The following is a 72,089-nucleotide window of genomic DNA, read 5'->3' as shown; positions in this document are numbered from 1 at the left end:
TTTTTCCTTCTCCACTGGACTGGGAACTGGAGCCTCATCCGCTACTCTCAATGCTGGTGGGCACTTCTTCAGGTGGTCTCGGGAAACCGTGGCCAAAGTCCCCCCCTGGTCACGGCTGATCTGGTAGGCCTTCTCATTCTCCCATCCTGTGGGCTGGACTACATACGGGGTTTTTTCCCATTGATCATCCAGCTTGTGGGCCCTTCTTTTCCGCTTCAGCACTACATCCCCAGGTTGGAAGGAACCGGCAGGCGCCTTCTTGTTGAAGCACTGCTCCTGTTGTCCCCGACTCCGGCACAAGTTCTTTTCAACATACTCCTGGACCTGTCGGTACTGTGTCCTCCGCCGAGTGTCCCATTCAGCTGTCGACAGGAGTGCTTCTGAAGCTTCCAAGCCCATTTCCAGATCCACTGGTAGCCGGCCGGGACGAGCTCTCATCAGGTATGCTGGAGTGCATTTCGTAGAGCTGGAAGGGATGTTGTTGTACATATCGACCAGGTCAGGTAGCTTCTCCAGCCACAGGTTCCGCTCTTCCAGTGGTAACGTCTTGAGGAGGCCCAGGACCAAGTGGTTCATCTTTTCACAAATGCCATTGGTTTGGGCGTGGTAAGGCGTGGTCCGGATTTTCTTGCAGCCGTACAACTGGCAGAATTCCTGGAATACCTCTGCTTCAAAGGCCGGACCCTGGTCGGTAAGCACCCTCTCCGGGTACCAATGCGGTCAACAGAAATAAGCCTGGAAAGCCTTAGCAGCGGTGCGGCCGGTTAAGTCCTTAACTGGGACAACCACCAGGAACCTCGAGTAGTGGTCTACGATGGTCAGAGCGTAGGTGTACCCACTTCGGCTGGGGGTGAGCTTTACATGGTCAAGGGCAACCAGCTCCAGCGGTTGGTGTGTAATGATCGGGTGTAGGGGTGCCTTCTGGCTGGCCTCGTCCTTCCTTCTCAATGCGCAAGGGCCACATTCTCGGCACCAGGCCTCCACAGATTCCCGCATTCCACTCCAATAGAACCGCTCTCTTAACAACATCTCTAGCTTCTTCCACCCGAAGTGCACTGCACCATCATGGTATGCTTGCAGGACGGTGGGCACGTTAGCCTGGGGAATCACCAGCTGGCGGATCTTCTCGTGAGTCTTTGGATTAATCAGCTCGCGATACAACTTCCCCTGGTGTAGGTATAGCCGGGTCCGTTCTTGCCACAGACGTTGGGCTTCGGCAGGGGCAGCAGGGTCTATCCCAGCAGAACCCTGTTCCACTAGAGTCTTGACCAGGCGGACAGCAGGTGCCTGGTCCTGAGCTTCCTGCCAGTCCTGTCGGGGCAGCGGATCCAGGTTCACCCGTTGTTGGTAGACGTGCACCTTCTCAGTGAATGGCCGGTGAAATGCAGGCAACTCGATCTCTTCGAGGTCATCATCCTCTGGCCCCTCTTCCGACAGGTGGGGCATCCGGGAGAGTGCATTGGCATTGACGTTGGTACGGCCGGCCCGGTACTTGATGGTGAAATCGTAGTTGGCTAACCTGGTCACCCACCGCTGCTCCAACGCGCCCAGCTTGGCCGTATCTAGATGGGTCAGCAGGTTATTGTCTGTGTACGCGGTGAACTTGGCTGCTGCCAGGTAATGGCGGAACCGCTCGGTGATAGCCCACACCAGTGCCAAGAGCTCAAGCTTGAAGGAGATGTAGTTCTCAGGGTTCCTCTCAGTCGGTCGGAGTTTTCGGCTAGCATAAGCTATTACCTTTTCCCTTCTGTCTTGGACCTGGGATAGAACAGCCCCCAAGCCCACATTGCTGGCGTCGGTGTAGAGGATGAATGGGCGGCTGTAGTCAGGGTACGCTAGGATTTCCTCTCCGGTCAGGGCTGTTCTCAGCTGGCGGAAGGATTCCTCATGCTTTTCTTCCCACACCAATGGGGCTACTAGGGATCTACCACCCTTGGTCTGTCCTACGAGGAGGTCTTGCATGGGGGCAGCCATCTTTGTGTACCCCTTAATGAAGCGACGGTAATATCCCACCAGGCCCAGAAACTGCCTCACTTCCCTCACTGTGGTCGGTCTCGGCCAGTCTTGGATGGCGGTGATCTTCTCGGGGTTGGGGGCGACACCTTCCGCACCAACCACATGTCCTAGGTACTGCACTCTGGGTTTCAGCAGATGACACTTTGAGGGCTTCAGCTTCATCCCATACTTGGCAAGGGACGCGAACACCTCGGCTAGGTGCTCCAGGTGGGCTTCATACGTCTGTGAGTACACAATCACATCATCCAAGTACAGCAAAACGGTCCCATAGGCAGTCTTCTCTCGGTCTTCCGGTGCCACGGCCACCTGCCAGTACCCGCTGGTGAGGTCAAGGGTGGAGAAGTAGTTAGCGGTTCTCAGCGAGGCCAGGGACTCTTTGATGCGGGGCAGAGGGTAAGCATCCTTATGCGTTATCTGGTTAATCTTCCGGTAATCCACACACATCCGCATGGTGCCATCCTTCTTCTTAACCAGCACCAACGGAGCGGCCCAGGGACTACAGCTGTCCCTAATAACCCCTGCCTCCTTCATGTTCCTCAACATGTCTTTGGCGCATTGGTAGTGCGCAGGGGGAATAGGCCTGTATCTCTCTTTAATAGGGGAGTGTGTACCGGTAGGGATGTGGTGTTGAACCCCTTTAATCTGCCCAAAATCTAGAGGGTGCTTGCTAAAAACCCGCTCATACTCCTGTACCACCTGGTATACCCCTTCCTTGTGGTGTATGGGGGTATCATCAGTGCCGACATGTAGCTCTCGATACCACTCGCCTAACTCCCCCAGGGATGAGTGGGAACCGGCAGCAGGCGGTGTGACCGGGGGAACGGCTTCATGGATCGTGTGGGGATCTAGAGTGAGCAATTTGGCAAGGGTAGCGTACCGGGTGGTGCATGAATGCACACATATTGGTTTTATAATCTTATTGTATTACTTTATATTCTTATTTCATTTGTGCATATCTCCACCATAATCCTGGCTACGAAATATAGCTTTTTTTGGGGTACACAGGTAGTAAGGTCTTCTTTCTATTTCTTTAGGGGTGATATAGCCTGGTGGAACTCTAGACCTCTAACATTATATATGCACCCTTTTTCTTTATGGTTCTTGGACACCTTATAACATTCTTCCATACATATATATCTTTCTCATAAATTATAAATAATTAGGCATTTTTATATATTTTATTTACATTTTCATAAATAACTTTTTACAAAGCATGGGGGACATTCTCACATACATATAATTTTCATGTACGCATTCTGAAAATTTACGCATAAACCGTACACACTCCTTTTTGTAACAATTTCTATAACTCATTCGCTGAACTCTCATCCCGGATATTCATTCTTACACCGAATTTCCTGTTATAACACAACATTCATGATTTTTATTCAATTTTTTTTTATTTTTTAGGTTTATTAGTAGTGATGAGCGAGTACTAAAAAGCTCGGGTGCTCGAAGCTCGGGCCGAGCCTCCCAAGATACTCGTGTACTCGGCCCGAGCACCGAGCCCAATGTTATCCTATGGGAGACCCGAGTATTTTTGTGAAATGACCACCGGCAGCATGTAGAAACCCTAAAAATGGCACAAAAGTCTCCGAAGAGTGCTCAAATGACATGGCAACAGCATGGGGAAGACCCCTTGAAGCATTTATCACTCAAAAGTCACAGCTGTGAATAATTTTGTCCGCGTTTTACGCCATTTTTACGGACTCACCAGAAAACCTTCCAAAATGACACCAAAATGATTTTTCATAGCGGAAATGTTAAGGGCACATACCCAATAGTGAGATAGAGCTAATGTATGTTACTTTTTGAGATCAATACATGAAAGATTTTACGTAAAACATTGTGTTGCACTCCGATGTCCCTGAGAAGAGACGTACATAAAGGCCTCTGAGTCTAATGTGCCCATTTTGAGGAACTGAGTCTTTGTAGTATTTTCCTTTGCCAGGGCAGTCCAAAATTGTGAGGTTCACCAATGCCCCTGCATACAGACGTGCATGATGGCCTGTAAACCTGAAGTGCCCATTGTAAGGAAGTGGGTCTATTGTAGTATAGCCCTTAGGCAGGGCAGCCAAAAATTGGGAGGCTCCACGTTGTCCCTGGATAGAGACGTGCATGAGGGCCTCAAAACATTAAGTGTCCAGTGTCAGGAAGTGGGTGTATTATAGTATAGCCCTTAGGCAGGGCAGCCAAAAATTGGGAGGCTCCACGTTGTCCCTGGATAGAGACGTGCATGAGGGCCTGTAAACCTGAAGTGCCCATTGGAAGGAAGTGGGTCTTTTGTAGTATAGCCCTTTGGCAGGGCAGCCAAAAATTGGGAGGCTCCACGTTGTCCCTGGATAGAGACGTGCATGAGGGCCTGTAAACCTGAAGTGCCCATTGTCAGGAAGTGGGTCTTTTGTAGTATAGCCCTTTGGCAGGGCAGCCAAAAATTGGGAGGCTCCACGTTGTCCCTGGATAGAGACATGCATGAGGGCCTCAAAACATTAAGTGTCCATTGTCAGGAAGTGGGTGTATTATAGTATAGCCCTTAGGCAGGGCAGCCAAAAATTGGGAGGCTCCACGTTGTCCCTGGATAGAGACGTGCATGAGGGCCTGTAAACCTGAAGTGCCCATTGGAAGGAAGTGGGTCTTTTGTAGTATAGCCCTTTGGCAGGGCAGCCAAAAATTGGGAGGCTCCACGTTGTCCTGGATAGAGACGTGCATGAGGGCCTCAAAACATTAAGTGTCCATTGTCAGGAAGTGGGTGTATTATAGTATAGCCCTTTGGCAGGGCAGCCAAAAATTGGGAGGCTCCACGTTGTCCCTGGATAGAGACGTGCATGAGGGCCTCAAAACATTAAGTGTCCATTGTCAGGAAGTGGGTGTATTATAGTATAGCCCTTAGGCAGGGCAGCCAAAAATTGGGAGGCTCCACGTTGTCCCTGGATAGAGACGTGCATGAGGGCCTCAAAACATTAAGTGTCCATTGTCAGGAAGTGGGTCTTTTGTAGTATAGCCCTTTGGCAGGGCAGCCAAAAATTGGGAGGCTCCACGTTGTCCCTGGATAGAGACGTGCATGAGGGCCTCAAAACATTAAGTGTCCATTGTCAGGAAGTGGGTGTATTATAGTATAGCCCTTTGGCAGGGCAGCCAAAAATTGGGAGGCTCCACGTTGTCCCTGGATAGAGACGTGCATGAGGGCCTCAAAACATTAAGTGTCCATTGTCAGGAAGTGGGTGTATTATAGTCTAGCCCTTTGGCAGGGCAGCCAAAAATTGGGAGGCTCCACGTTGTCCCTGCATAGAGACGTGCATGAGGGCCTCAAAACATTGTTCCCATTGCAAAGGAGCGGGTCTCCTGTCGTTGTAATGTCCATTCTGCAAAGAATGGGCGAAAAAATTTACCACTGGGGGTATACCTGAAACAAAGGCCTAACTCTTGTAACGGTCATCATGGTGGCGCATGAGGAGAAGGAGGAGCAGTCCAGCGATTATCCAAAGTCCAGAAGTGTGTACCCATGGGTGACTGGAGGTACATGGCAAATTCCCGTTACAAACTTTAAATTCCGCTCTCATTTGCTGGTGGTGTGGTGAAGTCTGGCCCAATCCAACCCTTGTTCATCTTGATCAGAGTCAGCCTGTCAGCATTTTCAGTTGACAGGCGGGTGCGTTTATCTGTAATGATTCCACCTGCGGCACTAAAAACACGCTCTGACAAAACGCTAGCGGCAGGGCAGGCCAGGACTTCCAAGGCGTAGAGAGCCAATTCATGCCACGTGTCCACCTTGGATACCCAATAATTGTAAGGCACAGAGGAATGTCGGAGTACAGTTGTTCGATCTGCAAGGTACTCCTTGAGCATCTGGGCAAACTTAGGATTTCTTGTGGCACTACCCCGCACCTCAGGGGCTGTGGTACGTGAGGGGCTGAGAAAACTGTCCCACATCTTAAAGACTGTTCCCCTACCTCTGGCGGATTGGACTTGTGCCTCTCTCGGCTGTACGCCTTGGTTGTCCACTGATTCCTGACCTATGCCGCTAGCGTTTTGTGAGGGGAATGCTTTGCCTACTTCCGTGACTATGGCCTTCCGGAACTGCTGCATTTTGGTTGACCTCTCCGCCTCGGGAATAAGAGACATAAAGTTCTCCTTGTAGCGTGGGTCTAACAGTGTTACCAACCAGTAATGATTGTCGGCCAAGATGTTCTTAACGCGAGGGTCACGAGACAGGCAGCTTACCATAAAGTCAGCCATGTGCGCCAGACTCTTAACAGCCAGGACTTCAGTAGCCTGACCAACACGTTGACTGAACATGCTGTCCTCCTCCTCCTCCTCCTCCTCCTCCTCATCTACCCTGTCCTCTGGCCAGCCACGCTGAACCGAGGATATGACTGGTGTGCATGTCATATCCTCAATTTGGCCGGAGATTTGCTCCATGTCTTCATCCTCCTCCTCGTCATAGTCCTCCACTGCACGTTGTGATGAGACGAGGCTGGGCTGTGTGTTATCACCCACACCCACTACTGTTTCTTGCTGCAACTCATCGCGCTCCGCCTGCAATGCATCATGTTTGGTTTTGAGCAGAGACCGTTTTAGAAGGCAGAGTAGCGGTATGGTGACACTAATAATGGCGTCATCACCACTCACCATCTTGGTGGAGTCCTCAAAGTTTTGGAGGATGGTACATAGGTCGGACATCCATCTCCACTCCTCAGGTGTTATGTGTGGAGTTTGACCCATTTCCCGACGGCTTAGGTGATGCTGGTACTCAACAACTGCCCTCTTCTGCTCACATATCCTGACCAACATGTGCAGAGTTGAATTCCAACGCGTGGGGACATCACACACCAGTCTGTGAGCCGGAAGATGCAAACTGCGCTGAAAGCCGGCAAGGCCGGCTGAAGCAGTAGGTGACTTTCGAAAATGTGCAGACAGGCGGCGAACTTTTACCAGCAGATCAGACAGCTCTGGGTATGACTTTAGAAACCGCTGAACCACGAGGTTGAGCACATGGGCCACGCATGGAACATGTGTCAGCTGGCCTCGCCTCAAAGCCGCCACCAGGTTCCGGCCATTGTCACACACGACCTTTCCTGGCTTTAGGTTCAGAGGTGTGAGCCAGTGATCTGCCTGCTGTTTCAGAGCTGTCCACAGCTCTTCTGCATTGTGGGGTTTGTCACCTATGCAGATTAGCTTCAGCACAGCCTGTTGCCGCTTCGCCGAGGCAGTGCTGCAGTGCTTCCAGCTTGGGACTGGTGTGGAGGGTACAGTGGATGAGGATGCGCAGGAGGAGGAGGAGGCTGAAGAGCATGACATTCCGGAGCTGTAGAGTGTGGGTGAAACACTGACTGAGGTAGGGCCTGCAAACCTTGGTGTGGGAAGGACGTGTTCCGTCCCTCGCTCAGACTGGGTCCCAGCTTCCACAATATTAACCCAGTGTGCCGTCAACGAGATGTAGCGGCCTTGCCCACAAGCACTTGTCCACGTGTCTGTGGTTAGGTGGACTTTGGGTGAAACAGCGTTGTTCAGGGCACGTGTGATGTTTTGTGACATGTGGTTATGCAACGCGGGGACGGCACACCGGGAGAAATAGTGGCGGCTGGGGACCGAGTAACATGGGACAGCTGCCGCCATCAGGTCGCGGAATGCTTCTGTCTCCACCAGCCTAAAAGGCAACATTTCCAGCGCAAGCAGTCGCGAAATGTTAGCATTTAGAACTGTGGCATGTGGGGTGTTGGCAGTGTATTTGCGCCTGCGTTCAAAGGTTTGCTGAATGGATAACTGAACGCTGCGCTGGGACAAGGACGTGCTTGATGATGGTGTTATTTCTGAGTAGGCAACTGCAGGTGCAGGACCGGAGGAGGCTTGTTCGCAGGCAGCATGGACAGGGGATTGGCTCGCATGCACAACCAGCGAAGACGTAGCAGTGACATTAGCAAGCACTGCTCCTCGACTCTGTTGTACTTCCCACAAAGTCGGGTGCTTGGCTGACATGTGCCTGATCATGCTGGTGGTGGTCAGGCTGCTAGTTTTGGTACCCCTGCTGATGCTGGCACGGCAGGTGTTGCAAATGGCCTTTTTAGAATCATCTGGATCCAACTTAAAAAACTGCCAGACTCGGGAAGACCTAACATTTGTACAGGCACCTTGTGTCGTGTTGTTGTTCCGGGGAACGGTTGCCTGACTTCTGCCTGGAGCCACCACCCTGCTTCTTACTGCCTGTTGGGATGCTACGCCTCCCTCCCCCTGTGCACTGCTGTCCTCGCTCTGCATATCCTCCTGCCAGGTTGGGTCAGTTACTGGATCATCCACCACGTCGTCTTCCTCTTCCGCACCCTGCTCCTCCTCCTGACTTCCTGACAATTGTGTCTCATCATCGTCCACCCCTTGTTGAGACACGTTGCCAACTTCGTGAGAACGTGGCTGCTCAAATATTTGGCCATCTGTACATACGATCTCCTCATGACCCACTTCAACATGAGCTGGCGAGAGGCCAGAATGTGCGAATGGAAACGTGAACAGCTCTTCCGAGTGTCCAAGTGTGGGATCATTAATGTCCGAGGACGTGTACTCAGCCTTGTGGTAGGAAGGAGGATCAGGTTCTGAAATGTGCGGTGCAGTATCACGGCTACTGACACTTGACCGTGTGGAAGACAGAGTGTTTGTGGTGGTGCCAATCTGACTGGAAGCATTATCCGCTATCCAACTAACAACCTGTTGACACTGGTCTTGGTTCAAGAGCGGTGTACTGCTGCGGTCCCCAAGAATTTGGGACAGGACGTGCGAGCGACTAGATGTGGCCCTTTGTTGTGGCAAAATTAGAGCTTGCCCACGACCTCGGCCTCTGCCTGCACCACCATCATGTCCACTTCCTTGTTCCTTGCCAACGCCCTTGCGCATTTTGCAATGCTGTGCTGACGTGTATTCACTAGACTTGGGCGTTATATCAAAGTTTGTGCAAATTGTGCACCTGTACGCTGCCACTGACAGGCACACACGTGCGGTTTTTAAATGCAAGCACGGACGCACTAAGAACCTAACAGGTTTTAGGAGCAAAAATTAATGACGAGGACTCTGACACTATCAGCCACTGCTGACTGACGTGTATTATACACTACACTTGTGCGTTATATAATAGTTTGGTAAAAACGCACACAAGTGCACCTGTACGCTGCCACCGACAGGCACACACGTGCGGTTTTTAAATGCAAGCACGGACGCACTAAGAACCTAACACAGGTTTTAGGAGCAAAAATTAATGACGAGAACTCTGACACTATCAGCCACTGCTGACTGACGTGTATTATACACTACACTTGTGCGTTATATAATAGTTTGGTAAAAATGCACACAAGTGCACCTGTACGCTGCCACCGACAGGCACACACGTGCGGTTTTTAAATGCAAGCACGGACGCACTAAGAACCTAACACAGGTTTTAGGAGCAAAAATTAATGACGAGAACTCTGACACTATCAGCCACTGCTGACTGACGTGTATTATACACTACACTTGTGCGTTATATAATAGTTTGGTAAAAACGCACACAAGTGCACCTGTACGCTGCCACCGACAGGCACACACGTGCGGTTTTTAAATGCAAGCACGGACGCACTAAGAACCTAACAGGTTTTAGGAGCGACAATTGCTGAGAAGTCTGACACTATCAGGACTGTTTTAGACTGTGTACACCAGCCCCAGATATGATGAAGGCTGGTATACGGTCACCACTAGGAATGGCTATATACCCTGCCTGCCTGCCTGTATACTGCTACAATAGTCCTGACAAGGACTCTTTTGGTCACTAGCCTGTATTCCAACCTGGCTATACCCTGCCTGTATACAGCAACAATAGTCCTGAGAAGGACTCTGCTACTGTACTCCGACCTGGCTATACCCTGCCTGCCTGTATACAACTAGAATAGTCCTGAGAAGGACTTTTGGTCACACTGTTTGCAGCCCTGCTACGGAAATAGCTATAAAGGGCCGCAAACCTTTCCCTGAAGCAGCGACCCTCTCCCTGCACTGACTGTCTGGATAGCTGTGAGCAGAGCACAGCGCGCCCGCCGGTATAAAGGCTCGGTCACGCTGTGCAGGCCGGCCAATCACTGCAATTCCACAACTAACAGGGCTGTGGCATTGCAGTGGTCTGCCAGCCAATCCCTGCATGAGGGCTGGCTCTCAAAAGAGCGCCAACATGCAGGGATGAAGACCACGAGTACAGCACGAGTATCGCGAGATTACTCGGTCCCCGTCGAGTAGACCGAGTACAGTGATACTCGTGCGAGTACCGAGTAGTAACAAGCATGCTCGCTCATCACTATTTATTAGTAAAATGGCTTACACTCCCCTTTTTTCCACTTTTTTCTTCACTACTTTTATAAAGAAATTTTTCCTTTCTTTATTCTTAATGCAATTTTATATAGCAACACCACCATTTTTTGCCACGAACATAATTTTTCTTGTCCGTCATCCCGTTCACCCTTACAGGGTTGTGGACAGATGCACTTGTCACTACACTTCTAAGACTCAATACAGGGTCTGGAGCTCAATGCTCCCTTTTTGTTTTTTTTTTCTTCTTTTTTTTCTTTTTTTCATTTTGTCCTTCTTCTTCTTCTTTTTCTGATTTTTGTCTCAAAAAGCTGATGAAATTTGAAACACTATACCCCAGTGATTTTATAAATGTTTCTCAATATATCACTTGAGAACTTTTATGGCCGGTATTGTAACAGTTGACCATCCCGGCAGTATTTGAAATACAGCAGTCAGTCCTCTGACGTAGCTCCATATGTGTATATATAGAGGTTCTTCCTCCTTTGATTGCATACTGTTCTTTTTTTGCCCTGATGAAGGAGACAGTGATCTCTGAAACACATTGACCGGAAAAAAGAATAAAGAGATGAAATAATTAACATCAGTTTCCTTTGGTGACAGCGCGGCACGCACCCGATTTTCCTCCTATACGTTATTGCTCTTCTACTAGGGGCTGCGGCTGTCGCCATTTGTAACGTGCATTTAGGGGTTGTGACTGGCACAACCTTAATAGGTGAGTGCAACTACTATTAATTATTTGTTACCTTACCAGGTAAGACCCTAATTTGTGCGTCTGCTCCAGAGTTATTTCCCTGATTATTAATATCTGACAGGCAGTGATTGATCCTGCATTCTCACCTTCCTCTCTGTTGCACATTCTTATTGTTCCTATATGCTCTCTATTTCCATCAGACTTTTTTTGTCCTTCGGTGGGGCTCTAACATATGTGCACCATTTATTATTTATTTTTATGGATTCCTTTCTTTTTTCATGCTAGCGTTCATTATGCAGTAGTCATTCATGATATATCTTATATTTGTGAATCCATTAGGGCTCTATATGTCTGGTGCATCACATTGGGTCTTTTCAGTGCACAATAGGCACCTTTTTCTGTTATGCTCTGCTGCCACCTTATGGACATCCTATCAGTGATGCCAGAAAAAAATGGACATGTCTCCGTGCAGCAATCACGGACACGCGGGTACGCCGCACGGAGACACGTGCAGTGAAAAATCACTGATGTGTGAGCAGACCCATTCATTATAATGGATCTGCGTATCTCAGTGATTCTGTTATGTTTAAAAAAAAGCACAAACGTACCAGAATCACTGACGTGTGAAACAGGCCTTATAGTGTTTTGATTTATGTATGTATTATACAACTTCTGTGGATCTTGTATGAGTGACTTTTCTTCATTTTATTGGATTGTTTTAAAATATTGAAATAAAGTCACGCTTCCTATGCATCCTTTTGTATTCTGATTGGCTACTATAATACAGTTTTTAGGCACTGAGATCGATACCAGAGGCATGGTCTTCCGCTTACCAGAGGATAAGCTCAAAAGGCTAAGGGACATAATAGAAGGGTTTAGTGCTGTTAATAAGGTGGCATTAAGATAAATGAAATATATCTTCTCGGTCTTCTCGTTTTCTTGCTGAGTTGTGCCAATGGACAGAGTTTTTTCTAGACATTTGCTATTGGAAACTCAGGGAACCAAAGCTCCTGGATAGAGTTGAGTGCGGTTCGTGGTTCGTAGTTCTCCAGTTCTAGGCTCGAGTGATTTTGGGGCATGTTCTAGATCGAACTAGAACTCGAGCTTTTTGCAATAGCTCGATAGTTCTAGAAACGTTCGAGAACGGTTCTAGCAGCCAAAAAACAGCTAAATCATAGCTTGGTTTCTGCTGTAATAGTGTAAGTCACTCTGTGAATCAAACTATTATCACATTTCAGTGTATAGTGTGCGTGAACAGCGCCTTCAGATCACTGCTGTTTCTATAATGGCGATCGCCATTTTTTTTTTTTTTTTCTTGTCTTCCTTCCCTAAGTGCGCGCGTCTTGTGGGGCGGGCCAGCATGTCAGCCAATCACAGACACACACACAGCTAAGTTGACTTTGAGCCAGAGAAGCAACGGCATGTGTGATAGGATCTGCATGTCACATGTCCCTGCATTATAAAACCGGACATTTTCTTCACGGACGCCATTATCTGCCTTCTGCGTCTTTGGTGTCAGACATCACTGTCGCAGCTCCGTCCTCCTGAGTCCTATAGCCGATACAGCTGTATGCGCTGCATACACAGCGTTAGACAGCATAGGGAGAGCACTTTATAGCAGTCCTTTTAAGGGCTCAAACCGGCAGGGTCAGAGAGCCATAGGTGACAGGTCCTGCAAACAGCAACAGCATCTGTGTAGCCAAGGTCAGGGATTTCCTCCCTGCATTTCACCATTAGGAGGGAATAGAAAGGCAGGCTTCCATTCCTCTACCCAGAGCACCACAATCCTGCCACTGTACCCTCCTGTCCTCTGCACACTCCAACTCATTATAACTAAGCCATTATACTAGCAAACACTCAGTGTACCTAGTGGCATCCTATCTGTGGCTATTGGACTTTGCTATAGTCCCACTAGTGCAAAGACATTTGCAGAGCACGTCTGCCTGCATTGCACACTCCAACTTTTTTAAACTAAGCAATTTTACTAGCAAACACTCAGTGTACCTAGTGGCATCCTATACGTGGCTATTGGACTTTGCTATAGTCCCACTAGTGCCAAGACATTTGCAGAGCGCATCTGCCTGCGTTGCACACTCCAACTAATTTTAACTTAGCCATTATACTAGCAAACACTCAGTGTACCTAGTGGCATCCTATACGTGGCTATTGGACTTTGCTATAGTCCCACTAGTGCCAAGACATTTGCAGAGCGCATCTGCCTGCGTTGCACACTCCAACTAATTATAAGTAAGCCATTATACTAGCAAACACTCAGTGTACCTAGTGGCATCCTATCTGTGGCTATTGGACTTTGCTATAGTCCCACTAGTGCAAAGACATTTGCAGAGCACGTCTGCCTGCATTGCACACTCCAACTTTTTTAAACTAAGCAATTTTACTAGCAAACACTCAGTGTACCTAGTGGCATCCTATACGTGGCTATTGGACTTTGCCATAGTCCCACTAGTGCCAAGACATTTGCAGAGCGCATCTGCCTGCGTTGCACACTCCAACTAATTATAAGTAAGCCATTATACTAGCAAACACTCAGTGTACCTAGTGGCATCCTATCTGTGGCTATTGGACTTTGCTATAGTCCCACTAGTGCAAAGACATTTGCAGAGCACGTCTGCCTGCATTGCACACTCCAACTTTTTTAAACTAAGCAATTTTACTAGCAAACACTCAGTGTACCTAGTGGCATCCTATACGTGGCTATTGGACTTTGCTATAGTCCCACTAGTGCCAAGACATTTGCAGAGCGCATCTGCCTGCGTTGCACACTCCAACTAATTATAAGTAAGCCATTATACTAGCAAACACTCAGTGTACCTAGTGGCATCCTATACGTGGCTATTGGACCTTGCTATATTCCCACTAGTGCCAAGACATTTGCAGAGCGCATCTGCCTGCGTTGCACACTCCAACTAATTATAAGTAAGCCATTATACTAGCAAACACTCAGTGTACCTAGTGGCATCCTATACGTGGCTATTGGACCTTGCTATAGTCCCACTAGTGCCAAGACATTTGCAGAGCGCATCTGCCTGCGTTGCACACTCCAACTAATTATAAGTAAGCCATTATACTAGCAAACACTCAGTGTACCTAGTGGCATCCTATCTGTGGCTATTGGACTTTGCTATAGTCCCACTAGTGCCAAGACATTTGCAGAGCGCATCTGCCTGCGTTGCACACTCCAACTAATTATAAGTAAGCCATTATACTAGCAAACACTCAGTGTACCTAGTGGCATCCTATACGTGGCTATTGGACCTTGCTATAGTCCCACTAGTGCCAAGACATTTGCAGAGCGCATCTGCCTGCGTTGCACACTCCAACTAATTATAAGTAAGCCATTATACTAGCAAACACTCAGTGTACCTAGTGGCATCCTATACGTGGCTATTGGACCTTGCTATAGTCCCACTAGTGCCAAGACATTTGCAGAGCGCATCTGCCTGCGTTGCACACTCCAACTAATTATAAGTAAGCCATTATACTAGCAAAAACTCAGTGTACCTAGTGGCATCCTATCTGTGGCTATTGGACTTTGCTATAGTCCCACTAGTGCAAAGACATTTGCAGAGCACGTCTGCCTGCATTGCACACTCCAACTAATTTTAACTTAGCCATTATACTAGCAAACACTCAGTGTACCTAGTGGCATCCTATACGTGGCTATTGGACTTTGCTATAGTCCCACTAGTGCCAAGACATTTGCAGAGCGCATCTGCCTGCGTTGCACACTCCAACTAATTATAAGTAAGCCATTATACTAGCAAACACTCAGTGTACCTAGTGGCATCCTATACGTGGCTATTGGACCTTGCTATAGTCCCACTAGTGCCAAGACATTTGCAGAGCGCATCTGCCTGCGTTGCACACTCCAACTAATTATAAGTAAGCCATTATACTAGCAAACACTCAGTGTACCTAGTGGCATCCTATACGTGGCTATTGGACTTTGCTATAGTCCCACTAGTGCCAAGACATTTGCAGAGCGCATCTGCCTGCGTTGCACACTCCAACTAATTATAAGTAAGCCATTATACTAGCAAACACTCAGTGTACCTAGTGGCATCCTATACGTGGCTATTGGACCTTGCTATAGTCCCACTAGTGCCAAGACATTTGCAGAGCGCATCTGCCTGCGTTGCACACTCCAACTAATTATAAGTAAGCCATTATACTAGCAAACACTCAGTGTACCTAGTGGCATCCTATCTGTGGCTATTGGACTTTGCTATAGTCCCACTAGTGCCAAGACATTTGCAGAGCGCATCTGCCTGCGTTGCACACTCCAACTAATTATAAGTAAGCCATTATACTAGCAAACACTCAGTGTACCTAGTGGCATCCTATACGTGGCTATTGGACTTTGCTATAGTCCCACTAGTGCCAAGACATTTGCAGAGCGCATCTGCCTGCGTTGCACACTCCAACTAATTATAAGTAAGCCATTATACTAGCAAACACTCAGTGTACCTAGTGGCATCCTATACGTGGCTATTGGACTTTGCTATAGTCCCACTAGTGCCAAGACATTTGCAGAGCGCATCTGCCTGCGTTGCACACTCCAACTAATTTTAACTTAGCCATTATACTAGCAAACACTCAGTGTACCTAGTGGCATCCAATACGTGGCTATTGGACTTTGCTATAGTCCCACTAGTGCCAAGACATTTTCAGAGCGCATCTGCCTGCGTTGCACACTCCAACTAATTATAAGTAAGCCATTATACTAGCAAACACTCAGTGTACCTAGTGGCATCCTATACGTGGCTATTGGACTTTGCTATAGTCCCACTAGTGCCAAGACATTTGCAGAGCGCATCTGCCTGCGTTGCACACTCCAACTAAATATAAGTAAGCCATTATACTAGCAAACACTCAGTGTACCTAGTGGCATCCTATACGTGGCTATTGGACTTTGCTATAGTCCCACTAGTGCCAAGACATTTGCAGAGCGCATCTGCCTGCGTTGCACACTCCAACTCATTATAACTAAGTTGCATTGTCAGGGATATTTATTCTTTATTATTCTGCTGTTAATAAAGCTAGACCACCACTGCAATCTTCACCTCCTCTCAATTTTTACTACCACATTTTCAGTCCACAATCTTGTCGCAATCAACATGAGTGGCAAAATGACAGATGCTGGTGGAAAGGGGAAGAGGCGTGGTGGAAAAGGCAAAAAAGGTTTTGTCTGTGGGGAAAGTGGCAAAGCTCCATTATCATCTGCTGAAGATAGACCATCTACCAGAAAAAGTAAGATGTCTACTACTTACCGTGGACAATCCGATGTGCTCCCTTTTTTACGGACACGAACAACAGGAAGAAAGGTAGATGATGGGCAAAAAAGGAAAATGCTTGAATGGATCTCAAGTGGTCCAACAAGTGCCCTCTCAGCCACTTCAAGTACCGCATCCAAAAAACACCAGTCCTCTGAGTTGTCATCCCAATCACACTTGATTTCTCCCAGCTCTGAAGTCTCCATCAGCCCTGCACAGTATGGTGGAACTGAGATGGCTGAGTCTGCAGAGCTGTTCAGTCACACTATAGCCTGGGAATCAGAGGTCTGCTCCCAAGCTACAGTGAGTACAGAACAGGAAATGGTCTGCAGTGATGCCCAGAACCTTTGTGACTCTGATTCAGGCCGTGAGGACCAAGTTTCTGAGCATAATGTTGACCCTTTGTCACAAACTGTAACACCTGTGGTTATAGACAATGAGGAACATACTGATGAAGATGAGACGCAGATACCCGATTGGGATGACAACTTAAATATTCGGTCAGGGCAAGAAGAGGCTCGGTCTGAGGGGGAGGGGAGTGCAAACACAACAATTGATGATGAAGTTCTAGATTCCACCTACTGTCAACCCCCAGTCAGGCACTCGAGGAGGTCAACAGAGGCGGTGGAGGAGGATGCAACCGACGACGAAGTTACCTTGCGCCTTCCTGGACAGAGTCGGAGCACTGGTAGCACGTCTACAACTGCATCCTCAGCCACCACTCTGCCTATGAGCATTATTCGGGGTGGATCAACAGGTCGCATGGCCTCTAAGCCTTGCCTAGCCTGGTCCTTTTTTGACATAGAAAAAGATCGCCCAAATCATGTGATATGTAAAATTTGTCATGATTCTCTTAGTAGAGGTCAAAACCTCAGCAGTTTGACAACTTCTTCCATGAATCGTCACATGAATAAATATCATAGGTCCCGGTGGGAAGCTCACTGTGCTGCAATGCTGCAAGAGCGAACCATCCACCGCCCGCCCCTTCCAGTGCATCCGCGCGCTCTTCATCTTCTAGGACTGTGGGGACAGCTGTCACACCTGTTTTTCCACGCCAAACTTCCACCACTGTAACCGCAACAGGCAGTTTGCTTGTAAGGTCGTCAGTTGGTTTGGAAGGGGAAACAAGTGAGTGTGTACAGCTCTCTCAGACATCGATAGCACCAACGTTGGATGAAGGCAACATCATGTCTCCGCCTGCACTTTCCTCACAAACCTGCATTTTTCCAGGGACACCCTACTCAACACCGTCTACACACAGCAGCCAGATCTCTGTCCATCAGATGTGGTCAAATAAAAGGCCACTTCCTCCGACCCATGACAAAGCTAAGAGGTTGACTCTATCCCTCTGTAAGCTGTTGGCTACCGAAATGCTGCCTTTCCGCCTAGTGGACACACAGGATTTTAGAGACCTTATGTCTGTCGCTGTGCCCCAGTACCAGATGCCTAGTCGCCACTACTTCTCTAAGAAAGGTGTGCCCGCGCTACACCAGCATGTCGCACACAACATCACCGCTTCCTTGAGAAACTCTGTGTGTGAACGGGTGCATTTCACCACCGATACTTGGACCAGTAAGCATGGACAGGGACGTTACATGTCGCTAACTGGGCACTGGGTAACTATGGTGATAGATGGTGAAGGGTCTGCTGCACAAGTCTTGCCGTCCCCACGACTTGTGTGTCAATCCTCTGTCTGTCCAAGTTCCGCCACAGCTTCTGCATCCTCCACCTCATCTGGGTCCTCCACCTCCGCCCCAAGCCTGCCTGGTCAGGCCACCAGCATTCTCACTGCGCAGAAGGAATCACGCACGCCTCATTACTATGCTGGCAGCAGAGCGCAACGGCATCAGGCGGTCTTTAGCTTGACATGTCTTGGGAATAAGAGTCACACAGCTGAGGAGTTGTGGTCAGCTCTGCGGTCCGAGTTTAATAAATGGTTGTCTCCACTCAACCTGCAGCCTGGTAAGGCCGTGTGCGACAATGCTGCAAACCTGGGTGCGGCACTTCGCCTGGGCATTGTGACACACGTACCTTGTATGGCTCACGTGTTGAACCTTGTCGTCCAGCAATTTTTAACACACTATCCCGGCCTAGATGGCCTTCTGAACAGGGCACGAAAACTGTCAGCTCACTTCCGCCGTTCAAGCGCCGCAGCAGAGCGACTTGCATCGCTCCAGAAGTCTTTCGGCCTGCCGGTTCATCGCCTGAAATGCGATGTGGCGACACGCTGGAATTCAACTCTCCACATGTTACAGCGACTGTGGCAGCACCGCAGAGCCCTGGTGCAATACGTCATGACGTATAGCCTGGGCCAACGAGATGCAGAGGTGGGGCAGATCACCCTGATGGAGTGGTCTCAGATCAAGGACCTATGCACCCTTCTGCACAGTTTCGACATGGCGACGAATATGTTTAGCTCTGACAATGCCATTATCAGCATGACGATTCCAGTCATTTACATGCTGGAGCACACGCTAAACACTATTCGGAGTCAGGGGGTGGGACAACATGAAGGGGAGAAACTACAGGAGGATTCATATGCGCAAGGGACAACAACATCACCAAGGTCCAGACGTTCATCATCACCAACGCAGCAGGCATGGGACCATGGGGAACAGGGATCGACAAGGGCGCATAGTAGCAGGCGAAATGTTGAGCAAGGTGCAGGAGAACATGAAGAAATGGAGGACGAACTGTCCATGGACATGGAAGACTCAGCGGATGAGGGAGACCTTGGTCAAATTTCAGTTGAAAGAGGTTGGGGGGAGATGTCAGAGGAAGAAAGAACGGGTAGCACCTCTATGCCACAAACACAGCGTGGACTTGGTCCGCATGGCTGCGCAAGACACATGAGTGCCTTTTTGTTGCACTACCTCCAACATGACAGTCGTATTGTCAAAATTAGAAGTGATGATGACTACTGGATTGCCACACTATTAGATCCCCGGTACAAGTCCAAATTTTGTGACATAATTCCAGCCATAGAAAGGGACGCACGTATGCAGGAGTATCAGCAGAAGCTGTTACTCGATCTTAGCTCGGCTTTTCCACCAAACAACCGTGCAGGTGCAGGGAGGGAATCTCCCAGTTGTAACTTGACAAACATGGGACGGTCTCGTCATCTTCAACAGTCTACCCGTACCAGTAGGACCGTATCTGGTGCCGGTAACAGCAATTTTATGGAATCTTTTCATAATTTTTTTAGACCCTCTTTTGCAAGGCCACCAGAGACAACAAGTCTGACACATACTCAACGGCTGGAGAGGATGATACAGGAGTATCTCCAAATGAACATCGATGCCATGACTGTGCAACTGGAGCCTTGCTCCTTTTGGGCTTCAAACCTAGAAAAATGGCCAGAGCTCTCCAGTTACGCCTTGGAGATTTTGTCGTGTCCAGCTGCCAGCGTTGTCTCTGAACGTGTATTCAGTGCTGCTGGGTGTGTGCTGACAGATAAGCGCACGCGTCTGTCCAGTGACAATGTGGACAGACTGACGTTCATCAAAATGAACAAGTCATGGATCCAGAAGGAATTTACTACCCCTGTGTCATCCTGGGGAGAGTAAATGCTTGTTGATTTGGAATGTGCTTGATGCAAATCAAAACATCCTGTTTGCAACTAGGGCCCAAGTGCTGCCACTGATGGGGTGGGTGTCTGTGTGGCCCAATTTTTGAAAAAAAGGGAGACTCCGCTTGGAGTAACCCTTGCTTGCTGTGTTTTTAAAAGAAGCCAAGGTGAACAGAGCTGGGATCAGGAAAGACTTTGCTACCTACCCCGGTGTCATCCTGGGGACGGTTAAGAATAGCGTATTTTTGAATGTGCTTGATGCAAATGTAGCTGTGAAGTGTACAACTGGGGCACAACTGCTGCCACTGAAGGGGTGGGTGTGTGTGGGGCCCAATTTTTGGAAAAAAGGGAGACTCCGCTTGGAGTAACCCTTGCTTGCTGTGTTTTTAAAAGAAGCCAAGATGAACAGAGCTGGGATCAGGAAAGACTTTGCTACCTACCCCGGTGTCATCCTGGGGACGGTTAATTATGGCGTATTTTTGAATGTGCTTGATGCAAATCAAAACATCCTGTTTGCAACTAGGGCCCAAGTGCTGCCACTGATGGGGTGGGTGTCTGTGTGGCCCAATTTTTGGAAAAAAGGGAGACTCCGCTTGGAGTAACCCTTGCTCGCTGTGTTTTTAAAAGAAGCCAAGATGAACAGAGCTGGGATCAGGAAAGACTTTGCTACCTACCCCGGTGTCATCCTGGGGACGGTTAATTATGGCGTATTTTTGAATGTGCTTGATGCAAATCAAAACATCCTGTTTGCAACTAGGGCCCAAGTGCTGCCACTGATGGGGTGGGTGTCTGTGTGGCCCAATTTTTGGAAAAAAGGGAGACTCCGCTTGGAGTAACCCTTGCTTGCTGTGTTTTTAAAAGAAGCCAAGATGAACAGAGCTGGGATCAGGAAAGACTTTGCTACCTACCCCGGTGTCATCCTGGGGACGGTTAAGAATAGCGTATTTTTGAATGTGCTTGATGCAAATGTAGCTGTGAAGTGTACAACTGGGGCACAACTGCTGCCACTGAAGGGGTGGGTGTGTGTGGGGCCCAATTTTTGGAAAAAAGGGAGACTCCGCTTGGAGTAACCCTTGCTTGCTGTGTTTTTAAAAGAAGCCAAGATGAACAGAGCTGGGATCAGGAAAGACTTTGCTACCTACCCCGGTGTCATCCTGGGGACGGTTAATTATGGCGTATTTTTGAATGTGCTTGATGCAAATCAAAACATCCTGTTTGCAACTAGGGCCCAAGTGCTGCCACTGATGGGGTGGGTGTCTGTGTGGCCCAATTTTTGGAAAAAAGGGAGACTCCGCTTGGAGTAACCCTTGCTTGCTGTGTTTTTAAAAGAAGCCAAGATGAACAGAGCTGGGATCAGGAAAGACTTTGCTACCTACCCCGGTGTCATCCTGGGGACGGTTAAGAATAGCGTATTTTTGAATGTGCTTGATGCAAATGTAGCTGTGAAGTGTACAACTGGGGCACAACTGCTGCCACTGAAGGGGTGGGTGTGTGTGGGGCCCAATTTTTGGAAAAAAGGGAGACTCCGCTTGGAGTAACCCTTGCTTGCTGTGTTTTTAAAAGAAGCCAAGATGAACAGAGCTGGGATCAGGAAAGACTTTGCTACCTACCCCGGTGTCATCCTGGGGACGGTTAATTATGGCGTATTTTTGAATGTGCTTGATGCAAATCAAAACATCCTGTTTGCAACTAGGGCCCAAGTCCTGCCACTGATGGGGTGGGTGTCTGTGTGGCCCAATTTTTGGAAAAAAGGGAGACTCCGCTTGGAGTAACCCTTGCTTGCTGTGTTTTTAAAAGAAGCCAAGATGAACAGAGCTGGGATCAGGAAAGACTTTGCTACCTACCCCGGTGTCATCCTGGGGACGGTTAATTATGGCGTATTTTTGAATGTGCTTGATGCAAATCAAAACATCCTGTTTGCAACTAGGGCCCAAGTGCTGCCACTGATGGGGTGGGTGTCTGTGTGGCCCAATTTTTGGAAAAAAGGGAGACTCCGCTTGGAGTAACCCTTGCTTGCTGTGTTTTTAAAAGAAGCCAAGATGAACAGAGCTGAGATCAGGAAAGACTTTGCTACCTACCCCGGTGTCATCCTGGGGACGGTTAAGAATAGCGTATTTTTGAATGTGCTTGATGCAAATGTAGCTGTGAAGTGTACAACTGGGGCACAACTGCTGCCACTGAAGGGGTGGGTGTGTGTGGGGCCCAATTTTTGGAAAAAAGGGAGACTCCGCTTGGAGTAACCCTTGCTTGCTGTGTTTTTAAAAGAAGCCAAGATGAACAGAGCTGGGATCAGGAAAGACTTTGCTACCTACCCCGGTGTCATCCTGGGGACGGTTAATTATGGCGTATTTTTGAATGTGCTTGATGCAAATCAAAACATCCTGTTTGCAACTAGGGCCCAAGTGCTGCCACTGATGGGGTGGGTGTCTGTGTGGCCCAATTTTTGGAAAAAAGGGAGACTCCGCTTGGAGTAACCCTTGCTTGCTGTGTTTTTAAAAGAAGCCAAGATGAACAGAGCTGGGATCAGGAAAGACTTTGCTACCTACCCCGGTGTCATCCTGGGGACGGTTAATTATGGCGTATTTTTGAATGTGCTTGATGCAAATCAAAACATCCTGTTTGCAACTAGGGCCCAAGTGCTGCCACTGATGGGGTGGGTGTCTGTGTGGCCCAATTTTTGGAAAAAAGGGAGACTCCGCTTGGAGTAACCCTTGCTTGCTGTGTTTTTAAAAGAAGCCAAGATGAACAGAGCTGGGATCAGGAAAGACTTTGCTACCTACCCCGGTGTCATCCTGGGGACGGTTAATTATGGCGAATTTTGGAATGTGCTTGATGCAAATCAAAACATCCTGTTTGCAACTAGGGCCAAAGTGCTGCCACTGATGGGGTGGGTGTCTGTGTGGCCCAATTTTTGGAAAAAAGGGAGACTCCGCTTGGAGTAACCCTTGCTTGCTGTGTTTTTAAAAGAAGCCAAGATGAACAAGTCATGGGTCAGCAAAGACTTTATCTACCTACCCCGGTGTCATCCTGGGGACGGATAAGAATGGCGTATTTTTGAATGTGCTTGATGCAAATCAAAACATCCTGTTTGCAACTAGGGCCCAAGTGCTGCCACTGATGGGGTGGGTGTCTGTGTGGCACAATTTTTGGAAAAAAGGGAGACTCCGCTTGGAGTAACCCTTGCTTGCTGTGTTTTTAAAAGAAGCCAAGATGAACAGAGCTGGGATCAGGAAAGACTTTGCTACCTACCCCGGTGTCATCCTGGGGACGGTTAATTATGGCGTATTTTTGAATGTGCTTGATGCAAATCAAAACATCCTGTTTGCAACTAGGGCCCAAGTGCTGCCACTGATGGGGTGGGTGTCTGTGTGGCCCAATTTTTGGAAAAAAGGGAGACTCCGCTTGGAGTAACCCTTGCTTGCTGTGTTTTTAAAAGAAGCCAAGATGAACAAGTCATGGGTCAGCAAAGACTTTATCTACCTACCCCGGTGTCATCCTGGGGACGGATAAGAATGGCGTATTTTTGAATGTGCTTGATGCAAATCAAAACATCCTGTTTGCAACAAGGGCCCAAGTCCTGCCACTGATGGGGTGGGTGTCTGTGTGGCCCAATTTTTGGAAAAAAGGGAGACTCCGCTTGGAGTAACCCTTGCTTGCTGTGTTTTTAAAAGAAGCCAAGATGAACAGAGCTGGGATCAGGAAAGACTTTGCTACCTACCCCGGTGTCATCCTGGGGACGGTTAATTATGGCGTATTTTTGAATTTGCTTGATGCAAATCAAAACATCCTGTTTGCAACTAGGGCCCAAGTGCTGCCACTGATGGGGTGGGTGTCTGTGTGGCCCAATTTTTGGAAAAAAGGGAGACTCCGCTTGGAGTAACCCTTGCTTGCTGTGTTTTTAAAAGAAGCCAAGATGAACAGAGCTGGGATCAGGAAAGACTTTGCTACCTACCCCGGTGTCATCCTGGGGACGGTTAATTATGGCGTATTTTTGAATGTGCTTGATGCAAATCAAAACATCCTGTTTGCAACTAGGGCCCAAGTGCTGCCACTGATGGGGTGGGTGTCTGTGTGGCCCAATTTTTGGAAAAAAGGGAGACTCCGCTTGGAGTAACCCTTGCTTGCTGTGTTTTTAAAAGAAGCCAAGATGAACAAGTCATGGGTCAGCAAAGACTTTATCTACCTACCCCGGTGTCATCCTGGGGACGGATAAGAATGGCGTATTTTTGAATGTGCTTGATGCAAATCAAAACATCCTGTTTGCAACTAGGGCCCAAGTCCTGCCACTGATGGGGTGGGTGTCTGTGTGGCCCAATTTTTGGAAAAAAGGGAGATTCCGCTTGGAGTAACCCTTGCTTGCTGTGTTTTTAAAAGAAGCCAAGATGAACAGAGCTGGGATCAGGAAAGACTTTGCTACCTACCCCGGTGTCATCCTGGGGACGGTTAATTATGGCGTATTTTTGAATTTGCTTGATGCAAATCAAAACATCCTGTTTGCAACTAGGGCCCAAGTGCTGCCACTGATGGGGTGGGTGTCTGTGTGGCCCAATTTTTGGAAAAAAGGGAGACTCCGCTTGGAGTAACCCTTGCTTGCTGTGTTTTTAAAAGAAGCCAAGATGAACAGAGCTGGGATCAGGAAAGACTTTGCTACCTACCCCGGTGTCATCCTGGGGACGGTTAAGAATAGCGTATTTTTGAATGTGCTTGATGCAAATGTAGCTGTGAAGTGTACAACTGGGGCACAACTGCTGCCACTGAAGGGGTGGGTGTGTGTGGGGCCCAATTTTTGGAAAAAAGGGAGACTCCGCTTGGAGTAACCCTTGCTTGCTGTGTTTTTAAAAGAAGCCAAGATGAACAGAGCTGGGATCAGGAAAGACTTTGCTACCTACCCCGGTGTCATCCTGGGGACGGTTAATTATGGCGTATTTTTGAATGTGCTTGATGCAAATCAAAACATCCTGTTTGCAACTAGGGCCCAAGTGCTGCCACTGATGGGGTGGGTGTCTGTGTGGCCCAATTTTTGGAAAAAAGGGAGACTCCGCTTGGAGTAACCCTTGCTTGCTGTGTTTTTAAAAGAAGCCAAGATGAACAGAGCTGGGATCAGGAAAGACTTTGCTACCTACCCCGGTGTCATCCTGGGGACGGTTAATTATGGCGTATTTTTGAATGTGCTTGATGCAAATCAAAACATCCTGTTTGCAACTAGGGCCCAAGTGCTGCCACTGATGGGGTGGGTGTCTGTGTGGCCCAATTTTTGGAAAAAAGGGAGACTCCGCTTGGAGTAACCCTTGCTTGCTGTGTTTTTAAAAGAAGCCAAGATGAACAGAGCTGAGATCAGGAAAGACTTTGCTACCTACCCCGGTGTCATCCTGGGGACGGTTAAGAATAGCGTATTTTTGAATGTGCTTGATGCAAATGTAGCTGTGAAGTGTACAACTGGGGCACAACTGCTGCCACTGAAGGTGTGGGTGTGTGTGGGGCCCAATTTTTGGAAAAAAGGGAGACTCCGCTTGGAGTAACCCTTGCTTGCTGTGTTTTTAAAAGAAGCCAAGATGAACAGAGCTGGGATCAGGAAAGACTTTGCTACCTACCCCGGTGTCATCCTGGGGACGGTTAATTATGGCGTATTTTTGAATGTGCTTGATGCAAATCAAAACATCCTGTTTGCAACTAGGGCCCAAGTGCTGCCACTGATGGGGTGGGTGTCTGTGTGGCCCAATTTTTGGAAAAAAGGGAGACTCCGCTTGGAGTAACCCTTGCTTGCTGTGTTTTTAAAAGAAGCCAAGATGAACAGAGCTGGGATCAGGAAAGACTTTGCTACCTACCCCGGTGTCATCCTGGGGACGGTTAATTATGGCGTATTTTTGAATGTGCTTGATGCAAATCAAAACATCCTGTTTGCAACTAGGGCCCAAGTGCTGCCACTGATGGGGTGGGTGTCTGTGTGGCCCAATTTTTGGAAAAAAGGGAGACTCCGCTTGGAGTAACCCTTGCTTGCTGTGTTTTTAAAAGAAGCCAAGATGAACAGAGCTGGGATCAGGAAAGACTTTGCTACCTACCCCGGTGTCATCCTGGGGACGGTTAATTATGGCGAATTTTGGAATGTGCTTGATGCAAATCAAAACATCCTGTTTGCAACTAGGGCCAAAGTGCTGCCACTGATGGGGTGGGTGTCTGTGTGGCCCAATTTTTGGAAAAAAGGGAGACTCCGCTTGGAGTAACCCTTGCTTGCTGTGTTTTTAAAAGAAGCCAAGATGAACAAGTCATGGGTCAGCAAAGACTTTATCTACCTACCCCGGTGTCATCCTGGGGACGGATAAGAATGGCGTATTTTTGAATGTGCTTGATGCAAATCAAAACATCCTGTTTGCAACTAGGGCCCAAGTGCTGCCACTGATGGGGTGGGTGTCTGTGTGGCCCAATTTTTGGAAAAAAGGGAGACTCCGCTTGGAGTAACCCTTGCTTGCTGTGTTTTTAAAAGAAGCCAAGATGAACAGAGCTGGGATCAGGAAAGACTTTGCTACCTACCCCGGTGTCATCCTGGGGACGGTTAATTATGGCGTATTTTTGAATGTGCTTGATGCAAATCAAAACATCCTGTTTGCAACTAGGGCCCAAGTGCTGCCACTGATGGGGTGGGTGTCTGTGTGGCCCAATTTTTGGAAAAAAGGGAGACTCCGCTTGGAGTAACCCTTGCTTGCTGTGTTTTTAAAAGAAGCCAAGATGAACAAGTCATGGGTCAGCAAAGACTTTATCTACCTACCCCGGTGTCATCCTGGGGACGGATAAGAATGGCGTATTTTTGAATGTGCTTGATGCAAATCAAAACATCCTGTTTGCAACTAGGGCCCAAGTCCTGCCACTGATGGGGTGGGTGTCTGTGTGGCCCAATTTTTGGAAAAAAGGGAGACTCCGCTTGGAGTAACCCTTGCTTGCTGTGTTTTTAAAAGAAGCCAAGATGAACAGAGCTGGGATCAGGAAAGACTTTGCTACCTACCCCGGTGTCATCCTGGGGACGGTTAATTATGGCGTATTTTTGAATTTGCTTGATGCAAATCAAAACATCCTGTTTGCAACTAGGGCCCAAGTGCTGCCACTGATGGGGTGGGTGTCTGTGTGGCCCAATTTTTGGAAAAAAGGGAGACTCCGCTTGGAGTAACCCTTGCTTGCTGTGTTTTTAAAAGAAGCCAAGATGAACAGAGCTGGGATCAGGAAAGACTTTGCTACCTACCCCGGTGTCATCCTGGGGACGGTTAATTATGGCGTATTTTTGAATGTGCTTGATGCAAATCAAAACATCCTGTTTGCAACTAGGGCCCAAGTGCTGCCACTGATGGGGTGGGTGTCTGTGTGGCCCAATTTTTGGAAAAAAGGGAGACTCCGCTTGGAGTAACCCTTGCTTGCTGTGTTTTTAAAAGAAGCCAAGATGAACAAGTCATGGGTCAGCAAAGACTTTATCTACCTACCCCGGTGTCATCCTGGGGACGGATAAGAATGGCGTATTTTTGAATGTGCTTGATGCAAATCAAAACATCCTGTTTGCAACTAGGGCCCAAGTCCTGCCACTGATGGGGTGGGTGTCTGTGTGGCCCAATTTTTGGAAAAAAGGGAGATTCCGCTTGGAGTAACCCTTGCTTGCTGTGTTTTTAAAAGAAGCCAAGATGAACAGAGCTGGGATCAGGAAAGACTTTGCTACCTACCCCGGTGTCATCCTGGGGACGGTTAATTATGGCGTATTTTTGAATTTGCTTGATGCAAATCAAAACATCCTGTTTGCAACTAGGGCCCAAGTGCTGCCACTGATGGGGTGGGTGTCTGTGTGGCCCAATTTTTGGAAAAAAGGGAGACTCCGCTTGGAGTAACCCTTGCTTGCTGTGTTTTTAAAAGAAGCCAAGATGAACAGAGCTGGGATCAGGAAAGACTTTGCTACCTACCCCGGTGTCATCCTGGGGACGGTTAAGAATAGCGTATTTTTGAATGTGCTTGATGCAAATGTAGCTGTGAAGTGTACAACTGGGGCACAACTGCTGCCACTGAAGGGGTGGGTGTGTGTGGGGCCCAATTTTTGGAAAAAAGGGAGACTCCGCTTGGAGTCACCTTGCGGTGTTTTACATGATTTTAGAATGGCGTGCCATGCCTATATCTGTGTGTCCTCCTCTTTTTCCTTGTCCAGCTGTTTTGTTTTCGCATGAGTATATGTCCTTGTCACTTTCCCATGTGTTTGTGTTGTGTTGTGAGTTGTTTGTCACCTTTTGGACACCTTTGAGGGTGTTTTCTAGGTGTTTTACTGTGTTTGTGATTGCCTGCCATTGTTTCCTATTGGCTCGAGTTCGGTTCGTCGAACGTTCGACGAGCCGAACTCGAACGGGAGCTCCGTTCGGCGAACCGACCTCGAGCCGAACCGGGACCGGTTCGCTCATCTCTACTCCTGGACATAGCATTCGAATTACCAGGTCCCTGAAGGCTGAAATGCGTAGTGGCCGGAAATCATGAACAATTACAATGGGCGTATGTGCTGTAGATCCTGCGTCAGTTGTAGCTTGGAACTTTGTCTTTTCACGGATTTGCCCGTCTCTCATGGTGTTGGGCTATTTTCGGATCAAAATGGTGTGTCCCTCCTTGGCCCGTATCATGGGTTATTTCAGGGGCAAATTTAACTCTCTTAGCACTTTTCTCCTTAATTGTGGCCGTTGAATTGTGGGGTCAAGGTCTATCCAACCAGCATATTTGTTGTTTTTCAGACAATTTAGGGCTCGTGCATAGTAATAATAACACAGGTTTCCAAGGGTAAAAATTTTTGAAAGATGTGATTTTTTTCATACTTTCGATCATTGGACTCAGTAAAAATATTGAAAAATTATCATCACGTACAGTTTTTTCACAAACACTGATTCTATAGGTGTTAGGGCCAGGTGGACGGGCAGACCCAGGAGGTGGATCCACTGGGCCGAACACCTTAATGAAGGCAAGGGGTCCGGTAGCCGGAGCACTACGGGTAGCAGGACAGTCCGTGCAAAAGAGTGGAATGGAGAAGTCCCTGGGACCACGGAGTCACTGATGGTAGTCCGGGTGACGGAGCTCAGGTTCGGAGGCCGAGATGTCAGGCAGAGTCCGGAACCGATGGAGCGAGAGGACGGGTCACCACAGGGATCAGAGATGGTACGGACTGACGGGATGGCAGATAGTCAGCGTTCGGGGTTCGGGAATCGGCAGGACCGGATGGCGAGGCAGGAGCGGCTCTAGAAGAGAGATAGGTAAGTATATCACAGAGACACAAGGAGACCTGACTCCTAGCTTAGGAAACACGAAGAACAGGCCCCGCCCACTTGGACATTAAACCCCTTTATACCCTGTACCTGTGTGTTCAATTTCCTGTCAGTGGACGCTGGCCCTTTAAGAGAGGGTCAATGACCGCGCGCGCGCCCTAATGCGCATGCGCGAGGCCCGGGTGCCAGAAGCCAGGGCAGGGAGCGGTGTATAGGAAGCAGGGGAGCCGGCCTGGAGCAGGGCTGCCGACGGGCGCCGGGAGCGGGGACCGGGCCGCCTGGGGACCGCAGGTGGTGGAGGCTGGAGACCGTGGAGCGGGGGATGTCTGCCAGAGGAGCCGGGGAGCGAAGCAGGGAAGCCGGGGAGCGTGGCAGGTGAGCCGGGGGGCAGAGCAGGGGACCCGGAGAGCGTGACAATAGGTTTCCAAAAGGTTAGAATTCTGAAAAGATTCCCTCCATACTTTTCTGAAGATGGTGCTCTAGTGTATTCAAGCGATGTTCCTGTGCTGATGGAAAATGTAACATTAAGTACAATGTGAGCGAGTGGAGACACGTCATTGTTTCATCCAAAAAGTCTGAAAGCTGTGCTACTGCTCAATGGCAGTAAGTATTCTTCAGTGTGTGTAGGGCATGTGTCGCGGGCAGAGGGGCCACGCACGCTACGCTCGGGTTCGGGGACTTCTGCTGCTGCTGCTGCTCGGTGGCTCGAGCGGAGGGCCAGATCCGGGGACTCGAGCAGCGCTCCTCGCCCACGAGTGAAAAGGGGGTGGTTTGTTTGGGGAGATAGTTAGTGACGTCACCCACAGATCCCGGGAGCGATGGCAGGGAGCAGCTAGGATGTTGGTTCCCCCTCCGTGGGTAGGGGTTGGTGATCCCGGGGCCCGGTGGCGGTACGGGGAGGCTGGATGGCTGGGGTGTACGTACCGAGGGAGCCCGTTTGCCCGCAGGCGCTGGCCCTTGGATCTCTAGCCTATGGCGGTGGCTTTTTATCCTCACGGTGTGGACGGTTGCCTTCTGTCGGGTCGTGGGTGTTAGGGAACCCCTGGGATTCCGGTCACTCTCGGATTTGACCATTGTCGGCGGCTCCTAGCCTGGTCAGGGTCCAATGGCCCTGCCTTTGTGCTTGGTACAGATCCGCTCACCGGTTCAGTTCCCCTCGGGTCACCGCCCATCCCCGGTCCTACGGTTCAGCTGACTTGTACCACCTCCTGCAGACGGCCACCACCGTCTGCCGACCTTGCTGACAGTGCCTGGGCTCCTACCCAGACACTAACAGTTTCTGTCCTCTCACTTTCCACTACAAAACTAAACTAACTGCTTTTTCCCGCCTCCGGGCCTGTGAACTCCTCGGTGGGTGGGGCCAACCGCCTGGCTCCGCCCCACCTGGTGTGGACATCAGAGCCTGGAGGAGGCAACAAGGATTTTGTGTGACTGATGTAGACTATCCAGGGGAGGGGGTGTGTGTGATTTTGTGTTTGTGACTACCTGGCTAGTCCAGGGCGTCACACATGCTATGCACTTGGAAGAAAGCTGTGAGAATTTAGACTTTATTCTCAAGAAACTTAACTACAAGGAGCATGGATGGTCAATATGTGGTGGTCTAAAAATGTTCTCATTGCTTCTTGGGCAGCAAGGAGGATATATTAAATACCCATGCTGTTCTGCCTCATGGCAGCCTGCTAATAGTCATTCATTGAAATTTCTGTTACAATCCCTAGAGGTCATTGTTATTCTTTTGAATTGCTGAGTTTCCCTTTAAGCTAAATGTATTCTGGGTAAGGAATGCCTCCCTGAGCTGAGAAGAAGCCTGCAGCCATTTTTTCTTTGGATTTGTCAGGAAAGGACATGCCGACTTACCTCTCTGTACATTCACCCCTGCCTAGTGTAATCCGGTGAGCAAAGCAAATTACATGTGTTAGTGATAGAATCCTAGATGGAAGAGTGTAGTAAATGCATTGTACATTGTACTTCTACACCTTTAGTGTCATCCCTGTCTTGTTTGTCTAGATAAGATTTCTATGTATTGCAGATGCAGTGACCTTTCACCTACATTCTCGTAAGAACTGCATCTCATGTACTGTTATGCTATGTTAACTCTGTATTAACACTGTACTGACTGTAATCATTTTCTTGTTATAGTTTTACCCGTATAAAACAGTATCTTGGATATACCGTATTCTGTCTTCAACTGCATCTTGGATATTCCTATATTCACTGTATATTCCATGTATACTGCAATCAAGTTCACGTTACCAGCTAATAAATCAAGGCTATTGAACTCCACAGTCTGTTTATTTGAAATGTGAACTAGGGTTTAGCTGTATGCTAGAGATTCACAGCATTACGTAAAAGAAGGCAGAACACATGCTTTTTGTGTGAATTGGAAAGCCAGGTTAGGACTCTTCACTGGAGCAAAAAAAATTGGCCAACAAGAACATCTTTGTAACCGGGACTCAAGAACATTGTTGCATAAAGCTTAGTTGATCCCACCTAAAGTTCTCTTGCCACCACTCCACTGTAAGCTTGGACTGATGAAGCTGTTTGTGAAAGCGCTACTGAAAGAAGGAGAGATGTTTAAGTACCTGTGTACCAAGTTTCAGGGACTGTCAGAATCAAGTCTGAAGGAAGGTGTGATGCCCTGGCAAAACCAGGTAGTTACAGATAGGCCCCCGCACAACACCTTTCCTCACTTAGGAAACACACAGCCGACCTGAAACCCTAGTCACCTAGGACACTGAAGCCAGGACCGAAACCAGCGGCCTAGCTAATTAAATGATTGAGGGCAGGATTATAGGTCCTATCCCACCTAAAGTCCCTCAAAGAAGACAACAGCCCACTGATAGGGATAAGGCCACCGCCAGGGCCCTTAGATCCCACGGGCCAGCGCCTGCGGGCACGGCTCCTTAGGCCATATCCAGCCGGGAGCGGACTCCTGAGTTCCAGACCAGGCAGTCCACCATACACAAAAACAAGTGCAGAGTAAAGGACAGCGACCACCAGCCTGGGTGGGGGACCTGAATGCAACCGGCCGGGGCGGCAGGCCACCAGCACCTTTGGTTTACCGAAAGACTCGTGTGATTCATTTACTGTGAGTAACCAAACATCCCCCTGCTTGCTCAGGCGCGCCGGCCCTTGCCATCACCATACCCTGCACAAAGACACTGGGCCCCGGGGCAATCATCCCTACACACGGAGGGGTTAACATCCAGCTGCCACTACATCTCTCCCGGGTATCCCATAACGGCAGCGGTGGTGTCCCACCTCACCACACACCGTTGGTGGCGTCACAAACTTAATACGGCCTAGCCCATACATCTACATTCCTCCTTTTATTCGACATGTCCGCGAGACCCCCGGGTCGAGCCACTCTCTTAGAAGGTCTGGATCCGACCAACGGCGGCTGCTGGCACAGGGGCAGCACAAAAGCATTTTTGTGGGTTCGGATATTCAGAAACCCATGAATGAAGGATGACGTGTTTTAAACAATAATGAAAACTGTTGAAAAAAGGGCTTGGGACTCTTTGAAAGAAGCAATAAATACGTTTCTAGGTAACAACAAAGAATCAAAATTTAAGTCCATCGTGGAGAACATGCTGAAACGTTTCAAAGCCTTGGGTTGTCTAATGAATTTGAAGTTACATTTTTTACATTCCTATTTGGACTACTTGTCTGAAAACCTTGGTGCTGGTGGGAAGAACAAGAAGGTTTTCATCGGAATATCAAGGAGATGGAACGACGATACCAAAGTAAATGAAACGTGAACATGATTGCCGGATGCTTCACAGAGAAGATCCACAGGCCTTCTATAAGAGAAAAGGGGGATCTAGAGAAAAGGAAAAAGTGCAAGAATAAATTTCTAATAAAGTTGCAGAATGACTGTACAATAAATAAATGTATTTTATATATAAAATTGTGAATATTTTTGGTTACAATAAGTATTTTTCTTGTTCATGTCACTTGTATGTAACTTCACACATGGATTGTACAAAATCAATATTTGATGGTTAAAAAAAAATATTTATTTTTTTTTTTTAAATCAGGACATTAGAAAACATAATAATCAGTCACTGGATTTGAAGTTTCATAAACCAAAATTTGACATAGCTGTGTAATTTGTCGGGCACCCACCGACAATAGAATAGCGCCAGATTTAGGAAGCTGGCTGAGGTCTGCAAAGTCTGTAGCCAGGTGACAAAATTGTCCAACCTGGGTTTCTTCCTTAAGTAGTCTCTGGTATGATGATATGGTATAATCCTGGCAGCCGGAGTCGAAATCCCTAGATTGCGGTTATGATCTCCAATCGGAATTGAAGCCCCTAGATTGAAGCCATGTAGCCAAGTGATCCTCTAGTTGAAGCCAAAGTCCCTAGACCGAGTCCACAAGGCATCCTGGTTCTGATCCCCTAGCCAGCTCTTAAGAGCTTAGACTAGATCATGCAACATCCATCAACAACCTGGTGACTCCAAGAAGTCCCCTTTTATAGCCATAACCTTCCCTTAGGATATACTGTGCCCTTATCAGATTGGTTGTACAAGGTTGCTTCTCTTATTGGATGAATTTCAAGCTGCATGGATAATGTTCATTTAAATGATGTGGATAGAAAGACTGAAGATATCTACATGTAGTCTGAAATCCATCATGAATCAATACTATTTTACACAGTCATAAGCAGCCCATGGGCATTCACCTGCATTCAAACCAATAACAGCTCATAGACCAGACAATCCATCTACCACTGGACCAAAGACAGGAAGTTAAATCCACTGCCTGCGGTAACCAACTTAATCCTATAGGCTACTCACACAACAAACCCAACAGAAAGGAAAAAAACATGGCTTTGATTATCCATCCAATGAAAACGCATAACCATTGTGAGCCATTGGACAATGCAATTGGACACTTGGTGACATGGTGCACGGCCCAATGAATCAAGTCTTTACTTCATATTCACGGTTTAAGCCCTTGGGTTCTAATGTGCCCAGAGTACATATCCAGAAAGATTCTCTTTCTTTGAGCTAAACACAAGTCAACAATACATTGTAAGCAGATTCTATTACCAGTCCCACACCATTTTGTGACGCATAATCACACAGTGATCCAATTAAGATTCCAAGTCATCGAACATGTCCAAGCCATACGCAGAGGAGGCAATAGAATTAGGAAGCTCAAAGAAAGGGAATCTTTCTGGATATATACTCTGGGCACATTGGAACCCAAAGGCTTAAACCATGAATATGAAGTACAGACTTGATTCATTGGGCCATGCATGGACATAATGGACATAATTCTAATAGGCAGGACAGGTAATAAGGAGCACAAGTTATATGCTAAAATGTGTTGTGTGACAAGACAGACACAGGAAAGGACATGATAACAGGTGTAGGGACCAACAAGGTGAGACAAGGGGTATCAGGATAGGGTCAAGTAGGTATGAATGTAGTAATGGGGCAGGCATAGAGAATTGTATGTGAATGTGAATTACAATAAATCACTAAGGAAAGGAATATGTGAGTGTGTGCCTAATGTAAACTAATATTGTACTGGCAAAATTATAGATGGAAAGGGAGAAGGGGAGGGGGGAGAGAGGAGGCTGTAATTGACTACAAGGGTATGAGTTATGAGTGATCATAGGGATAGTGTTACATAAGTGGAAATACCTATGGAGGACCGGATGTGTAAGCGCATACCTTATACAAACCTATAGAGTGCTGATGGGTGAGAGTGTGATGTTAGATATAAGACATCCTATAGTGAATAGTGAGCCGTAATCAAGTGCAACAGGGATATTTCACGTGACTATGGGAACCTGGAAGGTAAAGAAAGGGGAGAAAAAACTGTTAGACAAGGTAATCAGACATAATGTAACCAGTTGATCAGACATGATCACCTGGTTTGAGACCCCCTGCCTTACACTATATAGATATCATGTTCATTCCCCATCTATCTTGCTCAGGAGAGCATCTCCCTCCCCCGGCACCAAGAGCAGCTCATACTGAATTGTTACATTGACTAGTAACACTGCACACAGAAATGCACCTTAATATTCCACTGTTAACCCTTTCCTCCCAGCAGTAACACACAACTCCTCACCTTGATATCATGGTGATTTATGGTCAGAATGACTTCAATGCGATCAGTGATTTCTATTCTAGCTCTGCTCACATAGATTTTATATCCACACTCAACTATAGGCCGTTCTTCATATTTTGTGGGCTTTTAGTCAGATATACTAGTTTGTGCCTGTATAGTATTGGTGTAGATGGGAGTGTAGGGCATGGGTTACATGGCACTGTGGTGGAATACTGATGGGAGGTATTGGTGCTGTGTTTGATGCTTCTACTGGGTATTTTCCTACAAATACTGGAACAGCTCACTGCTTAGAATGATCCTTCCCAGCTCTATAATATATTATATATACCCCACAATGCAGGCTCACACACACATTTGTCTCAAGTGTGTTGTAGGGACACAGATACAGTCTTGGTCATGTGACTAAAGGCTACTTTACACACTGCGATATCGGTCCCGATATCGCTAGTGTGGGTACCCGCCCCCATCTGTTGCGCGACACGGGCAAATCGCTGCCCATGCCGCACAACACCGACCAGACCCGTCACACATACTTACCTGCCCGGCGACGTCGCTGTGTCCGGCGAACCGCCTCCTTTCTAAGGGGGCGGTCCGTGCGGCGTCACAGCGACGTCACTGAGCGACCGCCCAATAGCAGCGGAGGGGCGGAGATGAGTGGCCGGAACATCCCGCCCACCTCCTTCCTTCCTCATAGCGGCTGGGAGGCAGGTAAGGAGAGGTTCCTCGTTTCTGCGGTGTCACACGGAGCGATGTGTGCTACCGCAGGAGCGACGAACTACATCGTTACTGCTGCAGTAACGATAATCGAGAATGGAGACCCATGTCACCGATGAGCGATTTTGCACGTTTTTGCAACGATGCAAAATCGCTCATCGGTATCACACGCAGCAACATCGCTAATGCGGCCGGATGTGCGTCACAAATTCCGTGACCCCAACGACTCCGCATTAGCGATGTCGCAGCGTGTAAAGCCCCCTTTAGTGGGAGTGGTGTACAGGGTCTTAGCAGTAAAGAGTATTCCATATTTCTGCCAGATACCCACAGAGATATTGAAATCTGAAAAAAGAGACTTCTGCTCATTGAAGGTAAGAACTGCTCACATAGCGTTCAACTCCACAGCAAACGAGTGCTCTAGCACTGGCATCTCAGCAGGGATATTCCCCTACTACACATGTGTGTCTAGGTCACTGTGACAGTTTACAGGACATAACTCAGGGCACCTAGACAGAAGGCAGAGGGACTACTTTCTATTTCTGGTGTAGAGCTTAGTACAATATATATATATTTATACTATTACATGGGACACATGTACCTTGTATTACCATTATTCGCTGTATATGAACCCCTTTTCTCCGGGCATTATTTGTCTATAGCATTTTTCACGAACCTGAGGCAACTGAGAACCCTTCAGTGAAGGAATTCCACTAACCCTCACAATACCTACCAGGGGCCTCCCTGCAGTAACTCAGGTAGTTGTACCCATTCTCTTTCCGCATTCTATGTGTTCTTCTTCTTTCTTCTTTTTTTTCTTTTTTCTTCTTTTTATTTCTATCATGTAGTTCAGGGGTTTATAGATATATGTCCTGCATCTCATATTTCCTTTAGTGGTGCTTCTTACCCATTCTCATATCATTTACCCTAGTATTTCATGATCCTGAGGCGACTGAGAACCCTTTAATAAAGGAATCCTTTTTCACCTGAATTGTCAAGTGATACTTACCAGTGACTATCACGTAATGTTACAGGTAGTTCCATTTTCTTCCTCTTCTTTCTCTCCTTTCTTCTTTGTCACACGGTCCATTGTGTTATAGCCCACGTGTCATGATAACACTTGTACCATCTTTTCATTTAGATTCCACCTACAATTATTTACCGATTCCAGTTCTGGAATAGGCTTTCATCATCTACTCACTAGAATTCTCAAGTTCATAAGGTACTGAGACATATACATGTTCACACCATTATAAAGAACAAAGTATAAACATTGAGGTTTTTCTCACACCCATGTTCCTGTGTTCTTTGATATGATATGTGTTCATTTCCTTCACTATATAGGATTGCAAGTTTTCCATTTGTACCTTAATGGCAATGACGCTATACAATTGAACACATATCATCCTGTTATCCATATAGGTGTGTATTTACCTGCTTGACTATTTTTGGTTGTTTGATCCAGAATGTTTCTCCAGATAGGTCATGTGGAAATTTTCTTTCCTCAGTACAAATGTTTTCACTATGGCTTTGGAAAATTTTTTTGTATGTGCATCATGGTCATTTGACCCATTGTACTCTCAAGTAGCAATATATTGTACTGTTATGTTGTACTATGTACTAATTACGTGTTTATATGGTTTTGTAACCCTTTATGATCTTAGATAACTTTATCCTTGATAAAGACCTAAAAACAAGCTCGAAACGTTGGATGAATTATCCTTTTGCACAAATAAAGAATTTTCAGCATTCTAAGAGTTCTTTTCTTACGTTATTGATCACTATAGTGTGCCAGAGCTATTTCTATTGAATTAACTCTTATTTTTTCTGAGCACCTGCTATATACACAGTGAGCCAGACATATTCAATTTTCATTCAGAAGGCAGAGGGAAGCCTTAGCAGCTGAGCCTATATCTTGGCTTGTGAGCATTAGAACAGGCCGGCGATTACAGGGTAACATGAAAAATGTCCAGCTTGCATTATGACTAGAACATGACAATATCCTTTTAAGTACTAACCTATGATGCGTTCCTAAGCAGTTGATGTTATATGTTCTACATTTCATTTTCTGCATACTTTACAAGTAGTAGAATTTGCTTTGATATAGGCAACTGGATTTTCACAATGAAAAGGCAAAGGATAACGCCCGAAAAAGACGCCATACATTATGTCAGTGCCATCACTGACAAACCTGGATTGACCATGAAATACATCAATCCCCTTAAAGGTGAGTTAAAACAAGTTTTAACTAAATTGCCTTAATATTGTCATGCATTAGAATGACTGTCTTAGGTAATGATAAATATTTTCTACAGGAAGAGGAGTGTTTGCTGAAACTGAAATCGAAAAAGGGAGTTTTGTTGCAGAATATCGAGGTGAGCTCACGTATGCACTTACGATGGTAGACAACTACTCGAGATTTATGGTTGTGGTACAAGTCAAAGATCTAATGGCCCATACTGCAGCGAAGGTCTTCCAAGCACACTTATGCAGACCTCATGGCTACTCAGAGAGAGTCCTCACAGATCAAGGCACTGCCTTTGAAGCGGAAATCTTCAAGGACTTCTGCAGCTTTTACCGATGCAGGAAGATGCGTACTACACCCTACCATGCTCAAACCAATGGTTATCAACCTGCTCAGGACTTTACCCCATATTCCAGATGTGGCCTTACAAGTGATTTATAGAGGGGTAACAATACGTTGGGATCATCGGATCTAATCTCCCTTTTTATACACCCTAAAATCTTGTTTGCGTTAGAATAAACAATAACATCATAAAGGTATAGCAGTACCGTTTCAAAGTTTCGGTGTCCCAAGCAGCATTCCATCAGCCTCTGGAAGGTTCCTGGCAAATTGCACAGCTCGAAGGGCATGCTTTTGAACTCGCAGAGACCCATCGGGGTGGCAAAGGCGGTCTTCTCCCGGTCTGCCTCAGCAACGGACACTTGCCAATAGTGACTAGTGAGATCAAGGGTAGAAAAATAATTTGCAGTTGTCAATGCAGCTAGCTATTCCTCAATACAGGGGAGTGGTGCTGTCCTTCTTCTTTAACAGGACCAACGGAGCTGCCCAGAGGCTACAACTGTCACGGATAACCCCAGCCTCCTTCATGTTGCTCAACATGTCCTTGGTACACTGGTAATGTGCAGGTAGATTTGGCTTATATCTCTCTTTGATGGGTGGGTGTGCACTTGTGGGGATGTAGTGTTTGACCCCTTTTATTTTTCAAAAGTCTAGCGGATGTTTGCTGAAGACTTGCTCGTATTCTTGCACTAGCCTGTAGACCCCCTTCTTGTGATGTGAAGGTGTGGAGTCAGTGCCTACGTGTAATTCCTTACACCACTCCTCTGGCTGACTTGGTGAGCTGTCACTGAATGGGTGGGCTGAAGCAATGGTGGATGCTGCTGTTTGGATAGCATGTGTATCTACTGAGAACAGCTTATCAATGGTGGCAAATCGGAGCAGCTTAATCTTTTGCTCTCCGCAGTTCAACACTCTCATGGGCACTCTTCCCTTCCATATTAATGAATAAAACTATGATGTAAATAGCATATAGATACCCCACAAATGCAGATAAAAGTAGGTTATGGGAAAAGGGGGAAGAGAGAAACAGGAAAATAGTGGAATAAAGTATAACTTCCAGTTGGGAGAGGAAATGGCAGCACAGCCAGTGGAGGTGAAGCAAGGGGAGCCTGCAACTAAAGAGTTGAGAGCGTTATCACATGGTGACTGAGCCTGATTGTAACGGGAGCATAGAGGTGCCGATCCTGTCTTACCTGCGTTGGTGTAGAAGTGGGTGTCCTGTGGTGGAGTCAGCTATGTGCAGTGGTGGCCGTGGGTTCTTTTATGTGCGACCGTAGTAATAGCTGTGCCCACTTCCTGTATGGGAGTGGAATGCAGTGAGGCTAATGGAACGCACGCCTGCGCATTTATGTTTAACGTCGCGCATGTGCAGAACGGAGAAAAGGCTGCGCTCACTTCCTAATGAAAGGGAGTGAGACGCAGCTGGGAAGGGAAGGGAAAAGATTAGGGTTTGGGGATGATGAAAGGGCTTTCTACGGGCAAGGATGGCAAAGGGTGGCAGTGACGGAAAGTCAGGCAGATGGTCCTGTCCTGTCCTGTCCGTCCGTCTTTTTGTATCATGAATTGGAAAGACTGCAAGGGGGAGGGGAGGTGCTTGTGCCCAAAAGGAGGAGTTATTCAGATTCATTGCAGTGGGCGGCGGCTGCAAAAAGTACCATTCTCCTTGTTTTTGCTCTGCAAAACAGCCTTTTCAAGGGTTTGGCTTGGGTGACAAAATGTCTTCTGTAGGCGTGGGTTTGTCTCCCTCTCCCTAAGATGTGTCCGGTATAGGCCAGGGTGCCACTCAAGGCCGTAACCAATTCGGGTTATAGCTTCTCGGCCTTTTGGCTAAGATCAAGTGTAGTTTCGGAGGACGCTACCTTGGTCGGTACTGGAAGGTGCCTGGGATTGCACGTCTGCCGGCCTTGAGGGAGTGTGTGCGCCTTCTGGTGACACATAGCCCTCTTGTGCCTGGACGGTTCCCAGGCAACGGGAGGCGATCACCTTTGTTATTTTGAAGTCCTACTGATAAACAGAAAAAAAAAAAATTAAATCTGTTCTTATCAGTTTAATATCTGATACGTCCCCTCTCTAGGGACCATATATTAAATGGATTTTTAGAACAAGGAGATGGAAAAAATCTTGCTCTGTCCACTCCACGCATTGACCTGGTATTGCAGTACCTCCAGGACCGGTGCACCCCTTCTTAACCGAGTTTCCAAAAGCAGAACTCAATTCACCTGATTCAAATGAGCCTCATTAGTGAATTGAAAGAAAGCAAAAACTTTATATGCACCTCAATTTGGCCAATTCACTTTTCACACTTTCACCCTTTTTTTTTATCTTTCACACCTTTTACTTGCTTTATTGATGCAAAAGCTGTGCCAAATAGCAAACTCATCTCCACTCAACTTGACCAACTCTGCTATGTCCCGTGCAGTATCTTATTCTCAGTCTTATCTAGATCATTTGCAATTGAATAGAATAGATCCCTTTTGGACACATTGGATTCAGCTGCTGCAGTGACTGCAGGTGTTAGAAGATGCAGACTTGGCATCAGGTGCTGTCTATCAGATTCCACTCCAATTAAAGCTTCCATTGTTTTTCTGTGTTTTCTTTGAGCAATGATGATGTCTTTAGTGATCTGTTGGCTCCCTCTCCTGGAGGAAGAGTTTGCTTGCTCTTGGACTTTCAAAAAGAGAGGTCATGATAGACATTTAGCTTCTGAGCCCAATTGGGGACAGTCATGGGTGATGAATGTTTTGCAACCTGCTGCGAAGCCTGATACCGCAATATAAGGAACGTCAAATACTAAGAATGGGCGGCCTATGAAAGAATTAGTACTTTCATTAAGCATACTTAAACGGCTAATTGGGAATAGACAAACTGTAAAAAGCCCTCTGAGAAAGCCCCTCTCTATCCTTTGTCAGTAAGCTTTTCTGTAGTCTGCCTGTTGATGTATTTTCCGTTTGAACAGTGCACAACATGAAGTGACGGAACACTGGCTTGTCACAATGTCCCCCGCTGACATCACAATAGCGCTGCTGCCTAGAAAGCCAGCTGCGCAGCAGAAGTTGCTCTTTGGGTGGGATGGTGGGCTAATGTATCTATTCCTGCTTGGTGAGAGTTTGACATGATCTAGAGCAACGAGTTCCAGCGGCTAGCGGTTGATTATTGGCTGTAATGGGGCTTTCTGGCTGGTGCTAGCCTTTCTTCTTAGCACACAGGAACCACAATCCCTACACCATGCTTCGATGGATTCTCTCATCCCAGCCCAGTAAAACTACATATTTCACACAGTTATAGGCAGCCCATGGGCATTCACCTGGATTAAAACCCATAACAGCTCATAGACCAAACAATCAATCTACCACTGGACCAAAGACAGGAAGCTAAATCCACTGCCTGCGGTAACTAACTTAATCCTATAGGCTACTCACACAACAAACCCAAGAGAAAGGAAAAAAACATGGCTTCGATTATCCATCCAATGAAAACGCATAACCATTGTGAGCCATTGGACAATGCAATTGCACACATGGTGACATGGTGCACGGCCCAATGAATCAAGTCTGTACTTCATATTCACGGTTTAAGCCCTTGGGTTTTAATGTGTCCAGAGTACATATCCAGAAAGATTCCCTTTTTTTGTGCTAAGCACAAGTCAACAATACATTGTAAGCAGATTCTATTACCAGTCCCACACCATTTTGTGACGCATAATCACACAGTGGCCCAATTAAGATTCCAAGTCATCGAACATGTCCCAGCCATACGCAGAGGAGGCAATAGAATTAGGAAGCTCAAAGAAAGGGAATCTTTCTGGATATATACTCTGGGAACGTTGGAACCCAAGGGCTTAAACCATGAATATGAAGAACCGACTTGATTCATTGGGCCGTGCACATTTTTTCTAACGCCCGGTTCTTTTTCGTGTTCACACTATATATGGTTCCACTATGTATGGAGTTCCATTCTTCCTTGTTTTTTATTTGTCATGTTTGTCATGTCTGATCAACTGGTTACATTATGTCTGATTACCTTGTCTAACAGTTTTTTCTCCCCTTTCTTTACCTTCCATGTTCCCATAGTCACGTGAAATATCCCTGTTGCACTTGATTACGGCTCACTATTCACTATAGGATGTCTTATATCTAACATCACACTCTCACCCATCAGCACTCTATAGGTTTGTATAAGGTATGCGCTTACACATCCGGTCCTCCATAGGTATTTCCACTTATGTAACACTATCCCTATGATCACTCATAACTCATACCCTTGTAGTCAATTACAGCCTCCTCTCTCCCCCCCTCCCCTTCTCCCTTTCCATCTATAATTTTGCCATATATACTAGCAAACACTCAGTGTACCTAGTGGCATCCTATTCGTGGCTATTGGACCTTGCTATAGTCCCACTAGTGCCAAGACATTTGCAGAGCGCATCTGCCTGCGTTGCACACTCCAACTAATTATAAGTAAGCCATTATACTAGCAAACACTCAGTGTACCTAGTGGCATCCTATACGTGGCTATTGGACCTTGCTATAGTCCCACTAGTGCCAAGACATTTGCAGAGCGCATCTGCCTGCGTTGCACACTCCAACTAATTATAAGTAAGCCATTATACTAGCAAACACTCAGTGTACCTAGTGGCATCCTATACGTGGCTATTGGACCTTGCTATAGTCCCACTAGTGCCAAGACATTTGCAGAGCGCATCTGCCTGCGTTGCACACTCCAACTAATTATAAGTAAGCCATTATACTAGCAAAAACTCAGTGTACCTAGTGGCATCCTATCTGTGGCTATTGGACTTTGCTATAGTCCCACTAGTGCAAAGACATTTGCAGAGCACGTCTGCCTGCATTGCACACTCCAACTTTTTTAAACTAAGCAATTTTACTAGCAAACACTCAGTGTACCTAGTGGCATCCTATACGTGGCTATTGGACTTTGCTATAGTCCCACTAGTGCCAAGACATTTGCAGAGCGCATCTGCCTGCGTTGCACACTCCAACTAATTTTAACTTAGCCATTATACTAGCAAACACTCAGTGTACCTAGTGGCATCCTATACGTGGTTATTGGACTTTGCTATAGTCCCACTAGTGCCAAGACATTTGCAGAGCGCATCTGCCTGCGTTGCACACTCCAACTAATTATAAGTAAGCCATTATACTAGCAAACACTCAGTGTACCTAGTGGCATCCTATACGTGGCTATTGGACCTTGCTATAGTCCCACTAGTGCCAAGACATTTGCAGAGCGCATCTGCCTGCGTTGCACACTCCAACTAATTATAAGTAAGCCATTATACTAGCAAACACTCAGTGTACCTAGTGGCATCCTATACGTGGCTATTGGACTTTGTTATAGTCCCACTAGTGCCAAGACATTTGCAGAGCGCATCTGCCTGCGTTGCACACTCCAACTAATTATAAGTAAGCCATTATACTAGCAAACACTCAGTGTACCTAGTGGCATCCTATACGTGGCTATTGGACCTTGCTATAGTCCCACTAGTGCCAAGACATTTGCAGAGCGCATCTGCCTGCGTTGCACACTCCAACTAATTATAAGTAAGCCATTATACTAGCAAATACTCAGTGTACCTAGTGGCATCCTATCTGTGGCTATTGGACTTTGCTATAGTCCCTCTAGTGCCAAGACATTTGCAGAGCGCATCTGCCTGCGTTGCACACTCCAACTAATTATAAGTAAGCCATTATACTAGCAAACACTCAGTGTACCTAGTGGCATCCTATACGTGGCTATTGGACTTTGCTATAGTCCCACTAGTGCCAAGACATTTGCAGAGCGCATCTGCCTGCGTTGCACACTCCAACTAATTATAAGTAAGCCATTATACTAGCAAACACTCAGTGTACCTAGTGGCATCCTATACGTGGCTATTGGACTTTGCTATAGTCCCACTAGTGCCAAGACATTTGCAGAGCGCATCTGCCTGCGTTGCACACTCCAACTAATTTTAACTTAGCCATTATACTAGCAAACACTCAGTGTACCTAGTGGCATCCTATACGTGGCTATTGGACTTTGCTATAGTCCCACTAGTGCCAAGACATTTGCAGAGCGCATCTGCCTGCGTTGCACACTCCAACTAATTATAAGTAAGCCATTATACTAGCAAACACTCAGTGTACCTAGTGGCATCCTATACGTGGCTATTGGACTTTGCTATAGTCCCACTAGTGCCAAGACATTTGCAGAGCGCATCTGCCTGCGTTGCACACTCCAACTAATTTTAACTTAGCCATTATACTAGCAAACACTCAGTGTACCTAGTGGCATCCTATACGTGGCTATTGGACTTTGCTATAGTCCCACTAGTGCCAAGACATTTGCAGAGCGCATCTGCCTGCGTTGCACACTCCAACTCATTATAACTAAGTTGCATTGTCAGGGATATTTATTCTTTATTATTCTGCTGTTAATAAAGCTAGACCACCACTGCAATCTTCACCACCTCTCAATTTTTACTACCACATTTTCAGTCCACAATCTTGTCGCAATCAACATGAGTGGCAAAATGACAGATGCTGGTGGAAAGGGGAAGAGGCGTGGTGGAAAAGGCAAAAAAGGTTTTGTCTGTGGGGAAAGTGGCAAAGCTCCATTATCATCTGCTGAAGATAGACCATCTACCAGCAAAAGTAAGATGTCTACTACTTACCGTGGACAATCCGATGTGCTCCCTTTTTTACGGACACGAACAACAGGAAGAAAGGTAGATGATGGGCAAAAAAGGAAAATGCTTGAATGGATCTCAAGTGGTCCAACAAGTGCCCTCTCAGCCACTTCAAGTACCGCATCCAAAAAACACCAGTCCTCTGAGTTGTCATCCCAATCACACTTGATTTCTCCCAGCTCTGAAGTCTCCATCAGCCCTGCACAGTATGGTGGAACTGAGATGGCTGAGTCTGCAGAGCTGTTCAGTCACACTATAGCCTGGGAATCAGAGGTCTGCTCCCAAGCTACAGTGAGTACAGAACAGGAAATGGTCTGCAGTGATGCCCAGAACCTTTGTGACTCTGATTCAGGCCGTGAGGACCAAGTTTCTGAGCATAATGTTGACCCTTTGTCACAAACTGTAACACCTGTGGTTATAGACAATGAGGAACATACTGATGAAGATGAGACGCAGATACCCGATTGGGATGACAACTTAAATATTCGGTCAGGGCAAGAAGAGGCTCGGTCTGAGGGGGAGGGGAGTGCAAACACAACAATTGATGATGAAGTTCTAGATCCCACCTACTGTCAACCCCCAGTCAGGCACTCGAGGAGGTCAACAGAGGCGGTGGAGGAGGATGCAACCGACGACGAAGTTACCTTGCGCCTTCCTGGACAGAGTCGGAGCACTGGTAGCACGTCTACAACTGCATCCTCAGCCACCACTCTGCCTATGAGCATTATTCGGGGTGGATCAACAGGTCGCATGGCCTCTAAGCCTTGCCTAGCCTGGTCCTTTTTTGACATAGAAAAAGATCGCCCAAATCATGTGATATGTAAAATTTGTCATGATTCTCTTAGTAGAGGTCAAAACCTCAGCAGTTTGACAACTTCTTCCATGAATCGTCACATGAATAAATATCATAGGTCCCGGTGGGAAGCTCACTGTGCTGCAATGCTGCAAGAGCGAACCATCCACCGCCCGCCCCTTCCAGTGCATCCGCGCGCTCTTCATCTTCTAGGACTGTGGGGACAGCTGTCACACCTGTTTTTCCACGCCAAACTTCCACCACTGTAACCGCAACAGGCAGTTTGCTTGTAAGGTCGTCAGTTGGTTTGGAAGGGGAAACAAGTGAGTGTGTACAGCTCTCTCAGACATCGATAGCACCAACGTTGGATGAAGGCAACATCATGTCTCCGCCTGCACTTTCCTCACAAACCTGCATTTTTCCAGGGACACCCTACTCAACACCGTCTACACACAGCAGCCAGATCTCTGTCCCTCAGATGTGGTCAAATAAAAGGCCACTTCCTCCGACCCATGACAAAGCTAAGAGGTTGACTCTATCCCTCTGTAAGCTGTTGGCTACCGAAATGCTGCCTTTCCGCCTAGTGGACACACAGGATTTTAGAGACCTTATGTCTGTCGCTGTGCCCCAGTACCAGATGCCTAGTCGCCACTACTTCTCTAAGAAAGGTGTGCCCGTGCTACACCAGCATGTCGCACACAACATCACCGCTTCCTTGAGAAACTCTGTGTGTGAACGGGTGCATTTCACCACCGATACTTGGACCAGTAAGCATGGACAGGGACGTTACATGTCGCTGACTGGGCACTGGGTAACTATGGTGATAGATGGTGAAGGGTCTGCTGCACAAGTCTTGCCGTCCCCACGACTTGTGTGTCAATCCTCTGTCTGTCCAAGTTCCGCCACAGCTTCTGCATCCTCCACCTCATCTGGGTCCTCCACCTCCGCCCCAAGCCTGCCTGGTCAGGCCACCAGCGTTCTCACTGCGCAGAAGGAATCACGCACGCCTCATTACTATGCTGGCAGCAGAGCGTAACGGCATCAGGCGGTCTTTAGCTTGACATGTCTTGGGAATAAGAGTCACACAGCTGAGGAGTTGTGGTCAGCTCTGCGGTCCGAGTTTAATAAATGGTTGTCTCCACTCAACCTGCAGCCTGGTAAGGCCGTGTGCGACAATGCTGCAAACCTGGGTGCGGCACTTCGCCTGGGCATTGTGACACACGTACCTTGTATGGCTCACGTGTTGAACCTTGTCGTCCAGCAATTTTTAACACACTATCCCGGCCTAGATGGCCTTCTGAACAGGGCACGAAAACTGTCAGCTCACTTCCGCCGTTCAAGCGCCGCAGCAGAGCGACTTGCATCGCTCCAGAAGTCTTTCGGCCTGCCGGTTCATCGCCTGAAATGCGATGTGGCGACACGCTGGAATTCAACTCTCCACATGTTACAGCGACTGTGGCAGCACCGCAGAGCCCTGGTGCAATACGTCATGACGTATAGCCTGGGCCAACGAGATGCAGAGGTGGGGCAGATCACCCTGATGGAGTGGTCTCAGATCAAGGACCTATGCACCCTTCTGCACAGTTTCGACATGGCGACGAATATGTTTAGCTCTGACAATGCCATTATCAGCATGACGATTCCAGTCATTTACATGCTGGAGCACACGCTAAACACTATTCGGAGTCAGGGGGTGGGACAACATGAAGGGGAGGAACTACAGGAGGATTCATATGCGCAAGGGACAACAACATCACCAAGGTCCAGACGTTCATCATCACCAACGCAGCAGGCATGGGACCATGGGGAACAGGGATCGACAAGGGCGCATAGTAGCAGGCGAAATGTTGAGCAAGGTGCAGGAGAACATGAAGAAATGGAGGACGAACTGTCCATGGACATGGAAGACTCAGCGGATGAGGGAGACCTTGGTCAAATTTCAGTTGAAAGAGGTTGGGGGGAGATGTCAGAGGAAGAAAGAACGGGTAGCACCTCTATGCCACAAACACAGCGTGGACTTGGTCCGCATGGCTGCGCAAGACACATGAGTGCCTTTTTGTTGCACTACCTCCAACATGACAGTCGTATTGTCAAAATTAGAAGTGATGATGACTACTGGATTGCCACACTATTAGATCCCCGGTACAAGTCCAAATTTTGTGACATAATTCCAGCCATAGAAAGGGACGCACGTATGCAGGAGTATCAGCAGAAGCTGTTACTCGATCTTAGCTCGGCTTTTCCACCAAACAACCGTGCAGGTGCAGGGAGGGAATCTCCCAGTTGTAACTTGACAAACATGGGACGGTCTCGTCATCTTCAACAGTCTACCCGTACCAGTAGGACCGTATCTGGTGCCGGTAACAGCAATTTTATGGAATCTTTTCATAATTTTTTTAGACCCTCTTTTGCAAGGCCACCAGAGACAACAAGTCTGACACATACTTAACGGCTGGAGAGGATGATACAGGAGTATCTCCAAATGAACATCGATGCCATGACTGTGCAACTGGAGCCTTGCTCCTTTTGGGCTTCAAACCTAGAAAAATGGCCAGAGCTCTCCAGTTACGCCTTGGAGATTTTGTCGTGTCCAGCTGCCAGCGTTGTCTCTGAACGTGTATTCAGTGCTGCTGCACTTTCCCCACAGACAAAACCTTTTTTGCCTTTTCCACCACGCCTCTTCCCCTTTCCACCAGCATCTGTCATTTTGCAACTCATGTTGATTGCGACAAGATTGTGGACTGAAAATGTGGTAGTAAAAATTGAGAGGTGGTGAAGATTGCAGTGGTGGTCTAGCTTTATTAACAGCAGAATAATAAAGAATAAATATCCCTGACAATGCAACTTAGTTATAATGAGTTGGAGTGTGCAACGCAGGCAGATGCGCTCTGCAAATGTCTTGGCACTAGTGGGACTATAGCAAAGTCCAATAGCCACGTATAGGATGCCACTAGGTACACTGAGTGTTTGCTAGTATAATGGCTAAGTTAAAATTAGTTGGAGTGTGCAACGCAGGCAGATGCGCTCTGCAAATGTCTTGGCACTAGTGGGACTATAGCAAAGTCCAATAGCCACGTATAGGATGTCACTAGGTACACTGAGTGTTTGCTAGTATAATGGCTTACTTATAATTAGTTGGAGTGTGCAACGCAGGCAGATGCGCTCTGCAAATGTCTTGGCACTAGTGGGACTATAGCAAAGTCCAATAGCCACGTATAGGATGCCACTAGGTACACTGAGTGTTTGCTAGTATAATGGCTAAGTTAAAATTAGTTGGAGTGTGCAACGCAGGCAGATGCGCTCTGCAAATGTCTTGGCACTAGTGGGACTATAGCAAAGTCCAATAGCCACGTATAGGATGCCACTAGGTACACTGAGTGTTTGCTAGTATAATGGCTTACTTATAATTAGTTGGAGTGTGCAACGCAGGCAGATGCGCTCTGCAAATGTCTTGGCACTAGTGGGACTATAGCAAAGTCCAATAGCCACGTATAGGATGCCACTAGGTACACTGAGTGTTTGCTAGTATAATGGCTTACTTATAATTAGTTGGAGTGTGCAACGCAGGCAGATGCGCTCTGCAAATGTCTTGGCACTAGTGGGACTATAGCAAAGTCCAATAGCCACAGATAGGATGCCACTAGGTACACTGAGTGTTTGCTAGTATAATGGCTTACTTATAATTAGTTGGAGTGTGCAACGCAGGCAGATGCGCTCTGCAAATGTCTTGGCACTAGTGGGACTATAGCAAGGTCCAATAGCCACGTATAGGATGCCACTAGGTACACTGAGTGTTTGCTAGTATAATGGCTTACTTATAATTAGTTGGAGTGTGCAACGCAGGCAGATGCGCTCTGCAAATGTCTTGGCACTAGTGGGACTATAGCAAAGTCCAATAGCCACGTATAGGATGCCACTAGGTACACTGAGTGTTTGCTAGTATAATGGCTTACTTATAATTAGTTGGAGTGTGCAACGCAGGCAGATGCGCTCTGCAAATGTCTTGGCACTAGTGGGACTATAGCAAGGTCCAATAGCCACGTATAGGATGCCACTAGGTACACTGAGTGTATGCTAGTATAATGGCTTACTTATAATTAGTTGGAGTGTGCAACGCAGGCAGATGCGCTCTGCAAATGTCTTGGCACTAGTGGGACTATAGCAAAGTCCAATAGCCACGTATAGGATGCCACTAGGTACACTGAGTGTTTGCTAGTATAATTGCTTAGTTTAAAAAAGTTGGAGTGTGCAATGCAGGCAGACGTGCTCTGCAAATGTCTTTGCACTAGTGGGACTATAGCAAAGTCCAATAGCCACGTATAGGATGCCACTAGGTACACTGAGTGTTTGCTAGTATAATGGCTTACTTATAATTAGTTGGAGTGTGCAACGCAGGCAGATGCGCTCTGCAAATGTCTTGGCACTAGTGGGACTATAGCAAGGTCCAATAGCCACGTATAGGATGCCACTAGGTACACTGAGTGTTTGCTAGTATAATGGCTTACTTATAATTAGTTGGAGTGTGCAACGCAGGCAGATGCGCTCTGCAAATGTCTTGGCACTAGTGGGACTATAGCAAAGTCCAATAGCCACAGATAGGATGCCACTAGGTACACTGAGTGTTTGCTAGTATAATGGACCTGACATTACCTCTCTACTAACCAGAATCCCACAATGTCTGTCTGCTATTTCATCCTTCTTCTCTGTGCGATTCCTAAAACTTAACATGGACAAAACAGAATTCATTGTCTTTCCTCCTCCTCACTCATCTCCTCCAACAAGCCTTTCCATCAAACTCGATGGTTGCTTACTCTCCCCAGTCTCACAAGCTCGTTGCCTTGGAGTGACCCTCGACTCTGCTCTATCCTTCAAGCCACACATCCAAGCCCTCTTCACCTCATGCCGATTACAACTCAAAAACATCTCCCGGATCCGTGCTTTCCTTAACCAAGAATCAGCAAAAACATTAGTGCATGCCCTCATCATCTCCCGCCTCGACTACTGCAACCTCCTGCTCTCTGGCCTCCCTTCCAACACTCTTGCACCCCTCCAATCTATCCTAAACTCTGCGGCCCGCTTAATCCACCTCTCCCCTCGCTACTCCCCAGCCTCGCCACTCTGCCAATCCCTTCACAGGCTTCCCATCACCCAACGACTCCAGTTCAAAACACTAACTATGACATACAAAGCCATGCACAACCTGTCTCCTCCCTACATCTGTGACCTAGTCTCCCGGTACCTACCTGCACGCAACCTCAGATCCTCACAAGATCTCCTTCTCTGCTCCTCCCTTATCTCCTCTTCCCACAATCGCGTACAAGATTTCTCCCGTGCATCCCCCATACTTTGGAATGCTCTACCTCAGCACATCAGACTCTCCCCTACCGTGGAAAGCTTCAAGAGGAACCTCAAGACCCACCTCTTCCAACAAGCCTATAACCTACAACAGCCCTCAGTCCAGTAGACCACTGCGCAACCAGCTCTGTCCTCACCTATTGTACCATCACCCATTCCCTGTAGACTGTAAGCCCTCGCGGGCAGGGTCCTCTCTCCTCCTGTACCAGTCTGTTATGTACTGTTAATGATTGTTGTACGTATACCTTTTCACTTGTAAAGCGCCATGGAATAAATGGCGCTATAATAATAAATAATAATAATAATAATAATAATGGCTTACTTATAATTAGTTGGAGTGTGCAACGCAGGCAGATGCGCTCTGCAAATGTCTTGGCACTAGTGGGACTATAGCAAGGTCCAATAGCCACGTATAGGATGCCACTAGGTACACTGAGTGTTTGCTAGTATAATGGCTTACTTATAATTAGTTGGAGTGTGCAACGCAGGCAGATGCGCTCTGCAAATGTCTTGGCACTAGTGGGACTATAGCAAGGTCCAATAGCCACGTATAGGATGCCACTAGGTACACTGAGTGTTTGCTAGTATAATGGCTTACTTATAATTAGTTGGAGTGTGCAACGCAGGCAGATGCGCTCTGCAAATGTCTTGGCACTAGTGGGACTATAGCAAAGTCCAATAGCCACAGATAGGATGCCACTAGGTACACTGAGTGTTTGCTAGTATAATGGCTTACTTATAATTAGTTGGAGTGTGCAACGCAGGCAGATGCGCTCTGCAAATGTCTTGGCACTAGTGGGACTATAGCAAAGTCCAATAGCCACGTATAGGATGCCACTAGGTACACTGAGTGTTTGCTAGTAAAATTGCTTAGTTTAAAAAAGTTGGAGTGTGCAATGCAGGCAGACGTGCTCTGCAAATGTCTTTGCACTAGTGGGACTATAGCAAAGTCCAATAGCCACGTATAGGATGCCACTAGGTACACTGAGTGTTTGCTAGTATAATGGCTAAGTTAAAATTAGTTGGAGTGTGCAACGCAGGCAGATGCGCTCTGCAAATGTCTTGGCACTAGTGGGACTATAGCAAAGTCCAATAGCCACGTATAGGATGCCACTAGGTACACTGAGTGTTTGCTAGTATAATGGCTTACTTATAATTAGTTGGAGTGTGCAACGCAGGCAGATGCGCTCTGCAAATGTCTTGGCACTAGTGGGACTATAGCAAAGTCCAATAGCCACGTATAGGATGCCACTAGGTACACTGAGTGTTTGCTAGTATAATGGCTAAGTTAAAATTAGTTGGAGTGTGCAACGCAGGCAGATGCGCTCTGCAAATGTCTTGGCACTAGTGGGACTATAGCAAAGTCCAATAGCCACGTATAGGATGCCACTAGGTACACTGAGTGTTTGCTAGTATAATGGCTTACTTATAATTAGTTGGAGTGTGCAACGCAGGCAGATGCGCTCTGCAAATGTCTTGGCACTAGTGGGACTATAGCAAAGTCCAATAGCCACGTATAGGATGCCACTAGGTACACTGAGTGTTTGCTAGTATAATGGCTTACTTATAATTAGTTGGAGTGTGCAACGCAGGCAGATGCGCTCTGCAAATGTCTTGGCACTAGTGGGACTATAGCAAAGTCCAATAGCCACAGATAGGATGCCACTAGGTACACTGAGTGTTTGCTAGTATAATGGCTTACTTATAATTAGTTGGAGTGTGCAACGCAGGCAGATGCGCTCTGCAAATGTCTTGGCACTAGTGGGACTATAGCAAGGTCCAATAGCCACATATAGGATGCCACTAGGTACACTGAGTGTTTGCTAGTATAATGGCTTACTTATAATTAGTTGGAGTGTGCAACGCAGGCAGATGCGCTCTGCAAATGTCTTGGCACTAGTGGGACTATAGCAAAGTCCAATAGCCACGTATAGGATGCCACTAGGTACACTGAGTGTTTGCTAGTATAATGGCTTACTTATAATTAGTTGGAGTGTGCAACGCAGGCAGATGCGCTCTGCAAATGTCTTGGCACTAGTGGGACTATAGCAAGGTCCAATAGCCACGTATAGGATGCCACTAGGTACACTGAGTGTTTGCTAGTATAATGGCTTACTTATAATTAGTTGGAGTGTGCAACGCAGGCAGATGCGCTCTGCAAATGTCTTGGCACTAGTGGGACTATAGCAAAGTCCAATAGCCACGTATAGGATGCCACTAGGTACACTGAGTGTTTGCTAGTATAATGGTTAAGTTAAAATTAGTTGGAGTGTGCAACGCAGGCAGATGCGCTCTGCAAATGTCTTGGCACTAGTGGGACTATAGCAAAGTCCAATAGCCACGTATAGGATGCCACTAGGTACACTGAGTGTTTGCTAGTAAAATTGCTTAGTTTAAAAAAGTTGGAGTGTGCAATGCAGGCAGACGTGCTCTGCAAATGTCTTTGCACTAGTGGGACTATAGCAAAGTCCAATAGCCACGTATAGGATGCCACTAGGTACACTGAGTGTTTGCTAGTATAATGGCTTACTTATAATTAGTTGGAGTGTGCAACGCAGGCAGATGCGCTCTGCAAATGTCTTGGCACTAGTGGGACTATAGCAAAGTCCAATAGCCACGTATAGGATGCCACTAGGTACACTGAGTGTTTGCTAGTATAATGGCTAAGTTAAAATTAGTTGGAGTGTGCAACGCAGGCAGATGCGCTCTGCAAATGTCTTGGCACTAGTGGGACTATAGCAAAGTCCAATAGCCACGTATAGGATGCCACTAGGTACACTGAGTGTTTGCTAGTATAATGGCTTACTTATAATTAGTTGGAGTGTGCAACGCAGGCAGATGCGCTCTGCAAATGTCTTGGCACTAGTGGGACTATAGCAAAGTCCAATAGCCACGTATAGGATGCCACTAGGTACACTGAGTGTTTGCTAGTATAATGGCTTACTTATAATTAGTTGGAGTGTGCAACGCAGGCAGATGCGCTCTGCAAATGTCTTGGCACTAGTGGGACTATAGCAAAGTCCAATAGCCACAGATAGGATGCCACTAGGTACACTGAGTGTTTGCTAGTATAATGGCTTACTTATAATTAGTTGGAGTGTGCAACGCAGGCAGATGCGCTCTGCAAATGTCTTGGCACTAGTGGGACTATAGCAAGGTCCAATAGCCACGTATAGGATGCCACTAGGTACACTGAGTGTTTGCTAGTATAATGGCTTACTTATAATTAGTTGGAGTGTGCAACGCAGGCAGATGCGCTCTGCAAATGTCTTGGCACTAGTGGGACTATAGCAAAGTCCAATAGCCACGTATAGGATGCCACTAGGTACACTGAGTGTTTGCTAGTATAATGGCTTACTTATAATTAGTTGGAGTGTGCAACGCAGGCAGATGCGCTCTGCAAATGTCTTGGCACTAGTGGGACTATAGCAAGGTCCAATAGCCACGTATAGGATGCCACTAGGTACACTGAGTGTTTGCTAGTATAATGGCTTACTTATAATTAGTTGGAGTGTGCAACGCAGGCAGATGCGCTCTGCAAATGTCTTGGCACTAGTGGGACTATAGCAAAGTCCAATAGCCACGTATAGGATGCCACTAGGTACACTGAGTGTTTTCTAGTATAATGGTTAAGTTAAAATTAGTTGGAGTGTGCAACGCAGGCAGATGCGCTCTGCAAATGTCTTGGCACTAGTGGGACTATAGCAAAGTCCAATAGCCACGTATAGGATGCCACTAGGTACACTGAGTGTTTGCTAGTAAAATTGCTTAGTTTAAAAAAGTTGGAGTGTGCAATGCAGGCAGACGTGCTCTGCAAATGTCTTTGCACTAGTGGGACTATAGCAAAGTCCAATAGCCACGTATAGGATGCCACTAGGTACACTGAGTGTTTGCTAGTATAATGGCTTACTTATAATTAGTTGGAGTGTGCAACGCAGGCAGATGCGCTCTGCAAATGTCTTGGCACTAGTGGGACTATAGCAAGGTCCAATAGCCACGTATAGGATGCCACTAGGTACACTGAGTGTTTGCTAGTATAATGGCTTACTTATAATTAGTTGGAGTGTGCAACGCAGGCAGATGCGCTCTGCAAATGTCTTGGCACTAGTGGGACTATAGCAAAGTCCAATAGCCACAGATAGGATGCCACTAGGTACACTGAGTGTTTGCTAGTATAATGGACCTGACATTACCTCTCTACTAACCAGAATCCCACAATGTCTGTCTGCTATTTCATCCTTCTTCTCTGTGCGATTCCTAAAACTTAACATGGACAAAACAGAATTCATTGTCTTTCCTCCTCCTCACTCATCTCCTCCAACAAGCCTTTCCATCAAACTCGATGGTTGCTTACTCTCCCCAGTCTCACAAGCTCGTTGCCTTGGAGTGACCCTCGACTCTGCTCTATCCTTCAAGCCACACATCCAAGCCCTCTTCACCTCATGCCGATTACAACTCAAAAACATCTCCCGGATCCGTGCTTTCCTTAACCAAGAATCAGCAAAAACATTAGTGCATGCCCTCATCATCTCCCGCCTCGACTACTGCAACCTCCTGCTCTCTGGCCTCCCTTCCAACACTCTTGCACCCCTCCAATCTATCCTAAACTCTGCGGCCCGCTTAATCCACCTCTCCCCTCGCTACTCCCCAGCCTCGCCACTCTGCCAATCCCTTCACTGGCTTCCCATCACCCAACGACTCCAGTTCAAAACACTAACCATGACATACAAAGCCATGCACAACCTGTCTCCTCCCTACATCTGTGACCTAGTCTCCCGGTACCTAACTGCACGCAACCTCAGATCCTCACAAGATCTCCTTCTCTGCTCCTCCCTTATCTCCTCTTCCCACAATCGCGTACAAGATTTCTCCCGTGCATCCCCCATACTTTGGAATGCTCTACCTCAGCACATCAGACTCTCCCCTACCGTGGAAAGCTTCAAGAGGAACCTCAAGACCCACCTCTTCCAACAAGCCTATAACCTACAACAGCCCTCAGTCCAGTAGACCACTGCGCAACCAGCTCTGTCCTCACCTATTGTACCATCACCCATTCCCTGTAGACTGTAAGCCCTCGCGGGCAGGGTCCTCTCTCCTCCTGTACCAGTCTGTTATGTACTGTTAATGATTGTTGTACGTATACCCTTTCACTTGTAAAGCGCCATGGAATAAATGGCGCTATAATAATAAATAATAATAATAATAATAATAATGGCTTATTTATAATTAGTTGGAGTGTGCAACGCAGGCAGATGCGCTCTGCAAATGTCTTGGCACTAGTGGGACTATAGCAAGGTCCAATAGCCACGTATAGGATGCCACTAGGTACACTGAGTGTTTGCTAGTATAATGGCTTACTTATAATTAGTTGGAGTGTGCAACGCAGGCAGATGCGCTCTGAAAATGTCTTGGCACTAGTGGGACTATAGCAAGGTCCAATAGCCACGTATAGGATGCCACTAGGTACACTGAGTGTTTGCTAGTATAATGGCTTACTTATAATTAGTTGGAGTGTGCAACGCAGGCAGATGCGCTCTGCAAATGTCTTGGCACTAGTGGGACTATAGCAAAGTCCAATAGCCACAGATAGGATGCCACTAGGTACACTGAGTGTTTGCTAGTATAATGGACCTGACATTACCTCTCTACTAACCAGAATCCCACAATGTCTGTCTGCTATTTCATCCTTCTTCTCTGTGCGATTCCTAAAACTTAACATGGACAAAACAGAATTCATTGTCTTTCCTCCTCCTCACTCATCTCCTCCAACAAGCCTTTCCATCAAACTCGATGGTTGCTTACTCTCCCCAGTCTCACAAGCTCGTTGCCTTGGAGTGACCCTCGACTCTGCTCTATCCTTCAAGCCACACATCCAAGCCCTCTTCACCTCATGCCGATTACAACTCAAAAACATCTCCCGGATCCGTGCTTTCCTTAACCAAGAATCAGCAAAAACATTAGTGCATGCCCTCATCATCTCCCGCCTCGACTACTGCAACCTCCTGCTCTCTGGCCTCCCTTCCAACACTCTTGCACCCCTCCAATCTATCCTAAACTCTGCGGCCCGCTTAATCCACCTCTCCCCTCGCTACTCCCCAGCCTCGCCACTCTGCCAATCCCTTCACTGGCTTCCCATCACCCAACGACTCCAGTTCAAAACACTAACCATGACATACAAAGCCATGCACAACCTGTCTCCTCCCTACATCTGTGACCTAGTCTCCCGGTACCTACCTGCACGCAACCTCAGATCCTCACAAGATCTCCTTCTCTGCTCCTCCCTTATCTCCTCTTCCCACAATCGCGTACAAGATTTCTCCCGTGCATCCCCCATACTTTGGAATGCTCTACCTCAGCACATCAGACTCTCCCCTACCGTGGAAAGCTTCAAGAGGAACCTCAAGACCCACCTCTTCCAACAAGCCTATAACCTACAACAGCCCTCAGTCCAGTAGACCACTGCGCAACCAGCTCTGTCCTCACCTATTGTACCATCACCCATTCCCTGTAGACTGTAAGCCCTCGCGGGCAGGGTCCTCTCTCCTCCTGTACCAGTCTGTTATGTACTGTTAATGATTGTTGTACGTATACCCTTTCACTTGTAAAGCGCCATGGAATAAATGGCGCTATAATAATAAATAATAATAATAATTATAATAATGGCTTACTTATAATTAGTTGGAGTGTGCAACGCAGGCAGATGCGCTCTGCAAATGTCTTGGCACTAGTGGGACTATAGCAAGGTCCAATAGCCACGTATAGGATGCCACTAGGTACACTGAGTGTTTGCTAGTATAATGGCTTACTTATAATTAGTTGGAGTGTGCAACGCAGGCAGATGCGCTCTGCAAATGTCTTGGCACTAGTGGGACTATAGCAAGGTCCAATAGCCACGTATAGGATGCCACTAGGTACACTGAGTGTTTGCTAGTATAATGGCTTACTTATAATTAGTTGGAGTGTGCAACGCAGGCAGATGCGCTCTGCAAATGTCTTGGCACTAGTGGGACTATAGCAAAGTCCAATAGCCACAGATAGGATGCCACTAGGTACACTGAGTGTTTGCTAGTATAATGGCTTACTTATAATTAGTTGGAGTGTGCAACGCAGGCAGATGCGCTCTGCAAATGTCTTGGCACTAGTGGGACTATAGCAAAGTCCAATAGCCACGTATAGGATGCCACTAGGTACACTGAGTGTTTGCTAGTAAAATTGCTTAGTTTAAAAAAGTTGGAGTGTGCAATGCAGGCAGACGTGCTCTGCAAATGTCTTTGCACTAGTGGGACTATAGCAAAGTCCAATAGCCACAGATAGGATGCCACTAGGTACACTGAGTGTTTGCTAGTATAATGGCTTACTTATAATTAGTTGGAGTGTGCAACGCAGGCAGATGCGCTCTGCAAATGTCTTGGCACTAGTGGGACTATAGCAAAGTCCAATAGCCACGTATAGGATGCCACTAGGTACACTGAGTGTTTGCTAGTATAATGGCTAAGTTAAAATTAGTTGGAGTGTGCAACGCAGGCAGATGCGCTCTGCAAATGTCTTGGCACTAGTGGGACTATAGCAAAGTCCAATAGCCACGTATAGGATGCCACTAGGTACACTGAGTGTTTGCTAGTAAAATTGCTTAGTTTAAAAAAGTTGGAGTGTGCAATGCAGGCAGACGTGCTCTGCAAATGTCTTTGCACTAGTGGGACTATAGCAAAGTCCAATAGCCACAGATAGGATGCCACTAGGTACACTGAGTGTTTGCTAGTATAATGGCTTAGTTATAATGAGTTGGAGTGTGCAGAGGACAGGAGGGTACAGTGGCAGGATTGTGGTGCTCTGGGTAGAGGAATGGAAGCCTGCCTTTCTATTCCCTCCTAATGGTGAAATGCAGGGAGGAAATCCCTGACCTTGGCTACACAGATGCTGTTGCTGTTTGCAGGACCTGTCACCTATGGCTCTCTGACCCTGCCGGTTTGAGTCCTTAAAAGGACTGCTATAAAGTGCTCTCCCTATGCTGTCTAACGCTGTGTATGCAGCGCATACAGCTGTATCGGCTATAGGACTCAGGAGGACGGAGCTGCGACAGTGATGTCTGACACCAAAGACGCAGAAGGCAGATAATGGCGTCCGTGAAGAAAATGTCCGGTTTTATAATGCAGGGACATGTGACATGCAGATCCTATCACACATGCCGTTGCTTCTCTGGCTCAAAACTTAGCTGTGTGTGTGTCTGTGATTGGCTGACATGCTGGCCCGCCCCACAAGACGCGCGCACTTAGGGAAGGAAGACAAGAAAAAAAAAAAAAAAATGGCGATCGCCATTATAGAAACAGCAGTGATCTGAAGGCGCTGTTCACGCACACTATACACTGAAATGTGATAATAGTTTGATTCACAGAGTGACTTACACTATTACAGCAGAAACCAAGCTATGATTTAGCTGTTTTTTGGCTGCTAGAACCGTTCTCGAACGTTTCTAGAACTATCGAGCTTTTGCAAAAAACTCGAGTTCTAGTTCGATCTAGAACATGCCCCAAAATCACTCGAGCCTAGAACTGGAGAACCACGAACCACGAACCGCGCTCAACTCTATCCAGGAGCTTTGGTTCCCTGAGTTTCCAATAGCAAATGTCTAGAAAAAACTCTGTCCATTGGCACAACTCAGCAAGAAAACGAGAAGACCGAGAAGATATATTTCATTTATCTTAATGCCACCTTCTTAACAGCACTAAACCCTTCTATTATGTCCCTTAGCCTTTTGAGCTTATCCTCTGGTAAGCGGAAGACCATGCCTCTGGTATCGATCTCAGTGCCTAAAAACTGTATTATAGTAGCCAATCAGAATACAAAAGGATGCATAGGAAGCATGACTTTATTTCAATATTTTAAAACAATCCAATAAAATGAAGAAAAGTCGCTCATACAAGATCCACAGAAGTTGTATAATACATACATAAATCAAAACACTATAAGGCCTGTTTCACACGTCAGTGATTCTGGTACGTTTGTGCTTTTTTTTAAACATAACAGAATCACTGAGATACGCAGATCCATTATAATGAATGGGTCTGCTCACACATCAGTGATTTTTCACTGCACGTGTCTCCGTGCGGCGTACCCGCGTGTCCGTGATTGCTGCACGGAGACATGTCCATTTTTTTCTGGCATCACTGATAGGATGTCCATAAGGTGGCAGCAGAGCATAACAGAAAAAGGTGCCTATTGTGCACTTAAAAGACCCAATGTGATGCACCAGACATATAGAGCCCTAATGGATTCACAAATATAAGATATATCATGAATGACTACTGCATAATGAACGCTAGCATGAAAAAAGAAAGGAATCCATAAAAATAAATAATAAATGGTGCACATATGTTAGAGCCCCACCGAAGGACAAAAAAAGTCTGATGGAAATAGAGAGCATATAGGAACAATAAGAATGTGCAACAGAGAGGAAGGTGAGAATGCAGGATCAATCACTGCCTGTCAGATATTAATAATCAGGGAAATAACTCTGGAGCAGACGCACAAATTAGGGTCTTACCTGGTAAGGTAACAAATAATTAATAGTAGTTGCACTCACCTATTAAGGTTGTGCCAGTCACAACCCCTAAATGCACGTTACAAATGGCGACAGCCGCAGCCCCTAGTAGAAGAGCAATAACGTATAGGAGGAAAATCGGGTGCGTGCCGCGCTGTCACCAAAGGAAACTGATGTTAATTATTTCATCTCTTTATTCTTTTTTCCGGTCAATGTGTTTCAGAGATCACTGTCTCCTTCATCAGGGCAAAAAAAGAACAGTATGCAATCAAAGGAGGAAGAACCTCTATATATACACATATGGAGCTACGTCAGAGGACTGACTGCTGTATTTCAAATACTGCCGGGATGGTCAACTGTTACAATACCGGCCATAAAAGTTCTCAAGTGATATATTGAGAAACATTTATAAAATCACTGGGGTATAGTGTTTCAAATTTCATCAGCTTTTTGAGACAAAAATCAGAAAAAGAAGAAGAAGAAGGACAAAATGAAAAAAAGAAAAAAAAGAAGAAAAAAAAAACAAAAAGGGAGCATTGAGCTCCAGACCCTGTATTGAGTCTTAGAAGTGTAGTGACAAGTGCATCTGTCCACAACCCTGTAAGGGTGAACGGGATGACGGACAAGAAAAATTATGTTCGTGGCAAAAAATCGTGGTGTTGCTATATAAAATTGCATTAAGAATAAAGAAAGGAAAAATTTCTTTATAAAAGTAGTGAAGAAAAAAGTGGAAAAAAGGGGAGTGTAAGCCATTTTACTAATAAATAGTGATGAGCGAGCATGCTTGTTACTACTCGGTACTCGCACGAGTGTCACTGTACTCGGTCTACTCGACGGGGATCGAGTAATCTCGCGATACTCGTGCTGTACTCGTGGTCTTCATCCCTGCATGTTGGCGCTCTTTTGAGAGCCAGCCCTCATGCAGGGATTGGCTGGCAGACCACTGCAATGCCACAGCCCTGTTAGTTGTGGAATTGCAGTGATTGGCCGGCCTGCACAGCGTGACCGAGCCTTTATACCGGCGGGCGCGCTGTGCTCTGCTCACAGCTATCCAGACAGTCAGTGCAGGGAGAGGGTCGCTGCTTCAGGGAAAGGTTTGCGGCCCTTTATAGCTATTTCCGTAGCAGGGCTGCAAACAGTGTGACCAAAAGTCCTTCTCAGGACTATTCTAGTTGTATACAGGCAGGCAGGGTATAGCCAGGTCGGAGTACAGTAGCAGAGTCCTTCTCAGGACTATTGTTGCTGTATACAGGCAGGGTATAGCCAGGTTGGAATACAGGCTAGTGACCAAAAGAGTCCTTGTCAGGACTATTGTAGCAGTATACAGGCAGGCAGGCAGGCAGGCAGGCAGGGTATATAGCCATTCCTAGTGGTGACCGTATACCAGCCTTCATCATATCTGGGGCTGGTGTACACAGTCTAAGGCCTGTGCCACACATCCGTGCTGCCGGCACGTGTTTGTCATTTTTTACACGTACCGGCGGCACGGAGACACTTTAACCAATGCTACCCTATGGTAGCAGGCACACACACGTAAAACCACACGGAACGTGTGTCCGTGTGCGTTTGTACGTGTGTGCGATTTTCAAAGCGCTGACATGTCAGTGTTTTCTCCGGCAGCACGGGTGTCACACGGCCCGCACCCGTACCACACGGGTGTAGTGTGGATGCGGTCCCGTGTGACACGCGCCGGAGTAAACACACATGTCAGGGAAAAAAATAAAAAACATTAACTCACCTTCTCCAGCCCTCCTGTCTCTGCCGCTGCTGCCTCTTGCTGCCGACCGCCGCTCATTAATCTCATAGAATATTCACTTCACTGCCTGGCAGCAGCAGCAGCGGGGAGACGGGAGGGCTGGAGACCGAGGATCAGCACCACGGACAGCAGCGCGGACAGCAGGGAGGACCAGGTGAGTATAATAATTACTGATTCTACGTGTGCTATCGCGGATAGCACACGTAGAACACACGTGTCACGCACGTACCAGAGACACGTACTTACCTGCACACAACACGCAGGGAAAATACGTGTCTCTCGGCACGTGCGTGAAATTCACGTGAGTGTGGCAGAGGCCTAAAACAGTCCTGATAGTGTCAGACTTCTCAGCAATTGTCGCTCCTAAAACCTGTTAGGTTCTTAGTGCGTCCGTGCTTGCATTTAAAAACCGCACGTGTGTGCCTGTCGGTGGCAGCGTACAGGTGCACTTGTGTGCGTTTTTACCAAACTATTATATAACGCACAAGTGTAGTGTATAATACACGTCAGTCAGCAGTGGCTGATAGTGTCAGAGTTCTCGTCATTAATTTTTGCTCCTAAAACCTGTGTTAGGTTCTTAGTGCGTCCGTGCTTGCATTTAAAAACCGCACGTGTGTGCCTGTCGGTGGCAGCGTACAGGTGCACTTGTGTGCGTTTTTACCAAACTATTATATAACGCACAAGTGTAGTGTATAATACACGTCAGTCAGCAGTGGCTGATAGTGTCAGAGTTCTCGTCATTAATTTTTGCTCCTAAAACCTGTGTTAGGTTCTTAGTGCGTCCGTGCTTGCATTTAAAAACCGCACGTGTGTGCCTGTCGGTGGCAGCGTACAGGTGCACTTGTGTGCGTTTTTACCAAACTATTATATAACGCACAAGTGTAGTGTATAATACACGTCAGTCAGCAGTGGCTGATAGTGTCAGAGTTCTCGTCATTAATTTTTGCTCCTAAAACCTGTTAGGTTCTTAGTGCGTCCGTGCTTGCATTTAAAAACCGCACGTGTGTGCCTGTCGGTGGCAGCGTACAGGTGCACTTGTGTGCGTTTTTACCAAACTATTATATAACGCACAAGTGTAGTGTATAATACACGTCAGTCAGCAGTGGCTGATAGTGTCAGAGTTCTCATCATTAATTTTTGCTCCTAAAACCTGTTAGGTTCTTAGTGCGTCCGTGCTTGCATTTAAAAACCGCACGTGTGTGCCTGTCGGTGGCAGCGTACAGGTGCACAATTTGCACAAACTTTGATATAACGCCCAAGTCTAGTGAATACACGTCAGCACAGCATTGCAAAATGCGCAAGGGCGTTGGCAAGGAACAAGGAAGTGGACGTGATGGTGGTGCAGGCAGAGGCCGAGGTCGTGGGCAAGCTCTAATTTTGCCACAACAAAGGGCCACATCTAGTCGCTCGCACGTCCTGTCCCAAATTCTTGGGGACCGCAGCAGTACACCGCTCTTGAACCAAGACCAGTGTCAACAGGTTGTTAGTTGGATAGCGGATAATGCTTCCAGTCAGATTGGCACCACCACAAACACTCTGTCTTCCACACGGTCAAGTGTCAGTAGCCGTGATACTGCACCGCACATTTCAGAACCTGATCCTCCTTCCTACCACAAGGCTGAGTACACGTCCTCGGACATTAATGATCCCACACTTGGACACTCGGAAGAGCTGTTCACGTTTCCATTCGCACATTCTGGCCTCTCGCCAGCTCATGTTGAAGTGGGTCATGAGGAGATCGTATGTACAGATGGCCAAATATTTGAGCAGCCACGTTCTCACGAAGTTGGCAACGTGTCTCAACAAGGGGTGGACGATGATGAGACACAATTGTCAGGAAGTCAGGAGGAGGAGCAGGGTGCGGAAGAGGAAGACGACGTGGTGGATGATCCAGTAACTGACCCAACCTGGCAGGAGGATATGCAGAGCGAGGACAGCAGTGCACAGGGGGAGGGAGGCGTAGCATCCCAACAGGCAGTAAGAAGCAGGGTGGTGGCTCCAGGCAGAAGTCAGGCAACCGTTCCCTGGAACAACAACACGACACAAGGTGCCTGTACAAATGTTAGGTCTTCCCGAGTCTGGCAGTTTTTTAAGTTGGATCCAGATGATTCTAAAAAGGCCATTTGCAACACCTGCCGTGCCAGCATCAGCAGGGGTACCAAAACTAGCAGCCTGACCACCACCAGCATGATCAGGCACATGTCAGCCAAGCACCCGACTTTGTGGGAAGTACAACAGAGTCGAGGAGCAGTGCTTGCTAATGTCACTGCTACGTCTTCGCTGGTTGTGCATGCGAGCCAATCCCCTGTCCATGCTGCCTGCGAACAAGCCTCCTCCGGTCCTGCACCTGCAGTTGCCTACTCAGAAATAACACCATCATCAAGCACGTCCTTGTCCCAGCGCAGCGTTCAGTTATCCATTCAGCAAACCTTTGAACGCAGGCGCAAATACACTGCCAACACCCCACATGCCACAGTTCTAAATGCTAACATTTCGCGACTGCTTGCGCTGGAAATGTTGCCTTTTAGGCTGGTGGAGACAGAAGCATTCCGCGACCTGATGGCGGCAGCTGTCCCACGTTACTCGGTCCCCAGCCGCCACTATTTCTCCCGGTGTGCCGTCCCCGCGTTGCATAACCACGTGTCACAAAACATCACACGTGCCCTGAACAACGCTGTTTCACCCAAAGTCCACCTAACCACAGACACATGGTGACGATTATCTCGAGAGTGCAAAGTAGCCAAATGAAACTTTTACTGGATTTCCACTTACTTTATCAAATCTCATCTCCACCACAGTTTGCATCTGTTATAGTTTTGGAGAAAATTGTGGTCATTTCATTTTTGCGCGAATGTGTTCAGATTCCTTTTTTATTGCCCTGCCTAAGGGCTATACTATAATACACCCACTTCCTGACAATGGACACTTACTGTTTTGAGGCCCTCATGCATGTCTCTATCCAGGGACAACGTGGAGCCTCCCAATTATTGGCTGCCCTGCCAAAGGGCTATACTACAAAAGACCCACTTCCTTCCAATGGACACTTCAGGTTTACAGGCCCTCATGCACGTCTCTATCCAGGGACAACGTGGAGCCTCCCAATTTTTGGCTGCCCTGCCAAAGGGCTATACTACAAAAGACCCACTTCCTTCCAATGGGCACTTCAGGTTTACAGGCCCTCATGCACGTCTCTATCCAGGGACAACGTGGAGCCTCCCAATTTTTGGCTGCCCTGCCTAAGGGCTATACTATAATACACCCACTTCCTGACACTGGACACTTAATGTTTTGAGGCCCTCATGCACGTCTCTATCCAGGGACAACGTGGAGCCTCCCAATTTTTGGCTGCCCTGCCTAAGGGCTATACTACAATAGACCCACTTCCTTACAATGGGCACTTCAGGTTTACAGGCCATCATGCACGTCTGTATGCAGGGGCATTGGTGAACCTCACAATTTTGGACTGCCCTGGCAAAGGAAAATACTACAAAGACTCAGTTCCTCAAAATGGGCACATTAGACTCAGAGGCCTTTATGTACGTCTCTTCTCAGGGACATCGGAGTGCCACACAATGTTTTACGTAAAATCTTTCATGTATTGATCTCAAAAAGTAACATACATTAGCTCTATCTCACTATTGGGTATGTGCCCTTAACATTTCCGCTATGAAAAATCATTTTGGTGTCATTTTGGAAGGTTTTCTGGTGAGTCCGTAAAAATGGCGTAAAACGCGGACAAAATTATTCACAGCTGTGACTTTTGAGTGATAAATGCTTCAAGGGGTCTTCCCCATGCTGTTGCCATGTCATTTGAGCACTCTTCGGAGACTTTTGTGCCATTTTTAGGGTTTCTACATGCTGCCGGTGGTCATTTCACAAAAATACTCGGGTCTCCCATAGGATAACATTGGGCTCGGTGCTCGGGCCGAGTACACGAGTATCTTGGGAGGCTCGGCCCGAGCTTCGAGCACCCGAGCTTTTTAGTACTCGCTCATCACTACTAATAAACCTAAAAAATAAAAATAAATTGAATCAAAATCATGAATGTTGTGTTATAACAGGAAATTCGGTGTAAGAATGAATATCCGGGATGAGAGTTCAGCGAATGAGTTATAGAAATTGTTACAAAAAGGAGTGTGTACGGTTTATGCGTAAATTTTCAGAATGCGTACATGAAAATTATATGTATGTGAGAATGTCCCCCATGCTTTGTAAAAAGTTATTTATGAAAATGTAAATAAGATATATAAAAATGCCTAATTATTTATAATTTATGAGAAAGATATATATGTATGGAAGAATGTTATAAGGTGTCCAAGAACCATAAAGAAAAAGGGTGCATATATAATGTTAGAGGTCTAGAGTTCCACCAGGCTATATCACCCCTAAAGAAATAGAAAGAAGACCTTACTACCTGTGTACCCCAAAAAAAGCTATATTTCTTAGCCAGGATTATGGTGAAGATATGCACAAGTGAAATAAGAATATAAAGTAATACAATAAGATTATAAAACCAATATGTGTGTAATACTATTGTATGTTTTGAGGATTTCGATAGCGTTAGGGCAATGACAACCAGAGACGAGTTTGTGGTACAAGATGTTTATAATATGTAACCACGGTAGATACACAGCGGAAATACACAAAACACATGAAAATACCTTTCTGAAACGGAGCGAAGGGGATTCCCGGGGCCACGCACCGGACTCCCCCAGGGAGACCACCAGAGCGAACCCCTATACAGGGACTGTCCGGCAATCAACCCCGGAAGGCCTAAATGCGCCGCAGCCGGGACACAAGGGGCAAGTGGTAAAGTCCAGAAGTGTCCGTACGGGATGAAAGTCCAGAATGGTTATGAGCCGGAAGAAACCGGGCAGACGTGCTGACCAAAGACGGCAGACGGAGTCCGGGCACAGCTTGAAGAAACCGGGTATGGTCCAGAGTCGGTCGGTAGACTTTCAGGAGGATCCAAAGGTAATCAAGAAGTAGCAGCAGCAGCAAAGCAGGAGCACACAGCAAGCCGTATACTCAGGCACTGGACTAGGCTTAGAGGCGGCCTTTTAAGCAGCTGGACAGGAAGTAGGGCAACAGAACATAAAACTCCATGTTAACCGAGGGCAAGCTCATGCAAAAAAGAGAACTGGAAAACCCGGAAACCTGACATTACTCCCCCCCCCAGAAATGGCCTCAGGACGGGTCAGGGCCTGGCTTGTCCGGGTACCGTCGATGAAACTGAGCGATCTTCCGGGGAGCTCGAATGTTACCCACCGGTTCCCAGGAATCGTCCTCGGGGGCGTACCCCTGCCAACGTACCAGATACTGAAGCCGACGACGATGGAGCCGGGAGTCAATAATGTCCTCAACCACGAACTGCTCCTCGCCGTCGACCATCACAGGCGGAGGAGGAGGCACGACACGACCATGAAACGTATTGGGAGAGACGGATTTGAGGAGAGAAACATGAAAGACCGGGTGTACCTTGAGATGGTGCGGTAACCGCAGCCGACAGGCCACAGGGCTCACGATCCCGGTGATCTTAAATGGACCGATGAATTTTTGTCCCAGCTTCTGCGAAGGGACACCCAATCTCAGGTTCTTGGTGGACAACCATACAGAGTCCCCTACCTTATACATGGGTGCCGGTTTCCGGTGAGTGTCTGCCGACCTCTTGTAACGCTCCTGGGCCGTAGCCACACTGTCCTTTAGAACCTCCAGATTTTGTCGAAGCTCTGTCAATCTGTCCTCCACCGCAGGCACTGAGACCGCAACCGGTGACCTAGGCAAAATAGTCGGATGGTAACCCAAGTTAGCAAAAAAGGGCGTTACCTTAGTGGAGCTGCTCTGAGTGTTGTTATACGAGAACTCCGCCAACGGAAGCATCTTCAACCAATCGTCCTGCAGATGGCTGACATAACATCGAAGGTATTGTTCCAGGGTTTGATTGGTCCGTTCGGTTTGCCCATTTGTCTGAGGATGGTATGCAGAAGACAAACAGACATCAATCTGGAGTGCCGTACAAAACCCCTTCCAGAACCTAGACGTGAACTGCACGCCCCGGTCAGAGATGATCTCGTCTGGTACCCCATGCAATCGGAATACGTTCTGGATAACCAAATCCACTGTCTCTGCGGCTGAGGGAAGACCGGCACACGGAATAAAGTGAGCAGCTTTAGTCAACCGATCCACCACCACTAAAATGGTATTGTGACCGTCTGAGACGGGCAACTCCACAATAAAATCCATTGAGATAGACCCCCAAGGGCGAGATGGCACGGGTAACGGTTGGAGGAGTCCTGTAGGAGCCACACGAGGGACCTTGCACCGGGCACAAACCACACATGAGTGGACATAGTCCTTTACGTCCTTTAAACAGGTAGGCCACCAGAAGAAACGGTTCAGAAATTCCTGCGTCTTCTGTACCCCCCTATGACCAGCCAACACGGAGTCATGGACCAACTTGAGAACCCGAAGTCTTACGGCCTCCGGGACATAAATGCGTCGCTCTCTCAACCACACACCATTCCGAAGAACAAGAGTTACATCATTCGGGGGGGCAGCAAGAAATACGTCACCATCATAGGCCAGCTTGATGTCCTTCCACAAGTCCTGGTCCTGGATTACTCCAACGAAATTGGCATCCGATAACACGGTCTGAGACGGGGTTCCAGGCACGGAGTCCACGGCGTGGATTCGGGACAAGGCATCGGCTTTCCCATTACGTGAACCTGGACGGTATGTAACGACAAAATTGAACTGGTTAAGGAATAGGCTCCAACGGGCTTGCCGTGGAGACAGGCACCTGGCAGACTTAAGAAACTCCAGATTACGATGATCTGTGAGTACTATCACTTGCTGCGCGGCTCCCTGTAAGTGGTGTCTCCATTCCTTGAAGGCGGAAATAATCGCTAACAATTCTTTGTCCGCAATGTCATAGTTCCTTTCTGCAGGGGACAACCGGCGGGAAAAGAAAGCACACGGATGTAAGAGACTCTTGTCCCCAGTCCTTTGAGAAAGGATGGCCCCTAATGCGTAGTCGGAAGCGTCGACTTCCACGATAAAGGGAAGTGCGGGATTCGGATGTACCAATATAGGCGCTGAGGTAAAACAGACCTTGAGACGATGGAAGGCTTCCTGGGCCTGGGCGGACCACACAAACTTCTGTCCTTTCTTGGTTAACAGAGTGATGGGACGAACGATTTCTGAAAAATTACGGATAAAACGTCGGTAAAAGTTGGCAAAACCGACAAAGCGTTGTACCTCTTTGATGTTTCCCGGTTCCGGCCAGTCTAGAATCGCTTGTATTTTGCCAGACTCCATGTTCAGTCCCTGAGGAGAGATGACATAACCTAAGAATTGTATCTGTGAGCAATGGAATTCGCATTTCTCCAGTTTGATGTACAGGTGGTTTTCCCTCAGCCGGGAAAGTACGGTCTTGACGTGCTCCTGGTGTTCCTGTAGGGAATCAGAAAAGATTAGGATATCGTCCAGATAAATCACCATGAATTGGTCCATGATATCCCTAAAAATATCGTTAACTAGATGTTGGAAAGCCGCGGGAGCGTTACAAAGTCCAAAAGGCATCACTAGGTACTCAAAATGTCCATACCGACATCGGAACGCGGTCTTCCACTCGTCTCCGGGACGTATGCGGAGTAGATTGTATGCCCCACGGAGGTCCAATTTGGTGAATATTTTTGCCTGTTGGACCCTCTCCAATAGCTCAGGAATCAATGGTAACGGATACCGGTTCCGGATGGTTATTTTATTCAGTTCCCGGTAGTCAATACAGGGTCTTAGAGTCCCCTCTTTCTTTTTCACAAAAAAGATGGGTGCCCCTGCTGGTGAGGTAGACGGACGAATAAATCCCTTCGCCAGACTTTCATCAATGTAGTTTTTTAGTGCTTCTAGCTCAGGTGCCGCCAACGGGTAGACATGACCAAACGGGATCTCCGCCCCTGGGAGTAAGTCTATGGGGCAATCATACGGTCTATGCGGGGGAAGCCGATCGGCTTTTCTTTTGTCGCATATGTCCGCAAAGTCGTTATACACCGGGGGTAGAACAGGTACCTGTACAGTGCCCTCCGCATTCGGTGTTACTGGAACCGGAACAGTTGGACTAATGGTCGGAATACTCTGCGGTGGGAAGGATATTTCCTTAGTTTCCCAATCGATGACCGGATTTGTAGACCGTAGCCACGGAATACCTAAAATAATCGGAAAATGAGGAGAAGAAATTAGCATGAAAACAAGGGTCTCCTGCTGACCTGGCTTCATGACGCACTCTAGCGGTACGGTTTCCCGATCAACTGGTCCAGAGATTAACGGAGATCCGTCTACCGTCTCCATGGTAACCGGTGAGGCTCTTTGCTGAGTCCGGATACCGTGTTTCCTGGCAAAAGAGGAGTCCATGAAATTTCCCCCTGCCCCAGAATCTATCATTGCAGAGGTAGGTATTAGCTGTCCCTCCCACCGGATCTGAATGGGGAGCGAGCAATGGGTATATTTCCCTTCCGAGTCCTTCGGTGAGGTTGACATTACAGTCAAGGGAAATACCGCATCCAAGTGTCCACTTGCCTCAGAGATATCGGACTCTGCGTCCGTGTTGTCACACTCTGCCATGGCTGCCAATACCTTATTTGGGCGATTCGGACGTTTCGGGCAGTCGATCAAGAAATGGTCCGATTGACCGCAATAGAAACACAGACGCTCACGGAGCCGGTGTTCGCGACGTTCATTGGTCTCTCGCTTTTGCAGAGAGTCCACTTGCATAGGAACGTCCTCGGCCTCCCGTGGCGTCCTGAGAGCGGGTTCTCTGGAAGGAAATGCAAAGTTGTTTACACGGTTTACAGCTGCCCATTTTTCCTGTCTACGTTCCGTCAAGCGGGTATCAATACGCACACAGTGCTGGAGAAACAGTTCAAAATCCCCTGGAGATTCAGAACGAGCTAACTCGTCCTTGATGGTACCGGACAACCCCTTTCTGAAAACAGACAATAATGCATTGTTTCCCCAGTCGGTGTCTACCACTAACCTCTTGAACTCAGTGGCATATTCAACTACAGAACGCTTTCCCTGACGTAAGGAAAGGAGAGCCGATTCAGCGGTAGCACGGCGATTCGGATCATCAAACATCTGCGCCATTGCGGTCAGAAAATCATCTAGGTGATTTAAACGGATGTCCCGGTTCTCTATCATAGGATTAGCCCAAGCCAGTGCTCGTGAGGTTAATAACATAATTATACATAACACTTTGGACCGGTCAGAACGGTAATAATCAGCATGTACATCAAAAAACAGTATACATTGGTTCACAAATCCACGAAACTGACTACGGTCACCATTGAAACGGAATGGGGGTAACCTAGGCATACCGGCAGCTGATACGGACGTAGTGGGGCCGGCTTCCTGAGCCTCCACTCTGAC

The 72,089-nt window shown here is 47.2% G+C and overlaps 1 pseudogene; it reads left to right on the top strand.

Annotated features, from left to right (window-relative positions):
* Window positions 1-40,514: 40,514 nt before the first annotated feature.
* On the top strand, window positions 40,515-40,720 carry LOC142259395 (U2 spliceosomal RNA; annotated as a pseudogene).
* Window positions 40,721-72,089: the final 31,369 nt, after the last annotated feature.

This window comes from Anomaloglossus baeobatrachus (assembly GCF_048569485.1).
Source record: "Anomaloglossus baeobatrachus isolate aAnoBae1 chromosome 7 unlocalized genomic scaffold, aAnoBae1.hap1 SUPER_7_unloc_2, whole genome shotgun sequence".
Lineage (NCBI taxonomy): Eukaryota > Metazoa > Chordata > Amphibia > Anura > Aromobatidae > Anomaloglossus > Anomaloglossus baeobatrachus.
Note: the sequence above shows the minus strand (reverse complement) of the source record. Positions and strands in the feature narration are given on the sequence as shown.